This window comes from Drosophila grimshawi, unplaced genomic scaffold, assembly GCF_018153295.1.
Source record: "Drosophila grimshawi isolate 15287-2541.00 unplaced genomic scaffold, ASM1815329v1 contig_848, whole genome shotgun sequence".
Taxonomy (NCBI): domain Eukaryota; kingdom Metazoa; phylum Arthropoda; class Insecta; order Diptera; family Drosophilidae; genus Drosophila; species Drosophila grimshawi.
In genome coordinates this window covers 9,965,230-10,037,318 of record NW_025063692.1, presented here as the reverse complement: position 1 = coordinate 10,037,318, position 72,089 = coordinate 9,965,230, and the positions used below count along the sequence as shown (strand labels likewise).

General features: G+C 37.3%; 3 protein-coding genes across 4 annotated transcripts in view; 2 read left to right on the top strand and 1 right to left on the bottom strand.

Moving 5' to 3' along the window:
- Positions 1–20,162: 20,162 nt before the first annotated feature.
- LOC6566006 (serine-rich adhesin for platelets) lies at positions 20,163–33,736 on the top strand. The gene is made up of 9 exons (XM_043216033.1): positions 20,163–20,235; positions 24,573–25,525; positions 29,413–29,474; positions 29,508–30,370; positions 31,344–31,503; positions 31,580–31,709; positions 32,160–32,332; positions 32,588–33,524; positions 33,604–33,736. Exons 2-9 carry the CDS (start codon positions 25,015–25,017, stop codon positions 33,681–33,683), a joined length of 2,916 nt encoding a protein of 971 aa, XP_043071968.1. The 5' UTR covers positions 20,163–20,235; positions 24,573–25,014; the 3' UTR covers positions 33,684–33,736.
- A 7,246-nt stretch (positions 33,737–40,982) lies between these two features.
- On the bottom strand, positions 40,983–58,737 carry LOC6566005 (ras-related protein Ral-a). Of its 2 annotated transcripts, XM_032738985.2 has the most exons (6): positions 58,521–58,599; positions 45,787–46,139; positions 45,550–45,710; positions 44,078–44,252; positions 42,549–42,672; positions 41,176–41,237 (listed from the first exon to the last, which is right to left on the bottom strand). In XM_032738985.2, the coding sequence occupies exons 2-5, from the start codon at positions 45,937–45,939 to the stop codon at positions 42,556–42,558; spliced, it is 606 nt and encodes a 201-aa protein (XP_032594876.1). In that variant the 5' UTR covers positions 45,940–46,139; positions 58,521–58,599; the 3' UTR covers positions 41,176–41,237; positions 42,549–42,555. The 2 variants fall into 2 exon arrangements, with proteins under 2 accessions (XP_032594877.1, XP_032594876.1); XM_032738986.1 differs by lacking the exon at positions 42,549–42,672 and having other exon boundaries at positions 40,983–41,237; positions 58,521–58,737.
- A 3,154-nt stretch (positions 58,738–61,891) lies between these two features.
- The window catches only part of LOC6565958 (neurogenic protein mastermind), an 87,729-nt gene continuing 77,531 nt past the window's right edge, over positions 61,892–72,089 (top strand). Inside the window, exon 1 of the mRNA XM_043216025.1 lies at positions 61,892–62,009. Within this exon, the coding sequence (XP_043071960.1) occupies positions 61,938–62,009 (72 nt within the window). The 5' untranslated portion in view covers positions 61,892–61,937. The remainder of the gene's footprint in view (positions 62,010–72,089) is intronic.

Genomic DNA, 72,089 nt, shown 5'->3' with positions numbered 1-72,089 from the left:
GTATTAATGCTCACTTTGCCAAGGCCATTCCATTGTTTAACATTTCGCTGACCAGCTGAGAAGATGACTTTGTTGACTGGTTTTGGTGTTGCTGCCAGTTGTTGCCGCCATTTGTGACGCTGACGCTGCTGTTGTGGCCAAATACTTGCTGCTCCAATTGAGCCACTACGCTCACTTTGCGTCCCAGCGATGCGGATTTGGCGTCAGCTGCACCACACTCAAGTCGTGGCTGAGATGATGCAGATTGTGCAAGATGTGCGGGGCCCAATTCAGCTAGCACGTGTTGCCAATGTTGCACTTGATTCAGTGCTGCCGAGCCACTGGCAGTGGTTGCAATGGAAGCAGTTAATGGTATTTCCGGCAGAGGGATTACCTCGACAGGAGCCGATTGACTACTTCTACTTCGGTACTTAGACCTCAACTGTGGCTTTGGATGCACCTTTGGTGCTAGTCGACAGTCACAAATCTAACAAATCTAATCCAAGCTATATATTTTAAATCTACAACAAATCTGTTTTCTAACGGCATTGTTTAGTGGAAATCTTAAAAGGGGTATCATTGTCTCGACATGCGAAGTTGCTTACGACATGATCCCGTTAAACCCCATCTTTGTGTGTATGCGTCTATGTCTATGCCCATCGAGAAACAAGGAATTTTGTATGTCGAGACAATGATACCCTGTTTTAGATTTATAGTATACATTTTGCAGGCTGTGGTTACAAAATGGGTAAACAGTTAGGTAACCCCACTTTACGAAAGGTTACATTGTTGATCTCTATTTCAGGGTTTTATTTTGTTAATCATACAAATTTGTATTTATTGTTGTATTTATTTATATCGTTCACTTTTGCAATTTCATTTCATGCATTGCACATTTGTTTTTGCCTGTTCCATCATATCATCATCTTACATACACACAAACATACAAACATCCACGTACATACATACGTACATACATCGCACATTTCTACGAAGTATGTGCTTATGTGCCTGAATGCCTATTCCTGAGTGCGTGTCTATGTGTGTGTGTGTATATATTTATGTATGTGTATCTGACATCAGCGACAACAATAACAAAGCAACGTGCACGTCGCGCAAAAACAAAGCAGAAAACAAAGCAAAGCAAAGACAAAAAAAAATAACCAAAGCCCAAACCAGTAAACACGTCAGCCCCACACACACATAAGAGATACGAAAAGCTAGATAGAGAGAGTGAGAGCGTGATAAAGAGAGCCAGAGGCACAAGAAAAAGAGTAGCAAACGATTGCAGAGGTAGTCGGGAAAAAAAAACCGGCTGATAGTTTTCCAAATGCCCGAGAAATTGACACGTGAGCTTTGTGCAGAGATAGACAACTGAGACACAGAGGAAGAAAGCGAATGAGAGAGAGAGAGAGAGAGAGTGCGTGCGTGCGTGCGTGCGTGCGTAGACAAAAACAAGTTTTGCATACCAATACTATTGGAAGTGAGCAGCTTTGTCGTGTTTTGTTTTGTCCACCTCAGCTCAGTGAGAGAGAGGAAGCGAGCGGACGCCCGCTCTTTTGCTTGCATTCGCACACCCTGACACACATATACATATATATATTTTTATATATATATGTTTTTTTTGCGCTTGAACACCCCCACTTTTGTTAAGTTGGGCCGTAAACAAGTAACTCAACCCGTACATTTTGTTGTCGCGTGATTTTTTTGAAAGCGCACATAAAAACACACACGTCTTCATCAGAGAGTCTCTCTCATATTTTGTTTGTCTTTGTTTTTATCAGTGTGGGTGTCTCACGCCTGGTCTATTGCCATCTCGCTTGCGCGCATTGCTTGCCTCATTATTATTGTAGGTCATAAATGCATTCACATGACTGCATTTGTTTGTATTAAAGCGAATGTCGCTCGCTCTTCGCGTAAAGAGAGCGAACAGTGTGTATGTGTACGTGTGTTTGTGTGCCTTTGTAGATATGAATTGATGTATGTATGCATATGTATATGTTGTATGTATGTAATCTGTGAAGCATGCTAGCAGCGCCAAGCGAGAAGGCCGGAAGAATAATAGCGCAAATGAAGTTTTCAGTTCTTACGTTGAGCATAAGGCCAACTTGTTTTATGAAGGCTGAAGTAAACAATAACAATAACGGAACAGAAAGCATAATTCGACACTTGGCACAAGCGACTCAAAGTTGTCTCGTGGTTATAATCAAAGCTGACGCATTGCAATTAACACACAGATACACATACACTCGCATTGGTGAAGAGCAACGCGTAAAGAGAGAGAGAGAGAGAGAGAGAGCTTGCATGCATTCTGTGTTTGTTTTCCGTTGACTTTGCATGTTTGCTATTGCTCTTTGATGAGGGTGTGTGAGTGCGTCGCTGCTCTCCTGCTCTTTATTTATTTTCTTGTTTACTGCTGCTGCAGCTGATGCTGTGATTGAGAGCGCGCTCTTCAATTGTATTTCTGCTGCAAACAACAACAACAACAATCGGTCAGTTTGTCAAAAGGCAAACAAAAATCAGCGAAAGAAAATCGACAAATTATTGAAAACTGATTTTTGAATGTGTGCTTGTGTGTGTGAAGAGCAGCAAGTATTGTTTTATAAAGTTGGCCCATTTATAAGTATATTTATACATGTAGGTGTGTGTGTGTGTATTGTGAAGTGTAGCAAACAAAACGTACAAAGTGACGTATGCGCATTGCACTCTTAGCTGACAGCAGACACATTGAAGAGGCATACGTACATATGTACATACATACATATATATGTACATATGTGTATGTCTGTCTGTCTGTCTGTATTTATATGCAACGTTATATGAATAAATACTTCAATTCAATTGTAAATTTAATAAAATAATTGTCAATGCCAAATATTGTTGTTGTAATCCATAAATGCAGTAAAATTTCCATTACGTTCTATTTACATTTCTGTTGAAGATTTCTTAGCTAAATGCGCATAGTTTAATGAGAGATTACTTACTATAAATTAGTTAGTTATTTAAATTGTTCAGACTCGATACGATTTACAGTTTACAGTTGCAGCACTGCACTCGTTGTCCATTTTCGTTCTTTGTCCTTTAATTCTGCATCTCTGTCAACTGTCAACTGTCAACAATCATCTGTCAACTGCCATCTGTCAACTGTCAACTGCCATCGGTCATTGTTTAATTTGACGGTAATTGGTTCGCTACACTATATAACATATAGCTTCCATCACAACAATCGATCCAAGAACTTTTTTGTATTTTTTAAGAAGATATGCAAATCACACTTAGACTAAAAAAATCATCAAGATCGGACTACTATATAGTATGATTTCCCAGAAACAATCTGTCGAAAGATGAGTTTTTGTTTTAAAGATATTTTCAACTATCAAAATATGTGAACGAATCTTATCCAATATGCGTATTTGTATACTTCTAACATTTAGAGCGATAATCATTCCGATCAGACAACTATATATAAAGAATCATCGGATGTAAGCTAAGAACATCAGACTACAATATAATACAGCTTTCATAGAGACAATCGGTTGGGTTTTTATTTACTTTATTATGTATTTATTTACATATTTAAATGAGCACGCGCAATCACAATCTATAATCATGAAAAATATTTTACAGGGGAATACCCCAACAATAGAATTGCAAATATATAATCGGTGTCTATATACAATATATATATATTTGGGTACGATGCTCCCCGTTTGTTGATGAGAAAGTGCATCTAAAAAAGAAAGAAAAAAGACTGGAACTAAATCCAGCGACATACTTGTTCTAGCAAGATAATATGCCAAAGAATTTGGCTCTTATTCCGATTCGGGTACAAACAGTATAAAAATTCCAGGCAAGATGCCGGTATTCCTCGAATTCTCCATTCGGGGAAGTTCTTTGATTAAAAATGCGTAAACTTGCACCGGTCCCACAAAGTGAATATATTCCTGATCACAATCTATCCCTAAAGACTTGAAATTTCGAATATATCTTCTCGCTTAGCAGCATGAAAGCAGACACATCGATCTTTATACGGTCTTTTCGCGACAAATAATTCCAAGTTTAAACGATAAATTGTATATGAAATAGGTTTAGTGATAAAATGAGTGATAAATAACATTGATGTATTTAGCAGATACAAAAGCAGCTGCCGACAACATTTAACAATTTAAACGATACAAATTTGTGAACGTGCCACAAAGTTGGAAACTCGAATGCCATTTGTTGCAAAGTCAATTTGTTGACACACAGACAAGTGTGTGTTGTGTGTGTGTATGTGTGTGTGTGTGTGTGTGTGTGTGTGTGTGTGTGTGTGTAATGGTAATGAAGAAGACTCATGTCAAACTGGTAGAACGTGCTAAATTGCAATTAGTTGCCGGTTTGCTGTGGCAAAAGCTGTTATAAAACTTTATCCAGCAAGAGTTTCTGGTCCTTCACATGTAAAGCGACTGATTGCAGCCACTGGCAACAAGAACAACAACAACAACAACAGCAACGAGAACAACAACAATAATAAGAATAACTGACCATGAAACTGGGAAAACACTACTTGCCATGTCCCTTAAAATGCCAGTTGCAATTTCAAAGCCACTTGCCACTTGTGCAGCTGAATTGCTTGCTTTTCACTTGCAGCCTTATCAGCAGCAACAGCAACCACAACCACAACAACAACAGCAACAAGAACAGCAGACACAGCCTCAGCATGCAGCTCTTCTTGTTTGCTGATTATGCCTATGTCGCTTGACTGTTGATTAGGTCGCTGCCACATGCGGCTCGAGCCCCGCTCGCTCGTATCTCTGCACGGCGCTGATAAGTGTTTGCATTTATATACTGCATACACACATATATATGTGTCTATGTGTGTGTGTGTGTGTGTGTGAGTGTGTGTGTGTATGCAGACAGTGTCTGCGATAAACACAAAATGTGTGTGCTGTGTGTGTGTGTTGTGTGTGTGTGTTGTGTGTGTAAATATTGCATAGCATCGAAAAGCAAATAAGAAAAGCTGCAATTAGAAAAGAAACAAGTAAGAGTGCTGTTGTCGAGTCAGCTCGACTACGATATACCCTGCATCCAGTTGTTAAACATATTCTAGTTTTATTCGAAAATTTCCCTTTGAAAGTTTTGCACCAAAATGTGAGCAGGTCTGAGCAAGTGCACTCTAGCTGGCTACAGACACGTGCATAGCCACACACACATACATACATACATACATACAATACTAACGTCGTAACGGAGTAACGGGTCTTTATTATCATGCCATCTCTTTCTCACGCTCAGATCAATTAGAAATCTATGAGCATATATTTTCGACTATAACTTGGATGTTTCTTATCCGATCTTAATGAAATTTGGCCAGTTGATCAATAATATGCATATGCATATTATGTATTAGTTAAAAGATTCTGCCTTCAAAATTGTAGCATTTATTGCTATCGGAAATTTAAATGTAACGATATACGTGAAACGGAGACAGTTATCGATAAAATAAAGCATACTTAATCTGCGCCGGGTATACGAGAATCTTTATTTCGAATTTGAAGTCTCTAGCTCTTATAGTCTCTGAGATATGCGGACAGACGGACATGGCTATAGCGACTCGACTGTTGACCCTGATCAAGAATATATATACTTCGGATCGGAGTTGATTTTTTCTGCCTGTTGCATACATTTGCACAAAATCATTATGCCTATTTTCAAATATAAGCCACGACTTGCAAATGCACTGCTTGACTGCATGTTGGGCAAGCATGCTCAGTTAGGCAGCTACCCTGTAATCAATTATGCCTTAAATACAATTGCCATATAATTTAATGAAAATCCCATGAATTGCATTAATATCTTTGTTGCCGCATTCCCAAAGCAATTATGCTTTCTAATTTGATTTTTAGTTGCATTAAATTTTGTAATTTCCGGTGTTGCTCCTTTGACCACTTTGTAGAGTTGTCAAGCATCATGTCGCATTCAGCTCTCCTCTCTCTCTCTCTCTCTCTCTCTCTCTCTCTCTCACACTCTCTTTGTCTCCCTAGTTTCCTGTTGAATGTGCTCTGAACTTTGAACTTAAAGTGTCAATTATAAACAAGAGACTGGCAACAGTTATCTTTGGCAAACCGAAGTTTTCACACACTTTGGTAACTTCTAAAAAAGTTATAATGAATACAAAATACAAATACAAATTCGTGCATTAGTTGAAAATTGAATTTACTTCGATTTTCAGCTGGTAAAATGGAACTCGCGGAATTTGCTAGACATGCCCCAAAACACTCCACAATTCTCACAAACATATGCAGCATAAATAAATGTGTTTTATTTGATGGCATCGCTGATATGCCCGCTGTAAAGCGAATTCCTCTAGGGTAGCAGTTTACAGAATGGCGAAAGTGAAAAGATTGCTTAACAATACACACAAAATAATCATCGTTATGAAGTATTTCATAAGTGCAATCTGAGCACTCAACGCATACTTGATATTGATTCGGTTTATGACATATTTAAATGTTTTTTGATTATTTGATTTGATTAATTTGATTAAAATATTTGAGAAATGCTTCACAAACTTATCGATATTTGTGTCGATTTTAAGCGAAATTCTCATTAAAATTATGATCTCTTCTACATTTTCTAGTGCGCAGTGAAAAACATCTCGGAATGCAGAGGAAGAGCTGGTGAACAAGGCAATCAACGCTCTTCAAAATGCATTGCATATGATGCATCTCTCTGTCTCTCTCTCTCTCTCTCTCTCTCTTGCTGTCTGTCTCCTTCTCTGTCACCATTTGACCTTCATCGCAGGGGTGCAACCGATGACGAAAGCTGCTGGAAAATGACGCAACAACCACATTCGTTTGTGCCCACTTCAGCCAAGGCACTTGAAATGCTGATGCGAATCAACCCCTTCAATATCCAAGTGCAGAATGTCTTCTGGCTGCTCGTTGAACTCAGTTTGTAGACAGGCAGAGCCTGATAAGACAATGATATGAGAGCTCGAGCCTCGATAACGCCTACTGCAGTAGGTGGCTCCAACAAATCTGAACTTTCCCATAAACCAAAGAAGATATAAATGTGGCAGGCAAGTTAGTCAGTTTATAAGCTTACTAGAATCAAGAGTTGAGAATACTCACGGGACACTAAAAGTGTTGCAGCTCAATTCAGCTGCAGCAGATCAGATCAGTCTACTCCTATAGCTCTCTTTATGATATGATATGTGTGCTATCTAAAGCAGGCACTATTATGGCATATGGAACTGAAACTGAGTTGCAAAAGTTTGCAATGTATACAGAAATATATATGTATAGCTTTTAGTGCCACGACAGTGTATTAATAATTTCGTTGTAAGTTTATTGCTGCTCAAACACATTGTTGTTCCTCTTGTTTAACAAGCGTCATCAAAACTAGACAGCATTTTGTTTGAAATTGTCGTTAACGGCATTGTGGCACAGTGGCGCAACTAGTGCAACAAAACTCCACAAAAAAAAAACCTAAAGCAGTTTATGACCCGAAAATGGAAACAATGGAAAAAAAACTGTTGTATTTAACTAATTTGTTTAATTTTTAAATGCATCCATTTTCTCTGTTTGGAATAAATTGCATTTTCCTTCAATTGTAGAAAATCTACCCGTCAAATGATCGGAAAAACTTTGAAATCAAGCGATGATTTGGGCTTTGATTTCAGGGTTTCAATGCATTTTGGTTATATAAAATATTTAAACATATAAAATCTGTATATCTTTAGGATTTGACAAACCTATATCGCCATATAGTTTGCCATAAAACACATCGATATTATAATTACAAATATATTCATACATTAAGCATTTAAATTGGCTGATTGATTGATCACATACTACATCCATATCTACTCTATTCTACTCTCTATGCTGTCATTATATTTTGTTATTTTACTTGTTAATAATAATTAATAATAGTGTCGAAAATGTCTACAATACATTTGCCACACTGTGCGTTGCGTCCCCAGTGTGCGTGGAGTTTAACACTTCAACGCTTCCATGCCCCCTAATTTCAAATATAACAGGGCATATTAACTATATACAAGGACTTTTTGCAAAAGGACACTGCTCGAATTGTAATCCTTATATTATAAACGAATAATGGAAAATTCTTCAAAGTTTTTGGGGCAACTAATCCAATATGTCTGTGTGCCATTATCATAATCCCTGCAAATTAGAAAACTTACAATTTATGATTATACGATACGTTTAAGAGAGCATTTTTGTAATGGGTATCAAGTAGTCGAGCATTCGTTTTTATTCCACAGCCATACAACAAAGTACTCGCTGCAGAATATGAAAGACATATTTATATTTTTGCGCATATATGTACATGCATATATATATATATATATATATATATATATATATAGCTGGTAATATGTGTTGCATTGTGTGTTGCTGTTGTTGTGGTTGTGTCTACCCCCATATCGGGTCTAGTTAGATTTTTGCTCGCTTTTTATATGCGCAAACACTCTGTTTGATTGATTTATGCATGCAAACAGTTGAGAAAATAGCAGACACGCCATACTCCCCCTCGTCCCCCCCTCCACACACTCGCTGCAGTTGCACTCGCAACACCAGCAGCTGAGGAATAAAAACAACAAAAAAAAAACAAAAAAACCAAAGCAAAGCAAAATGTTGCTTCTACGGGTTGTTATTACTATGGCACTTGAGCGCCTTCAATGGTGCACTACACCATCAACAAACTGTCTGAGAGTGTGTGTGTGTGTGTGTGTGTGTGTGTGTGCACTGTGCACTGAGGCTACGTGTCCATTACCCATCTAGACTGGGTAAATATGTAAGTATGTCTGCACAATATTGGCAAATTCCATTGAGACTAGCAAGCTCAGATCCCATTAGTACCAACCATTAATGTCAGCTTCTGTTCGTTTCCACTGCATTCAACTTGTAAATCATTCAATTTCGTTCAACTCTATTAACTTGTATTACATTTCGATCTATTCAAAAGATATTTCATACCAAACCCGTTTTTGTTTTATTAAATTAAGCACTTGAAGCAAGAATGGGGGCAGAGAGGCCCCCTAACCAGGACCAGAACCGTCTTGTGGCATAGGGAGACTGGAACTTAGGCATGAGGAGAGACAGAGGCGACAACAGAGCTGGTCGGAGGCAGCAGGACTTCGACAAGCCAGATGTCTCCTAGGTGGTTATAATCTCAGACGAATTAAGCAAATTACAGCCATGGGAAAGAGGAGTCTTAGCATACTTAACGGCCTATTAATAGGACACTGTAGACTAAGAAGTCACCTAACTAAACTAGGTATATATCTATCTAGCGATCTGTGCAGGTTTTGTGAGAGAGAGGGGCAATCCTCGATGCACATCCTTAACTAGAAGCAGATGCAGCATCCTAGGAATGTATGTGATGAATTTCAGTGACTTGGAAGACCTCAACCAAACAGAGATTATCATATAGAAACAAAGATAGGCACAATAGATCGAGTAGGTCGTGGTGCAATTCCCCATAATTATGATAATAATAATAAGCACTTAATTACTTTGTTTAAGTCTTTTTATTTCGTTTTTAAGTACTTAATTTGTGAAATCAATCCTGAGTCAAGTTATAATATTAAAGGTTCCATCAGCATTATCTAAAAGCAAGTATTTAGAACAAAAATCCAAGATGGATTTGGCTGCTCTGACTCCATAAAGTATATATAATTTTGAGCAGCAGTTAAATTGCTGTTTCAGAAAATAATTTGATAAATTATTAAATTAATATAGAATCAGAATTAATCTAGCTGATAAACTGTGATCAACACTGGCGCAATAATGCTAAATTTATGAATTAAAATATTCTTACTTTACATGGTCATATACATTTCAATATTTTCTCAATCAGAACAAAATTTCAACATATATCAGAGCTCTATTCATATTCGTATAATTTTCAAATGAGCTTCCTTATCCATCAAATAGCTCAGAGTGTGCCAAGTCTTCAACATGATTCTCAACAGTTGTCGCTAATGTTTTGCTAATTGGTTAAGTCGTGAGGTCTGTTGCATGCCTCTAATTGGCTACTTAGCTCAGTTAAGCTTAGCTCCATGCATAACCCTTACCTGCACTTGATGGCAATCCATTCCGAGACTCTGAGACTCAAATGGCCCATTAAATTTGCAGTTGGTTTCATTTCAATGTATTCTGTAACTGTAGCTGCAGCTACTAGATCTCTATCTCGCTCTATCTCTCTCTCTCTATCTCTATCTCGCTCTCTCTCTCTCTCTCTCTATCTCGCTCTCTCTCTCTCTCTCTATCTCGCTCTCTCTCTGTATCTCTATCTCTTTCTCTATGTGTAGAAGTTGAGATAATTTGTCGTCTTTAATTAAGAAGTGTCTGAAGTGTCCACTCGCATTGTGAGCATGCCACAAAGCAAATGAGAAGTGAATGTGTTGCATGCAGACAACTACCGTAATATTTGAATAGAGTTTATATGTAGCCCCAAAGGGAGAAGTCTGGATACATACATATGTGCAGTTATGGGGCTTGAACTGAAGAAACCCCTTTCCCTTGTCGATAATTCCGAATTTAATTAAAATCGCTTTATCTGTCTGCTATCGGTGCAAAATCAGATCAGTTTCAGAACTTTATTAAAAATATATTGCATTGATTAAGTTAGTTGGCATTATTAATTTGAATGTTATCATATCGGACTGGATCGGATGACTATATTACATTGGCAGCTAGCCAATGGAATGAGCGGTCGAGAGTCCTACATGAAAAACCAGTTTGTTTACTTAGTTATCTGAACCAAACCCAAGATATGCTAAATAAACTCACCAGTTATGTTCCTAGCACGTGGAGAGATCGGACAACTATATTAAAATAATGATTGGTCGAAAAATGGAGTCTTGTATGATCAACTTTATTAATTACCAGATTGTCCTAGCTAGACTAAATCATTTGGAATAAGATAAACAAATTTTTATCAATATCCGATTACTTTAATTACTTGATCATGTCTAAAATAACTATTGTTGTATATTTTTCAATTTAGGTAATATTTAATATATAAACTTAGAGATTGTTTATTCACTTTCTGTATCAAAAAACATTCCACGATGATAATTGGTTAATTTGTTGCAGTTGCTTACTTCTCTTATCATTCTATCCCCAACTTCGCTGCAAGCTCCTCCACTGCACCTACCCCTCCAGCAGTGTCTGTGTGTGTTTGTGTTTGTGTGTGTGTTTGTGTGTGTGTGTTTGTGTGTGTGTGTGTGTGTGTGTGTGTGTGTAAGTGGCGCGTGCTGATTGCATTTATGTCAACGTACGTTTTCAATGTTAAATGTTGGATGCGATGACGGCGAAGGGGGGCGCTGCTCGAAGGTGTGGCGAGCAATGCGAAAAACGACACAAAATGCGAGGCAACAGAAATATTATGCATGAAAAGAGGCACAAAAGTCGACTACATACAAGCTGTGGGTGCCTGTCTGTGTGTGTGTCTCTGTATGAGTAACAAACATGCTCAAGCACAAACAGTGAGATGCACAGATACAGATACAGATACGGATACAGCTACAAATGCGGATGCAAATACGATAAACGAGAGCAGAGAGAGAGAGAGAGAGAGAGAGCAGAGAAAGAGAGAGAGCAGAGAGAGAGAGAGAGAGAGAGAGACATTTGCATTGGTGTGTGCAACTGCAACTGCAACTGGAACTGCAATTGCAAGTCGAAAATGGAAAGGCAGCGTTGATAATGATTACCCCACGTATTGCGCCTCTATCTGCATTCATATCACTAACTAGGGGCCCGCATTACTCCCAGCAACAACAACAACAATACAAAATGCATCTATACATAGCTATATATATATATACATATATGTATACATGTATATATAATGAGAGAGCAGAGCCTGAGGAACTCGTTACATTGCAATCAGTTGGTCAGTCAGTCAGTCATTCTTTCACTTTGTCAGTTTGTCAATGGCCTGGGCAATATGTAAATGGCAATAGCACTTGTTACACTGTCAGAAATGTATTCAACAAAACATTGTTGTGGTACAAGAATGACGCCCTGCTGGGTTGAGAACTGGGCCGGCCTGCTTGAAGTTTCAGAAACACTGTAAATTATTACTATATATAAAAATAATATTATAAAAACAATAATAACAAGAATTTATTCATGTTTCTTACTTTTTCCTGAAGTAACATTTTTATTGAATACAATTTAAGTTAAGGTTTAAAATAGACTTTCTTTAGTTCAGCATTTTCAGCTTCGATTTTTTTCACTTCAGAGTTTTATTTCGCAATTTCTATATTAAGTATTATATAAACAATTGGTTCGATTTGTTTGACATTGTTTTGCTCATTAAGTGTGCTTCAGCTTTTAGAAACGTCTTCATTTAAGCTGAAATAATTTAGATTCAACTCACTCTGATCTCATTTCGTTCTTAAGAATTTCTTATTCAGTTTGAGTATTATCTAAACTATTGCCTAAATTTTAGCAATATTTTTATGCTGGAAACCATTATTTCTTTTTACTTATTTTAAGAATTATTTACTTGTTTGGAGAACAAAAAAATGTGAATGTTTATATATAAAAAATAAGCCTGAATTTAAACTAACCAAGTTTTTGTTGCTGTGTTTTTCCCATCAAGTGTGTGTGCACATAACGATATGAATATGAATATCTGCTCATATATATACACATATATATATATGTAGATATATATAAGTAGATGTGTATGTAAGTGAGTTTACCTACAACACATCTGGGGAGCCTATAAAGAGGCTGGGTGGACAAGTGCGAGCGATGACCGCTCAAGTTCAATGTAATAGAGATTTATGTGCATATATAGTTCTATATGTGCTAGATATGCCCAATTCCCACTGCACTTTTCCGATTTACAACTTACATTGAGCTTAAAGAAAGAAAACGAACAGTTCAAGTTGATATTTTGGGTAATTAGTTTAGTTTTCATGGATTATATTTGAATTTGAAATGAAATCAGAAACTTGAACAACCATTGAAATTGAATAGGTCAAAGTGTGTGTGAGTGATTAGTCATCAGTGCGTTGGTGGCAAGGAGTGTGGCAAAATGACATGTCAATTGAGCCGAGTAAACGATACTCGAAATAGCCCAAAGTCTTTTTCTTCAACGTTCAGCGGAAAGTCACAACAATTGTTGCAACCCCTTCGGCATGCCTGTCACCGACAACACTGTTATTGCTTCACCACATTTTTTTTTTTTTTGCATTTTGCGACCAAAAACGTTGACGACACCAACCCCTTTTTGCCATTCACCTTGCGCCACGTTGACGTAACACGGTGCGCAACTGCAACGAGAACTGCAACAAAATGCGTGCCAAAACGAGCATCGCATTACGTGGCGTATGAGTAACGAGGCCCCCTTCTGCACAGGAAACAAACCAAACAAATGCAGTGCAAATTGCCACACACCAACAAAAAGCAACAACAATCGCAACAACAACAATAACGGCGAACAAGTGCAAAGTTACAACGAATTTTAATTGAAATCTTAAAGAAGCTAAAAACAACATTTTATTTTTGGATTACTAAAGTTGAATTACCCTTGCAGACTTCTGACTGAGTTGCAATGCTAAAACAAAAAACAAGTCAAAGAAGAAAATGGGGTTTTTCCGCTTTCTTTCTTTTCATGTAACAGAAATTATGAAATGAAAATGAAACGAGAAATATAGTTACAATAAGTAAATTATTTTCTGTTGTAAATTTAATTTTACTCAATCAAAAACACGCAAAAATATATCAAAATTTGTTAGACTGTTAATATGAAGGATATTGTGTATACGTAATATTTGCAGAGAAGGACAGTATCGAATGAGTAGTTGTTACTAATCAATATTATACATATGCATATATCTATATGTATATGCATATTAGATATGTCTTTGGGGCTCGAAGGCACGTTGCGTGACACAATTATTATATTTACCCGCTGCAAGAACATAAGCTATAAATGAGGAATGAAGACAGAAGTGCAGCCATTTGCATGTATCGAATGTGAGTAATTACTGAGGAGAGGCGAGTAAACGGGCATAGTTTGTGGATAATAATGGGAATTGCAATGTGCACATCAAGCACAAAACTAGCAGCGATTGAACAGCTGACAAATGTGACTCAAAATTACATTGCAATTGGATTGGATTGGATTGAATGGGATTGGATTGGAAACCCAATTGGATTTCATTTGAAAATTCCCACAAATTGAATTATCCTTTTGCTATGCACAATAGATATGTGTGGCAGCAATATATACATACATCACTTAACAGTTATATAAAGCGCAATCAAAGTCTTATTAATAAGCAATGGTAACAAAAGCTATATAGACACATTAAGTATACGTATTTGTATATACAAATGATTAGATATCGCTTGATATTAAATGAAATAATTGTATTAGTAACTTGTAGTCGGCTGGGGAATCAGCTTACAATCTATATGCATAAATTCAATCTGAAGCAATTGAAGTATTGAAATAGTTTTTTTCATTTTTAAGCTGTATGTAGCTGTATGTTCAAGTGAATTTTGATAACTGAGTATCTATCTTAAAACATGATAATCATTTTATTTGTATAGCTTTTCAGAGGATATTATGATGTATGACGTATGTATGATGATTGGGTATACATTCATATATATATTTCAAAATTATTGCAGTAAACTGCACACTTTCTGCGCCAATGGGCCCAATCAACGTCAACGTCCACGTCAACGCCATAAATGATCTGGGATCTGAGATCTGGGAGCTGAGAAATTGTGGAGGCATAGGTAAAGTCGGCAGGACATTGCAGTTCAGTCAGTTGCTCGAGGGAGGCGATTGACGTGTGGCTGATAACAGCGCTGCTGCTGACGGCGTTGCTTCTGTAATGTCTGTCCGCCTCTCTGTCTGTCTGTGCGTCGAGACGTCGTTGACAGTTTGCTGCTGCTTTCATTGCACAATTGAACAGTTGTTGCTGCGTACCCGCTCTCTTAATGGTTGCCACCCTCGCGTTCTCTCTCTCTCTCGCACTCTCTTTCTGGAAGCATGTTGCGGCAACAAATTGTTGCACAGTCAGCATCGAGTGTTGACGCCAACGCAATCGTTGACGCTGTTTCCATTCACATTTAACAGCGTGGCAAAGACGTGTCTGTTCTCTTTTCCCTCTCTCTCTCTCTGTCACCCACTCACTCGCACAAGCACAGACTCCCACATCCGTTCGCACTCTCTCTCTCTCTCTCTCTCTCTCTCTCTCTCTCTCTCTGTCTATATATGATTGCTGAGTACGCACGTTGCACATTGTTGTTATTGTTGATGTTTCTATACGGTTTCAGTGCTTGATTTCATCTTCTTTTCATTTTGTGTTCCGGTTTCTGTTTACTCCTCCCAATGCTGTTCTTCATCTACTGCATACACATACATACATACATACGATATATATATGTATGCACACATACACATATACATGGGTAAGCTATTTTGGAATTCTCTGTTTTATTTTCATTCGTCCTGCCGGCCACCATGACTTGCACTCTGCGCACCTGCGCTGTGTTTTTGCGACGCATTTTCCTTGCTGCTGCTTTACATGCTCTTTCGCCATCCTGTTATGCTCTCATTTTGTGTCTTGCCCGCTCTTTGCACACACGCAATTGTTTTTAGCACCATGCTCCTTACTCACCTGGTTTTCTACAACTGGCGCTCTCTCTGTTTCTCTCGCTCTCCAACTTCCCCGCTCTGTATACCCCAAAAACCTAGCAATAACAACACAACAAATATATTTCCGCTCTCCCTCGCTCACTCTTTGTCTCCGTCACCGTCACCGTCTCCGTCTCCGTCTCCGTCTGCGTCTCTGTTGTCTGTATTTCGTCTCGCTTTGCTGTCTATTTGTGTTTGGGTTTGTTTTTGTTGTTGTTTTGCATATTGTTTTTGTTTGCGACGTAATAAACTCTCAAGTAGAGCACGAGTTGCCATTTGGGCTTTCCAATCGCTCTCAGCGCACCGCTGCTGCATTGTGTGCCGGCAGCGGAGACACAATGTAAGCCTGCCTTTTGCCAATTACGCTTTGCTTCCGCTTCTGGTTTTGCGCATCTGCCCTTTGAACTTTTGCCATTGGCCCTCGCCAGCTTTGCGCTGCATTTTCGCTCCTCTGCAATTCTTCCCAATTGTGACCCCCATTTATTTTTTGTCAGTCTGTTAATGCTGAATCAAAAAAACATTGTCAAATATAAGTTTATTTAACATTAACATTAACATAAAAAAACACAAAAAACATCAAATGCTATTTCAATTTCCGTCATTCAATGCAATAATCACTTGGTGGCTCTTATCAGTCAATCAAAAATACGCTCAATTCTCATTTTCTGATCTCACTTTTAACTGATCTCACTCCTTGCCAGGTGCCCGAACAATTGTTGTTGGCATTGTTGTTGTAGCTAGAAATAAAAATTTAATTCCAACAACAACAACAGATAGATGCTCATAGCCCGTCAACAGTCGCACTGCTTAATCCTTCGGCTAAGCATATCCAGTTTGGCTCGACATGCTCCCCTAGTCCTTGTTGTTGGTGGTGGTGTTGTTGTTGGGGGGCATACTTCACTAGTCGTTGGTGGTTCTGTTGGTAGATCTCTTGATGGGCATGCTGCAGGCGTTGGTGGTTTTGTTGTAGGTGGTTCTCTTGTCGGATTACTTGTTGGTGGATTTCTGGTTGGTGGATTTCTAGTTGGTGGATTTCTGGTTGGTGGATTTCTCGTTGGTCGATTTCGTGTTGGTAGATTACTTATTGGTCGCTTTGAGGCTGGTCGATTTGTTGTTTGAGGTTCTGTTGTTGGTAGGCAACCAGACGTTGAGCACAGATCGGCACTGTTGCAGAGCACGATGGTCGCTGAAGGAAGAAATTATTGGTTGCAAATAACCCTTAAGTGCTGTGTGGAACGAGATTGCCAATAAGACAGCCAAGAGTTTGTTTCATGGCACTGTATTTGCTGCGAACTTGTTTTCTTACTTCCCTTCTGGCCAACTTTACCGTTACATAGGACTCATTATTCAATTGTCTAGGTAGGCTTGCCATTTATTTTGGAATCGGACACTTACGCAAATAATGCTTACATAAAAATAAATGCAACTTTATTTTAGCAGGTCTCAAATCTAATTATAGCCAAAAAAAAATATGTAGACAAAAATAGAAAATTAAGAAATTGCAGTTGGACGTAACCGTAGATCTTATGGCCTTTAAAATGTGCACTATCGATTTTTATCGATTTATAAATGCATTGCTATAGACTTATAATTAACATGCTGACTTTCTGGTGATAATTGCAATAAATTCCGATATTATTAAATACAATAAATGCAAATGCAGTCTTACAATATTATGTATTTCCTATAGTTAATGTCTACATAAATATTCTTACGGGGTATACATATATCATCTAAGCATCCTCATCTCGATATGTTTATCAATCAGATGAGATTTCAGCCAGATTTTGTTGTATTCCTTTAGCTGCTGTGAACGATTTTGCTATTTTCCTATTTTGCTTTGCACTTCGTCAGTTGGATGTAAATGTACAATGTATTTATGTATGTACATATACCTATATTAACAAGAATGTAAGTCAGATGTACATATGTATAAATGCATAGCTAAAAATGTAAGCCAAAGAACAATAAAAACTATCCGATTTTGATTATGGCTTGAACAGCATATGGCCTACTTTGAGAAGCAATCAACTATTTAGTTGAATATTGCTGTAAAAAATTGAACTTTTATTAAGATTGATGAATGGCATTTGCAAGAATGTAAGTCAATTCGGAAAGTGCATGCCACAATAAGTGCTTTTGGGTGAGCTTAACAAGAATTTACAATATGTTAAAGGCGAAAGGCGACAAAGTGGCAAAGTGGCTGAGTGGCAAAGACGAAACCCAAAACAGTACAATGAACCTTCTTCAAACTTTGCTGGGTTGGCGGCAGCAACGCGGCAAGCAGCGCTGTTGCAGTCTTGCTGCTGCAAGCTGCCCCCTCATGCATCTGTGTGTGTGTGTGTTCATGTATAAAGGGAAACGCACAATAAAGTAAAATGCAAGAGGAATTGTAAAAACAAACAATTTGCTGTTGCTTTTGTTGTTTGGGGCTGCAAGTTTGGAGAGGCTGCCACTGCCGCTGCCACTATTACATGCGACGCTGGCAGCGAAGCCGCAACGACGAGCCCATGCATATCAAAACAAGTTCCGTTCCACACAAATGCCAGCACGTTTCGAAATTGCCTACGACGACGACGACGACGACGCATCATAACAATAACAAAAGCCCGGCAACAAAACATTTTGGAAAACGAAACAGTGCATAAAAAAAAGCGGCTGCAGCGCAGCAACCAAACTATAACTTACAACCGCTGTCGCTGTGAGGCAGCAGCAACAATGCAGCATAAAGAAGTTGCTTCTGCAGCCACGGTCGCAGTCGCTGTCACCGTCGCCGTCGCAGACGTAGCGGCTCAGCAGCATAAGCACAACAGGGCATTCGCAGCATCTTAGAGTGGTCCCAAATAGAGAGTCTGTAACCCAACGTTGAACTGTTAATATTCCACTCGAAATACAGTTGATTATGGTAAATTACGTGATCGAAAAAAATACTTATTGTTGTTTACTTGCAATTCGACAGATGTCTTGAATTTTACAGCTCAGTGTTGAGTATATATATATATATATATATATGTGTGTGTGTTTAGATTAGCGGAAATTTTGTAAGTTTAAGTATTTGTTGGCTCTCCAAATTTCCAATCGTGCTTACAGCGTATTCGGTGCCACCCTAATGTTCTTGCCTTCTCTCTGTTATTTACAATTACAAATGTAGCTGGGCCGACGTCGCTGCCGCTGTTGCTGCTGCTGCTGTTGTTGTTATTTTGGTCTTCCTGTTTCGCGCTCACACAAATACAAACAAATACAGACAAACATTTCAACGGGGCACCACGTCACGTGCGCTCACGCTCTCCGCTCTCGCGTACTACGGCTGCACTGTGCGTTTTGCCTTTGTTGTTTTTGCGAATGCTGCTGCTGCTGCTTCTGCTGCTGCTGCTTCTGCTGCTAGCGCTTCTGACTGCGACTGCGACTGTGGCAGTCAACGTTAAAGCCAGCGACAGCGCCAGCATTTAGTTTGCTTTTGCTTGTGTCATTGCAGTGTGTGCGGGTAGCAGCATAAAGAAGCATAGTAACTAACACAAGCGAACGATCAACAACAATTCAACATAATTCAAAATACAAATTACAAAATACAAAATATAAAATAGCAAAGCAGCAACGTTTTTTGCAATTTTATCGTTTAGTTCTTTTTTTTCAAGTGTACGTATAAATGTAGTATTTGTGTACATACACATACATATTATTGTGTGTGCTTTGACGTGCTAGTGCTTGCTGTGAATGTGTGTGTGTGTGTGAGAGAGAGTGCCTGTGTGTGTGTGTGTGTAAAAAGCAACAATTAAAAATTTGTTCATAATATTAACGGTAATTACAAAAAACAACAAATGCATACACACAATACTAACGAAAATACATGTATACATATATGTATATGTTTATGTATATGTATATGTATGTGTACATGTGCATGTATGTTTGTATGTACGTAAGAGTAATTTCAGTTCAAAGTGCAGGGCAGAGCAACAGAGAAGTTGATTTTTCCTGCTGCTGCTGCGGACCAGTTCGTCAGCTTTTGGCTTTGTTTTTAGCATGTGCCCTTTTCAGTGTGCAATACATACATACATATGAGCGTACTTGCATATGCCTATATGTATGTACATTCATGCATACATACATATATGCATTATAAATATATGTATGTGTGTGCGTGTAGTTAACTTCCACGGGGTGGGGCGAGGCGATGCCAGCGTGCACATCAGGCACATTTTGTACATGGCGCGCGTGCTTTTTGTTTCTCTCTCTTATATTTACGCTTCTCTTTCACCTACACAAACAGGCACATATACATCCGTACGCACACACACACAAACACGCAAAAGCAGTACCAGCACGCGCAAGCTCCATGCAGCGCTCTGATCTCTCTACCCATTTTACTCTCTCTCTCTCTGGCTTTTTTTTCTCTGGTTGGCGCTGTCTGTTTGTCAACGTTGGCGTTGCCGCCTGACCGTTTTCATTATACGTTGTTTAGCCGTGCCGTGCGCGTCGTCGTCGCAGTCGCAGCAAGCAGCAGACGACGTCAGTCCGTTGCGTCAGTAATAACAAATTTTTATTTTTTTTTCCAATTCTCCAATACCGCAATAAGAAGTAGGTGCAAAGCATACAACAACAGAAATCCAATTCTATTCCAAAAAAAACAAAACGAAGAAAAACACATACAATATTATTACGAGAAAAAGAAAAACAACAACAATCAAATACAGCAATTTTAGTTTTAGCTTTTTTTTCTTTCATTTCTTTTGTTTTTTCTGTTTTTTTTTTGCTGTTTTTGCGCGTGTATATGTGCTGAGTGTACGTTGAACGTGAGCTTTTTTCTCGTGGCCGTGCCACAAAGTGCGTGCCCAGCTTTAATTCAAGCGTGCAGCTGTCGCTGTATGCGTTATTGTTTTATTGTTTTTTAAAAATGAATTCAATTCAAAAGCTGAAGTGTGTGCGTACATATGTATATATATATAAGTGTGTCTGTGTGTGTGTCATTGACTAACGGCAAAAGCAACAACAATAACAATAACAAAGCAGCTCTGCCAACTGTGACTTGCACTTGATCGAGATCTTATGTCCTTTGCATGGCTCTCCCACACTTTCAAACACGCACACACACCCGCATACACACACACACATACCACAAACACAAACATCACTCGCTCTTTCTGGCCGCCAGACAATCGTTTGGCTATTTTTATATGCAGCCGCAGCAAAATCAACAACGACAACAGCAGCGAAAGCAACTAAATTGCTCTCTTCTTGCGCGCAGCCAGCACTCTTTTTTTTTGTGATTTCAAAATTAGCAACAATAATAAAACCACACGTACGCGACGTCAAAACGAAATGTAAAGAAAGTGCGTGCCTATTTGTGTGTGTGTTTGTTTCTCTCTTTCTCTCTCTCTCGCTCTCTCTTCTGCCATCTATGTGTGTGTGTGTGTGTGTATTTGTATGCAAAACTAAAGCATGAAAAGCCTCGCAACGTCAGAATCTTTTTTTGTTTTTTTGTTGCTTTCTTCACTTCGTCTTTTGCGCCAGTCTGCTTTGCTTGCTCTTTTGTTTTTATAAGCTCTCTGCTTGTTTTTTTTTTGCAATTTTTTTTCCTGAAATTCACTTTCTACATTCCGTTTTGACAGTCAAATCGGAGTTTTATTTGCAACAACATCAAATGTTTGTCATATAATATTTTACCAAAAAAACCAAAAACAAAAACAAAATGTTTGTAGAAAGTGTCTGTGCAAATTTGTACATGTATATGTGCGTGTGTGTGTGTGAGTGTGTTTGCGAATGACTTTGAAAGCAAAGAGCAGCAACATCCACTGCATCCATTGCAATGTGTCACAGCTAAGCCCAGAAATACTGTAAAAATGCCATATTGATATATAAACACGAATTATGCATTTGTTGTGATTATTGCGATAACACACTGGGGCAGCTAAAGATGAACACGTGACAAAACAATAAAAATAAAATGTATATATTTATATACAAATAATTGTGCTGATCAGAAATGTGCATATCTATTTATACAATAATTCATTGATGGATTGCGACTGGAGCATATAAAACATTTCATTTATTATTCATTTTAAATAATAAATAAGAAGTTTGTTTAGTCAATAAATCATTACGATTTAAGCATGTCCAGTTGCTTAATCCACTTGATAAGTCTCCAGGGAATAAAGATTACTAACTCGATAAATACACAAACTAAATATGTGTATCAACAATATACACTGCACAAAAAAAAAGAAGCTAAACATTGCGTTTCGGTTAATACTGATCTTCTTAAGCCCCGTCGAAAGTACTTAATTCAAGTGTTATTCATTTCATCCCAAAATTCGCACACATTTCTTGCATTTCTGCCGTCAAAACAAATAAGTGAGAGTTCGACTACGAGATACCCTGCACCCAAGTGTTTACCCATCACATAGATCGACTCGATGCTTGCTGCTGTTTAACAATACTAAATACTAAAATACTAAATTCTCTAAAAGCAATTCACCCAACACTTTTGACAACTACACACACAACACATATAAAGTGTATCGGTAACTTTAATACAATCAATTCTACACGGAATATTAACGCACACTTCCAGCTTTAATTAACTGATCCGCGAATTCTAAGAACAGACCTATCGCTACGATCTCTGTCAACAGATGGAAGAGGGGCTGGAATTGTAAAGACCCCCAGATAACTGGACTGTTGTTTAACACTACACTAGAGATTTTAACTGGAAACCCGAGGCTTTCATTTGCCAAGCGATTTCCCACTGAATCACTTCTTCCCGATTTAAAGCTTTTCATATATATTTGTACTTGATGAAAGTGCATTTTTATTCCACATTATTATTTACCATGTTTAGAATTCGAATATATATATAAATATAGGGCATATGTCCATTCTGGGTATTATATATTTTGTAGCTGATCAAAACTAGAGCTTCTTCCGATGCCGTTTTAAGTTTTGGTTCTCAGACATTGCTCGAACCGGTTTCAGTTTTGAAGTGCTTTCAAGGAATACGTATTTGACTACGTTTCTCAATTGCAACAAGCCGAGTAGTGGTGTGGAGAGGGGCAATCTTCCCTCTGTCCTGTGACGGCCTCAAAATGTTCGCAAAGGTTTCTTTCACACGATGCGCTCACTCGATATGAAAAAAAAATAAAATAAAATAATTACGCAGAAAGAAAGAAAGAAAGCCTGACGAACGACAATGGGCCATAAAGTATTGAGAAATATGACTAGGCGTCGTAAGGTGAGAGCGACCCTTGGCCCATTTGGGGTAGCTTGATATGCCATTGTTGCTGTTGTTATTCTTGTTGCTTGAATTGTTGCCACACGGGGTCGATTGAGAGCTGAGCTGATAAGGGCAGTCGTCGCCGTCGCCGTCGCCGTCGCGTCATCGCAACTGCGTTTCCTTTTTACTTAACGTGCTGAGGACAAAAGTCACGTTCCCAAATGGTGACCGCAAACAGCCCTTAGTCTCGATATGCATATACACATATATGTATATATATATATATATATATATATATATATATATGTGTGTGTGTGTTGTAACATATATGCGGGAGCGGGTGAGTGCCACCTTCTTCTGGTGGTTCTTGTTAACTCGGGCAATTACTGCAAATTGTTGTTCTATTTAAAGCGATTTGCATTTGAATATTTTATAGAATGTTGCCACGCGCAATTTTGTCAAACTTACCCACGCACTCGTCTTTGCTTTCTCTCCCCCCCCCTCTCTCTCTCTCTCTCTCTCTCTCTCTCTCTCTCTCTCTCTCTTTCTCTTTCTCTCTGTCACTCTCCTAGTTGTGTTTGCAAAATGAAAATGTCAACGTCGCACCCTGTATGTGTAAACATACATACATACATACATACGTATATATGTAAAGCTTTGCTCCTGTCAACCCTGAGGCGACCATCAAATTGCGTTTAATGTCAAGGCGAGAATGTAGGAGAGTGAGAGAGAGAGAGAGAGTGGGAGCGAGAGCTATGACAACTGACAGACAACAAAAACGCCGCCAACGTCATTCAAAAAAAAAAGAAGAAGAAAAGAAAAGCTCCTGCATGGCAGCAAGCTTCCACTGACTGTTGGTGCATCAGCATCTCTCTCCCACTCTGTCTCTCTCTCTCCCACTCTGTCTCTCTCTCTCTCTCTTGATAGCTCTCTTTAAAATATGAATTTGACAGCCGGCTGCAATGTCCTTCTGTTGCCAGGTGCCGACTGCCTCGACCCTTGACCTTTTTTTTTTTATTATAAATTATGAACTATGAACGGGGCTACTTATGTCAAAAATATAAAGCACCATTAGTTGCCAATGGTCACACACACACACACACACAAACACATACACATATGCATGCATAGAAAAAGAGCAGGAGGCGGAGGAGCAGCAGCTGATGTCGAATTTGAACTCGAATTTACGCACGAGTCAAATATAATTTTCATTGATAGGCGTTCGCTGCGTCGTCGTCGTCGTCGGCGCCTGCGTCGACAGCGTTGCGTTGTCGCTGTGCTGTGCAACTTGTTGGGGCAGCCGCTCTTTTGTCTGTAGTTGTTTGTATTTGGAATTGTGTTGATGTTTTTGTGCTGCTGCTGCTGCTGCTGCTGCCACGCAGCTGTGCACAATTGGCGCAGCGCAAACGCAACAGCTGCCTTTGGCTGCTGCTGCGCTGTTGCCTTCAGCAGCAATGCGTACAGGCGACAAAAAATTCATATTCGTTTTGCTCAAACACATACAACAGCTGATTAGTTATATTATGAAATCAAGGAAAATGCTTTTAAAAATGTTAACATATATATATATATATATATAAAATAGGTGTATATTTATATTTATGTATTATTTTCTATTTGAATCTATTTACATCGATTATACGATACATTAAAATGACAATTTATATTAATCGATGTTTCTTTCATTTTACTGTCATTTCAGCATACATGCATATTATGTACATACATCTGTCAATACAAACAACGTAAAGCAAATTAATCGAAAGAAACTTAAGAAACGGTGCTTATTGTAACTGCAATAGCTAACAACAATAACAATTGCAGCCCACTCCGCCAATAAGAAAAAGAACAAAAAAGAGGAGGAAGAAGCACGAATAAATCGGAGCAAATCAAAAAGAAACAAAAACAAACAAAAAATAAACAACAACCAAAATTTTAACTGTATACGTGTCGACCCAAATCTGAGTGACTCCCTCCCTCTGTCTCCCTATCTCTCTCTTTCTCTTTCTCGCTCGTTCGTTCGATTGTACGGTCTCTTCGTGTGCGCTGTGTGTTTGCAAGTGTGTGTGTGTGCGCGTGTGTGTGTGTGTGTGTGTGTGTGAGTGTGTGTGTGGGTGTACGAGGCTGTGTTGTGAGACGCGGCTATGTCACAGGGCGGCATAGAGGAGCTACTGCAAGCTGCTCAATTCATTGAGCAGCAAGAGCAAAAGCTCAAGCGATCACCGCTAGCAACGGACGGGCATTTCATCAGTGCTAATAATGGATACAGCAGCAGCAGCAGCAGCAACAATAACAACAACAGCGCAAGCCAACTCAACAGAAACAACACGCCAACAGCAGCAGCAGCAGCATTATCAACATTATCAACAACAACAGCAGCATCAGCAGCAACAACAGCAGCAACAACAATACCCGCCAACATAAACGGCTATAACGGGCTGACTAACGGCATCGGTGCATCATCGGCAGCAGTGATCCGTCTTAGCAACGGCCATCGCAGCAGTCCACGCAGTCAATTAATCGTTACTCACGATTATGAGTACGCTGGCAGCGGCAGTGGCAGTGGCAGTGGCAGCGGCAGCAGCAGCAACGGCGGCGGAGCCGTCGTCGAGTTAGCAGCGGGTCGCAGCAGCGAAGGTCTCAGCATTGTTTCGGGTGAGTTGCAATCACAATTTTTGGTCATTTTTGAGCATTGGCAGTAAGCGAAATACACTCAAACAAATACTCACACACACACACAGTCACACACACGCATATACATGCATACACTCTCCAACACTCTCCACTCCCTCTTTCTGTTATAAGTTTGTTCTCTTTCTGTGTCTTCTCAGTCTTGACTCAGTTGCGCAGCTGCTGTTGCATTTCAACTTGCTTTGACCTTGTTTACAGCAGCAGCAACATCAACAGCAGCAGATAGTAGCAACAGCAGCAGACAGCATAAGTACAATAACAATAACATAGCCATGAAACGAGAAGAGTTGCACTTTGCGTGGGCGTGCGTTACACACACATGCAACATGCACACATATACACATACAGTCGCAAAAACTAACAGAAAATATAACAAAAATGAGCGAGCTCTCTCTCGCTCGCTCTCTTCGAAACAAAAAAAAAGTGCTCATGCTCTCTTCTCATGTCGCTGTCAGGTTGCAAGTGCGACGGCAGCAGGTACTGTTATATTTTTAGCGCTGTTGCTGTTGTTTATTGCTTATTGCTTTCTGTTTGCTCAGCTCAAAGCAGCCAAATTTGCATGTGCTAAATTTACTGCCTAATATTGCTGGTGTTATTGTTTTTGCTACGGCTACTGCTGCTGCTGCCGTTTGCTGTCTTGACTAACACTCGAAGAGGGGTGCGTGCTGCCAGCCCAGCGGCAATACTTTATTTTTTAAATATTTTTTTGGACGTTGTGGTTGTGCTGTGCTCATTTGGCTGACACATACAAATCAACTTATACATACATGTATGTATGTGTGTGTGTAAATACATATATAGAAATGTATGTTTGTATGTGTGATATTACCATTTTGTCTTTGGCTTTTTGCACGTACGCTCGCTCGTACTTGTTGCTGTTGTTGTTTGCGGTCACGTCATGTCGCTGCTCGTTCTCTCGCCTGCTTGTGCGCTCTCTTTTGCTCTTTTTTGCTCTTTTTTCTCTTTCCCCTATTCAGTCAAGCGCAACCATGAAAAAAACGGGCAAAATTAGTCATAGCTATACACACACATACATATATATATATATATATATATATATTTATATATATGTATATATATATATACAAACAGTCCCCATTGTTGTTTACGTATCGTTGCTCTCGCAGCCCCCACGTGAGCGGGGTATACTCTAAAAAAGAGAGCGAGAGCGCCATTGACTCGAGCTCTCTTCACTGTTTGCTAGTTGTGTGCTACTGGTTTTGTGTGTTTGTTTTCTGTCTTTGCAAACGTAGTATGCAAACTGCACGAGAGAAAGAGAGGGAGAGAGAGAGCCACTCTAAGGCGCTCTCTATAGCACGCCGCGCGGCAATGTAAAGCAAAGTCAATGAACTTTGTACGCATTTTTTTTTTGTTGTTTTTGTTTTGTTTTTTTGTTTTGTTGCTTTTCGTATAGAGCTCGTTCATATTTTTATTAGCGTCTGCCTTTCTTTTTATGTTATTTTATGCTTAATGTTTATGTTTTCTTTACACTTATAATGTATGCGTGTCGTTGTTGTTGCATGCTCGCTGCTTGCAGCAATTTGGCGTTTGTAATATTTTGACAGCTGTCTTTGCTTTCTGCTGCTGTTATTGTTGCCTTGTGTCTGTGTGTGTGTTTGGTTTTTCGGTCAGCCTGCGCTCAGCTGAGCTCGCAATAAAACAACAACAACAAGAAACAATAAACTGAGGATAGGCAACTGCAAATGTTATGCAACTCAAAGCAGCTTATGGCTGCATGTGTATGTTGTGTGTGTGGGAGTGAGAAAGTGAGTGTGAATGGAACAGCTTATGTGTGTTTGTGTGTGTGTGTATGTATGTATGTTGTATATGCATGTGTACGAGTGGGTGGCTATTCCAATCTTCCATTCCCTTCAGCTTTCCTGCAGTTCTGTGTGTTTTTGTATGGAAGTGTCAAGTGATAATTCACCAGCTTCTAGTGAATTTCAAGCGAAATCAGCAAGCACACATACAAAACAATTATAATAGTCACACATATACACAAATACATGTGTCTGATATGCGAGAGAGTGTTTTGTGTAATCAGCAGCGCAGTTTTGTTTGTTGCTTTGCATTGTTGATCTTTGTGCTCAATGCAATTCCGCTCTCTTCACAATTAGTTTGTGTATGTGTGTGTGTGTGTGTCTGCTAAGAGTGCGCTGATGCCTAAGCGGCCAAGCTCTCTTTTTCTTTTTTCGCATGTCGCCTAAAAGCATACAATATAAAAAAGGCGTATTTTTGGTGCTGTTCATGACAGTTACTACTGTTCTTGTTGTTGTTGTAACTGTAATATGCTAACGAATGCGTGCGTGTCTCGTGTTGATGTTGCTGCTGCTGCTGTTTCTGTTGCTGTTGCTGTTGTTGCTTTCCATTTGCATTTATGTATATTGCATTTATTTTTTGCATTTATTATTGCATTTTGCAACAGCGAGCGCAGTTCCAAATTACATTTTCCGTTTAGTCGCGCGCTAAGACACACAAACCCCACACAACACACCGGCTCTCGTTTTTTTTATTTTTTTTTTTATTATATTTTCTGATTGTGGTCAATAAAGAAATGTCGCAGCGCGAAGAAAAGATTGATTTAATGTCATCTCAGCTACGGCTGCTCGCTAAGCTGCTGAGTCGCCTTGATGCGCTGCAAGCTTTGCTTCTGGCGCAGCAATCGCTATCGCTATCGCAGTCGCCGTCGCAGTTACCCTCAATGTTGACGTTGACGTCAGCCGTAGCGACGCCCAAAAAGAAATGGATATATCGCCACTTTCGTCGTCTTGGTATGTGTGTGTGTGCGTGCGTGCGTGAGTGCGTGTGTGTGTGTGTGTGTCTACAAACATGTATGTAATTGTGTGAACCACGTGATGAAAGCGCACGTGGCGATCGAATACGCAGCAGCAGCAGCAACAGCAGCAGCCGCAGCAACGTCGCCAGCACAAACTGTATCCATTCGCTGTGTGCACACACAGGGAAAAAGCTCATGTAATTTAGCCAGCGCAAGAGAGTGAAAGAGAGTACGTAAAGAGAGAGAAAGAGAGATCTTCACGTGTGTGCGTGTGCGTGTGCATTATGTTCTCTTTTCTACGTTTTGAACTTATTTATGTTCTATTCATATTTGATAGCTGACAATAGCTGATTTCCAACAAATCGTTCGATTAACAGCAAAAGAGAGACGTAGAAAGAGAGAGAGCAAGAAAGAGAGAGTCATTTAACATGTCGAATTGTTGTTGTTGATGTTGTTGTTCTGAAATTGTGGCCTCGATATATATGTTTATCATTTCACATGCATTGCATTTTGCTGTTTAGTTAATAATTTGTTAATTAATTTAATTAAAAAGAATTAATTTAATTAAACTATTCACAAATCATTTCATACTTTCATTTATACCTCATTTCAAATCTGTGCTAAATTGCTATAAGCGATTTGTTTTTGTTTGTTGTTGTTGTTGCTGTTGTTGTCGCATTGTCCATCCAAGCCTTTGATGTTTATTTTTAAGTGTTATTTAATGCTTTTTTTTTGTATATTATTTTGAAATGCTTTTGATCGAGATCCATAAGTTTCTTTGCGTAATTTGCAAGTATTTTCAGCCTAAATCGTTTTAATTGTTCATCTTTTCATACACACACACGCATATATATATATATATATATATATATATATATATATATATATATATATATATATATATATATATATATATATATATATATATATATATATATATATATATATATATATATATATATATATATATATTTGACACACATACATTTCTGGCTTCTGCTTACATTTGAATTAATTTTGCGATTTTTAATTAATTTATTTATTCTGTATTATTATTGTTTTTATTTTATTTTAGAGGATGAAAATTCCTCCTCAAACTTCAACTCCAACTCCAACTCCTACTCCCAACCTCAACACCACCAACAACAACAACAACACCAACCTCAACAACAACAACAACAACAACAACATGTAGCGACAGGCAGAGCAACAACAATAACAAGTCCAACAAGAAAATTAACTGCCGCTGGCCGCTTTGATGGCAACCCTTTTGTGCTGGTGCCATCGGTTGCAACCCCGTTGCAACTCCAGTTGCCGATTGCAAGCAGCACAAGCACAAGCAGCAGCAATACGATTACGCCCACTGTCACGCCCACGCCCACGCTCAAGCATAAGCTGGTCGCTGGCGTTGGCAGCGCTGCCAGCGAGGCGGCACCGCGCAAGTATTTCGTTGTGGCCGATGCCAAAAACGGCAGCCCCATTGTCCAAGCAGCCCCAGTTGCCGGAGGAGTCACGGTTGCAGCTACAGCTGCAACTGCAACTGGAGCTGGAGCTGGTAATGGTAGTGGGGCCGTAGCCAGTGGTGGCTATAAAATCTCTGGCGATGAACTTGCCGGCTTTCAGGCGCTGAGGCGCCAAACGCCCAAATCACAAATAACGCTTACACCGCCACCGATGGCGCCGCGTCGCGTTATCGAGCCGTATGCCCGCATCCGCTCCTATTCAATGTCCTCCCATAAACTTCCAGCGCAAACGGGGCAGGCCCTGCTCCTCGGCGGTGGCGGAGGATCGGAGGATGCGCACATGAGTTATGTGGGCGTTGGTCGAGCCACCAATGCGAATACAACAAGCACAGGTGCCACTGGCACCGGAACGGGCACAATAACAGCCACCTCGTACCGACAGATTCTCAATCCGCAGCACTACCAGCATCAGGCATCTGCCGCATCCGTATCCACCTCGGCGCCAGTGACGGGATCTCAGCTGACCGGCCATGGCGGTCGCAGGCGCACCATCAGTTCCAATAGCAATGGGTAAGCCATATCTTATCTTATCCCTCATAGTTGATGTAGTCGTTCCTAGTCAAATATTTGCCATTTTCTCTTTTCTGGAAACTATTTTCCTTAAGTGAAGTGTGTGTCTTAACGAGAGGCAGGCGCAGCATCCTAGGGATGCATGTTATGAATTTAATGGACATAGAAGACCTCAATCCAATAAAGATCCCCACATTTCTACCTAGTTCCAGCACACTAGGTGGGTGATGGAAGAGCTATAATAAACAAACTGTTCAAGGAATAAACTCGAAAATTTCGAGTTAAGTTAAGATTGCTTCAAATTGAGAGACTAGTTGGATAAGTGGAAAATAAACACATGTAAATAGATAGATAAAGAGATAGATAGATAGATAGATAGATAGATACATAGATAGATATATATAGTTAATGGGACACGGAGATGCCTCCTTTCCACACTTCAGCTCGACAAGTAGACAATTAATATTCTTATTTTGCTCAATATGAAAATATGTTTTTTTTGTTTGCTTATGTCATTTTTACAGTTGATCTTTAATATGTTGGCTTAAATTATCATATATCAATTGAAAGGCCAAGGGAAATATGTGCAGATATTCGGGAAACGAGTCAAGTTATCGATAAAATGATATAAAATTGATTTTAAAGTCTCTATTTGCTATAAAAACAACTGTTCTTTGTCTCATTTTGAAAGTAGATTATCTGGCTTTAAAGATATTTGCGCAGTTTAATTACATTTTGAATTGAGATTTATGTTTGAATATAAATGAGGAAATCACTTATCAGTAGAGCCATCAACGTCATTTGATAATGTTAAAAGAAAAACCCAAAAAAGCTATTAAATGCAAGGTGTTCATATGAATGCCACTCACTGGTTTCAGCTTGAATAAAATTAGCATTAATGTGAATAATTGCAAATTGCAGAGAACCTTTTTAAACTTGATTTTCATTGTTTCTTTTTTGTTTGATTTTGCAGGGCGGGCACACGCGAGGTGCACAACAAGCTGGAGAAGAATCGGCGGGCGCATCTCAAGGGCTGCTACGAGGTGCTGAAGAACGAGCTGAGGCTCAAGGAGGAGGATCGCAAAAAGACATCGAATTTGACAATACTCGATAAGGCGCACCGACTTGTCATTGTAAGTGGCATGCCACCCCATCCCTCCCCCTCTATAACTAACTGTATATATTTTTAACTGTGTGTGTCTCTTGCAGCAACTGTCCGCCACCGCCCAGAGTCAGGAGGCAGAACTGGAGGTGCAGGCCAAGCGAAAGATTGAGCTGCAAAAGCGTCTCAACAGCCTCAAACGGCCCACGGATCAGAGCATTCCATTCATTGACAAAGGTAGACAGCAGCAATGTCTCTATGTGTGTGTGTGTGTGTGTGTGTGTGTGTGTGTGTGTGTCTGTGGCTGGCTGGATGTGAATGCGGCTGCAATCAGCTGCAATTCAAATGAACTTGTGCAACCATGAAAAGCACACACAAACACATGCAAACATACATGATATCCATAGATATATATATCTATATATATATATATATATATCTATATAATATATATATATATGTATATATGATATATAAACGACGTCCCAATTTACACTTGCGCTCAGCAAAATGTAGCTCAAGTTTTGCATCTAATTTTGAGCGGTTTTTTCATTCTTTGATTACCTTCAGCTTATGCAACAACACAAATATGGCGTGTGAAGATCGAATTCGAATTCGAGTTCGAGTTCGAATTCAAATCGTTTTATTGAATTAATAAATTGATTTTGTTTATGCATTGTTTTGCAGATGTCAATGAAGCTGTCTGCCTGGCAACCACATCATCGTCTCTATCATCATCGTCGTCGTCGCCAACGTTATCGTCATTCTCACCGTCGTCGTCCTCATCGTTATCTCCATCACTAGCAGCAGCCCAGCCCATTCTGTTTGATGGCACCGCCACGCCCGTCAGCACCGCTGCTGTAAGTCCGCCTCAACCTGGTTGATCTACTGAATCCGCTCTCCAAAGACAAACTAGAAATTTATTATCAATTATAATTGCATAACGAGCTTAAGCGAAATGTTTAAATGTTGGTTTGGATTGAGTATTTCAACAAATGAAGTATTTATTTTTATTTAATATAACTCTTATATTGATCATTATCTTCTCTCTCTCTCCCTCTTTATCTGCCGTCTCGCTCTATGTGGCTGTCTCTGTTGCACCATCCATGCTGCAGTTGCCAAGCGCTGTGGCAACAACGGCCATGTCACCTGTGATAAATAAGAGCAACGCGAACAACAGCAGCAAACACAACAGCAACAGCAGCAACAGCAACAACAACAACAACAACAGCAGCATCAGCAACAACAACAACAACAACAGCAGCAACATCAACAGCAACAAAAATGTTTCTTCTGCTGCCATCAGTTTTGCACAGAATGCGAATCTGCATTTGAATCCCGCCGCCGCTGCAGCCGCTGCTGCAATGGGCCTGCTCAAGGGCAGCAATCCCAACAGCAGCAAGTTTAGCAACAACAACAACAACAACAGCAACAACAATGTTACCTCCGCTGCCGTCAGCTTCGCACAGAATCCGAATCATAATCAAAATGCATTAGTGAATCCCGCCGCCGCCGCCGCTGCTGCGGCTGTTGTTGCTGTTGCAATAAATCCATTGAAGACAAAATGCAGCAGCAACAACAACAGCAACAATAGCTCACCGATAGCCTCATCGATGTCGCCGCACATCAGCCCGGCGGGCAGTCCAATTGTGGCTGGGGCAACGCTGACAACAAGCGTATCGCCAACACCGTCGACGCCGTCGCCGTCGCCGAGCTCCTCGTCGAGCGGTGTTTCATCGTCGGCCTCGTTCATTGGCTCCTCGTCGTCATCATCGTCATCGTCGTCCTCGTCGTCATCATCATCGTCGTCGTCGTCCAGCTCATCATCCGCCTCGTCACTGTCATCATCATCGTCGACAGCGGCGACGGCAGCGGGCTCCTCGCCGCCAATGGCGGCGACACAGAAACATCTGCTGGCTGCCACACGCAACGCCAACAACAACAACAATAAGTTCCATGGCGGCGCCGGCGTTGGCGCCACAAATGTGACTGCAACAGCGGCCAATACGGCAGCAGCAGCCGCAGCAGCAACAGCAATTGCCGCTGTCAATGGTAATCAATGCAAAATACAACTTTCTTTCCTTCCGTCCAACTTGGATTGTAATTGCTAAATTTGTATTTGTATTTGCAGCCCATTCAGCTGGTTTCCATCAGGCGGACAAGGATCACAATTACAAATTCTTGCTACGCAGCGGCACTGCGGCACAGTAAGAGGCAACAATAACAATAAACAATAACTATAAACATAAACATAAACATAAACACAAACATAACAATAACAATAATCATTATAATAATAATAATAATATTAATAATAATAATACTAATACGAAAACAACAACTGAATTGTGTGCAACAGCTCCCACCTTATTAAAACAAAAACAACAAAAACAACAACAAAAAACAAAAACAAAACAAAAAAACTAAACAAAAAAACAAGCACAACAACAACAGCAACAAACAACACAACAATGAACAAGCAGCAAAACTTATTGTTCCCAACTCTTTCTTTGTTTCTTCGAATTCTGTCAACAACAACAAGAACAACAATCGCATACAGCAACAACAATAAAATATATAAAAAAAAATACATAAATAAATTAAAATATAAATAACAGTTCCGCCCAACAATTAAGCATCGATTTTGAAAATCAACAAAACAAACAAAAAAACAACAAAAAAAAAACATACAAAAAGAGAAAGGAAAATAAAACAAACAAAGAAAAATGCATATTACAAAAAAATAAATTATTTTTAATAAATAATTTTTTTTAGACCAACAAACTGCAAAACAACAAGCACAACTTGTTGGCCACAACAGCAAACACACACACACAGACACACACACACCCACACACACACACATACACTTAAAAAAATCTTTTGTATGAAATATCTAGGCGCATACATAGCAAGTCTAGTAAAGAAATGAACTACAAAAAAACAAAACAAAATAAAACAAAACAAATTGTAAGCAACAATGAAACAATTTTAAAATTCATGTAACACACACACACACACACACACACAGACAGACACAGACACACACACAGACAGACACAGACACACACACACAGACAGACAGACACAGACACCATTAGTGGAAATTAGAAAAGAAAACAAAATAAAGAAAAGCAAAGAAAACTAATATGAAGCAAAATATAAATGCGCTGTTGTAACAGAGACCACCAAGGGGCAATGCTTTATGAACATATACCATATACATATATATGCATATCTATACATGCACACACCCACACATACGTCTGTGTGTGTGTGTGTGTGTGTGTGTGTGTGTACGCATGTGTATATAACTTTAGTCTTAAAAAAAAAAACAAAAATGAGATGGTTTTTTTTTGTTTTTGTTTTTATTTTCAACTTTCAACTTGAATGTGTGACAAGCATCGAATTAAGGATAAAAATCAATAAAAGAATGTTAGCTAAATGTATGTATGTATAGCTGTGCGTGAGTATGTGTATTAGTAGCATATATATATATATATATATATATGTATAGCATAGTATAGCATAGTGTACTTCTCTCTGACCAAACGAAACCATCTTAAGCAAACAAAAGAAAGAACACCAAACTAAAAACTAAAAACAAAACTAAAAAAGTAGCGAAAATTAAAAAAAAATATTTAAAAAAATATTAAACAATGAAATGTGCAACTTGAAGGCATATACACCCATATATATATATATATATATATATATATATATATATATATATATGTGTGAGCTCTGGGCGCGAACGAACAACATTCCTGTAAACAACTTGATTGAATATATATATATATATATATATATATATACTGTCGCAGCCACATACACATATATATATATCTGTATATAAAAACATATATATTTATATATATATTTGTAGATCACCGATAAAATCATTTTTACTAATTACATTTGCTTTGATTTGATTTTTCTATTTTTGGCATTCGAATTTGTACAATCCATAATATGTTATATGGACATGATATGTATGTATATATATATATATATATATATATTCTGTACATCCAATGGATCTATATTCTAGAGGTCTGCAAGGCTGCATTCTAACTTGAACTTGAACTGAGTTCGGCATTGTTTTCGGCTCATTTGTACGTTCAAGGGTTCGGCCTATGATGTTCTTATCTCGTCGATCGATCATCGTCGGGTGAGAAATTTAGAGTGCTCCAAGCGAACGTCCCAGTGTCCTTTGCCAAGGGATGGGAAGAATGATGGAATGGAGAACTCTGCCAAATAGCACTCGGAGAGTACTCTGCATTTCGGAGTTGTGGCTCAGTTTTTGAACTCTGTTGAAACTTTTGAATTGAATTTCACAAAATATGAATAATATTCGATTTTTCAATACTATTATTGTTTTCATAAAATCTGAAGAAAAAAAAACGTTTAAATTTGTATTTAACTTTCGCAGAACACTGCAAAATAAAATCAAAATTGTTGTATCTCTCTCTGTCAGTCTGTCTGTCTCTCTCTCTGTCAGACTCTCTGTCTCTCTCTGTCTGTCTGTTTCTGTCTCTGTCTCTGCGACATTTTTCTTCGCTTGCGCACTCATAAAAATGTGTAGATTTGAGTGTACTCAAATTGAATTAAATACGCAACCGACATTCACTTAATTCCCAATCAAATTGGGAACGAATGTCTCATTTGCCGTTCTGAATGCAGCCATGCAGACCTCTACGCCTCTACAGACATAATATACATATGCATATCCATATCCATATCCACATCCACATCCATATCCATTATCCATTGTCCATAACCATAACCATAACCATATCTATAGATATACGTATATATGTAGTTGTTGTAGCAATGTAGTGATTACATATACGTCTCGTAGACTCGCCCTTGAAACTATTTCAGAATATAAACAATATGTAGAAAGAAAGAAAGGATAACAAAATAGAACACATCAATAGACTAACTAAACGCAGCTCCGCACTCTTCGCCTAACTGTATTCGTTTTCACCAATTCTATCACTATCTATAATGACTGATAACTGATCTGGCGATGATCAGCAACTCAAACTAGACGTTGTCGTTAGTCAGTTTTCTGTTTGTTTATTTTTTAAAAATCAGTAAATATTGTAATAGATAATAGATAATAGATAACCATTAGTGGACTTTAATCTGTGTTGTTGTCATATCAATTTTTTGTCAACTTTTGATTTCAATCGAGTTTTTCTTTAACCAGCAGCGTACACAAATAATCCGTGTAATTAGTAGAAATCTGAAATCTGAACAAACGCCTTAAGAGCTCTACTTTAACCACTGATCCAAAATCTAATGTTATATTGTGTGTTAGCAACAGCTTAATGAACATTAAGAATTTGTATATATATATATATATATATATATATAGATATATATAGATATATATTTATCTACACTAAGAACTAAGAAATTTAAGCAGAAGACAAAACTAAACTAAATATTATATTTTAGAGCATTTTTTCAATCTGTGTGTGTGTGTGTGTGTGTGTGTCTATGTGTGTGTGTGTGTGTGTATGTTAAAACAAAGTATTAAACAACATCAACAAACAAAAAAGGGAAGAACATTAAGTTTATGTCTAATTTCGATAATTGATGTATGCAAATTAGCTGCAAATTAAAAAGTTCTTCAAAAACAAAAACCAAAACCAAAAAAACTAAAATAAAAATGAACCATTTTTGTGTTTTTGGTTTTTTGAGATGACGACTTTAATAAATCTGATGCAGATGGGCAATAAAATGATAAAAAGAAAATCATAATAATAATAATAAGAAAAATCAATGTTATTATAGCTATCAACAAACGCATGCTGAGCTTTTCGGTATGGAGTCAGGGGAGAGGTTTTTTTTTGGATGCACTTCGAAAAGGGGGAACGCAAAATACCATAAATTTTAGTCTAAGCCGTTTTGTGTCTAAATTTCAAATACCCCTCCCCCCAACCCCCCCTCGCGTACGTCCATGGCTATCAATATACATTAACCATAAACATAGCAAAGAAAAACATTATTTTTTCACATTTTGTAAATACTTTCTACGAAACAAAACCTTTTTATATGAATATGTATATGTATATGTATGTATGTATGTATGTATGTATGTACACACATACGTATAGTATAACTCTATTGTATATGGAATTGTCTTGTTGCAATTGACAAGGCAACTGTTCAGTTTTTGGCACAGTTTAACGGAACATACATTTGCAAAAAAAACATCAACAAAAAAAAAAAAGAAACAAAAAAAATACAAAAATATATATATAATCACCACAGGGAGAGACGCAAAGTAAACAGTAAACAAATCGTAATTCGTGTAGACAAAATGCAAAATGCAAAAAAAAAAATGAAATAAATTAAATGATAGTTTCAGGTACATTTTCTATTAAGCGCAAAACAAAAGTAACAATAAGAATAACAAAAAAAAAGGCAAGAAAAGCGGAATGGAAGTCAAAGTTTATTTTCACACCATCAACTTTTTTAAACGAAAATGCAACACACTTAGAATCTATTTTGGAAAACAAAAAAAAAAAAACAAAAAACAAAACAGAACAACTAAATAAATGTTTGTGTAAATGTAAAATGTTTAGTCATAAGTTGTAAAAAAAAAAAACAAAAAATAAAAGTAAAAATAAAAAACAATGTAAAAAATAATAACGAAATCAAAAAAAAAATAATAATAAAAATACAAAAATATGATTATTTAAAATGTATTTAGTTTGTTCGTTTTGAAGATCTGCATATTTATATGTTTATTGCTAACTAAGTAATTAATTTGTATGTGTGTCTTTATTTCTAAAAATAATTCACGAGTGAATTAGTTATCTCGATAAGTAGCCAAGTAATGAACATAATACTTTATTTTTAGTTTCTATACATATTATAATATAATTTCCTTCTTTTTTTTTTTAAATATTTACTAAACGATTTCATTTTAGAAATGCTATTATTATATTATTTACTTAATTTAAAATTGAAAACAAATCGGGAGTATTGCAAATTATAAATGTATGAATAAACAAACACGAAGAGCTATATATTAATGGAGAAAGCAGACAACAACAAGAAAAAAGAAAAATAAATAAAAAATATAAACAAAAAACGAACATCTTTTACCTGTAAATGTAACATGTAAAATTAATTTTAATTGCATTAAAAACACACACAAAAAAAAGAGTAATTAAAATATATATATATTTATATATATACACATATATATGAGAAATTATATATATATGTATATATATACCATAAATGTGTAAAGAAAACAAAAATGCAAGAAAAAAATAAAAACAGTGATTTAAAAAAAAAATCAAATTGCATTCTAATTTCTTGGAAATGTCGGGTGGCTGTGTCTGAGTTAATTGTACGAGTATATCCAAATTACGAATTCTAAATAAGGCAGAACAACGAGCTTTGCCGAGCCATCAATATCCGACTACGATCTCAAAGACTATATGGGTTAGAGACACATTATTTTATATTTGCATAGGTTTTCGTAAATCACATTGAGGTAAGCATTGATTTTTTGGTATATAAAAGTTATAAGTTTAATATACGCATGTTGTGTACAAATATCTAATAGGCGGAGAACCACATGATAGATAGATAGATAATATTTTCCATCGGGTAGCTTTAGTTCAGCTTACGGAATTATGTGCTGGATGCAGTTGGTTGCTCCAGAATTTAGATTTTCTTAGTTTCAGCCATCAGCAGGACATGTTCCAACTAATTTTATAAGTTTCTGGCAGCTGTGCAGCCTTTCATCATGATTAATAAAAATCCAATTGATAACGATTAAAGATTTCATCATCCTATGCCATATTTTGAATTTATCTAATATTTCAAATAATTTCAGGTCCCACTTAAAACGAGTTATTATAAACCAAATAGAAAATGAAACGCATTTTTTTTTTTTTTTTTTTTTGATTTCATATAGTTTTGTTTATTTTCAAGCTAAACATATTTTCAATCCAGTTTTACTCATAGTCATTATAATAAAAGTTTATCAAAAAAATGTTTTGCTATTGCTGCTAAAAAAATTGGTACACTTATTTAAATTTCAATATATGTATGTATGTATAAATAGGCATGGGACTGTGTAGGTGTGTTTATAAGTGTATAGGAGCAAGAAAGTTGTGTGTTGTGTGTGTGTGTGTGTGTGTGCGAAAATAGAATGCTAAAAATGGTGTTTGGCTGATGCGGCTTGTCCAGTTCCCTAGCCCCTTATCATAATATAATCTATATTTATGTATACATAGCAACATTTTTTTCTGATTACTGTTCTCAATATACATGCGTATCATACACGAAACAAAATCTAACAAAAGTACTAGTTGAAGAAGCAGGCCCAACAAATTGAATAGCAAAATGCACAATGGAAATCAAGTAAATTGCATAACTTATATATTTAATAATAATTAGATGTAGGCGTTATCATTATGATAATAATATTAATTATAATAATAATAGCTTAAATATTAAAATACAGAATGCAGTTTGCAAGAAACAGAAAAAAAATTTGTTTAAAATAATAAAATAAGAGATACGATTAAAATTAATAATTTCTCAATCGCTGCAAATATAGCATACAAAATTACAAAATGAAAAAAAATATATTTGTTTCTTTTTTGTTTCTTTCCAAAAATGCAGCTTAAGTTTTAAGTTTTATATTATTTGTATAATTTAAACTTTAGATTTCTTGATTTGCATTTGTGGCTGGTTAGAAAATTACAAAAATCGCATAAAAGTTTGAGTTTGCATTAGTTTTTTTTTTTGATTTTTTGTTGTTTGTTTGTTTTACGTTTTTACATAGTATTTCAAATATCATATTTAGAGATGGAGTTGTTTTTGTTTTGTTTTTTGTTTTTTTAAACCTGCCGCTGCATTTTACAATAATATATATTTGAAACTATATTTATGTATATACATATGTTTTGCATGTATATATTTATAAAAAGCTTTTCTCTGTGTGTTTGTGTGTGTGTGTTTTCTTTTAATTGTTTGACATTTTGCTATTACTTTATAAACAATAAACAAAAACTATATTTATAAAATGAAGTGCTCACGTTTATATAAGTTGCATAGATGTAGTTTATAGCTCGCTAAATTGTTAATAATAATCTGTTTTGTTTATTATTATGTATATTGTTTATGTTTATGTTTATGTTTTTCTATTTATTTTGTATTTTAGCAAAATAAATCGATCAATTATAAATTAAAAGCTGGCGCTGTGCTTTGAAACATTTATTTTTTTATTTTTATTTGTATTTTTATTTGATTGTTGTTGCCTAAATAATAATTTCATTTCTATGTATATATATCTGTATATATATATATATATATATCGACTTTTGTTATTTATGTATATTACATATAATTCATAATTTATTTAAATTTAATCATCGTTGAAATGTTGCAAATAATTTTGATACAATTTTGTTGCTGTTGCTTGTTGTTATTCAATATCATTAACATAACCATTTAATTATTTTTGTTGCATTTTTTGTTTGTTTTATTTTTACTTGTTATTGCTGTTGTTGTTGTTGTTGCTGTTGTATATCCGTGTGGCCTTTGTTGTTGTTGTTGTGTTTCATGCTGTTTTTAGTTGTTGCTGTTGTTGTTGTTGTTTTCGCTTGTTGTTGCAGTTGAATTTTACAACAATTGGCAGCAAGGAGAAGGCTTCGCCGGCTCTTTCACGTCCATCTGACGTTGTTTTTTGCGTGATGAAATATCCCTGATTAGATCGAAAAATACCTGGACACAATAGAGGAGAGCACACACTCATAATGAATGATTAATTAATCGAAAGCGTTAATTGGTTGATTTTGTTGTTGGGTTAAGTTTTTTGTTGATTGTTCTAGAATTACATAATTTTGAAAGTGGCTAAAAACCGAAAGCAAAAAGTTTCATACACCAGAAATCTTTGAAAAATATCAATAAATTAAATACATAGAAATCAAAAAATATATATACAACAAAAAAAAAAAAGAAAGAAAGAATAATTGGAGTACCAAACCAAATAAAAAGAACTTTTTGGGTGGTCTTTCGAAAATGACTTCGATACGTATTTCAAATGTGCGAAATGTATACAAAACTAAATCAATTCTTCAAGTGTGTATCTATGTATGTATGTGTGTATGTATGTATATATGAGTGTATGTATGTGTGTGTGTGTGTATGTACATGTGAATGTGTAGGTATCAGTATTCAGATAATAATCTTTAGTTTCAATATTTTGAAATGGCTTCAACTTTAGTGTTGCTGATGAAAGTGCACTTTCAAGAAGCTAGAATTGCATAAGTTCTACGCGTTAAATGCAGCATTTAAAATTGATTCATTTTCTACGCTAACTGATATATATAACTGATATATTTGATTCCGAGCTGCTGCATACATCTGATCTATATCTGATCAATTGTGATCTGCTGATCAGCCTTACTTGAATGGAAAATACAGAGAATGCTTGCTTGTCATTTTGAAAGCAATTGTAAAACGATATGGTTATAAAACAGACATACACATATATATATATATATCCATATATATATCGAAAGTGAAATGTGGTCAGATACCAGCACAAGAAACGGGTTAGACACATGACAGACTCAGACACAGACACAGACTCATTGAATTGTTGTCTGAGTTTGTGGTTAGTAAATCCATACGCCAGTAAGTAGTTAAATAGTTAAGCCGTTAACCAACATCCAAGTTAAGTCTTTTAGTTGTTGTTTAGTTAGTATTATTGTGTGGTGGTTTGCCAAGTTGGAACTCAGGGAAAACTCGAAAGTAAAAAAATACAACGAAAGCGGTACTCAAATCGAAATCAAAATCATTGGAAACGGAAAGGATAATAAATTGTTATAAAAAAAAAATAATGTGGATTTTAGTGTTGCAAAAAAGCCAAAAGCGAAAGCGGGCAAGCTACGAAAGTACTTAGGGGTTAAGTGGGGTATATTATTACTCTAGGTAAAGTTAGTGTGTTGTTTTAAAGGAGTATTTTTTTTTGAGTTTTTTTATATAAATATTGTTTTTTGTTTTGGTTTTGTATATATTTTTAGTATGCACCTAATGCCTAAAGTAGGGTACACTTAAGTCTCCGCTTCTTGCATCTATCTTTAGCACGCCCGCTCGTGGCTTTCGAATCTTCGGTTTTTCGTGATCTTATTTCGCGCATCAAATCAAAAAATACCTGCAATTGTGATGGAAATAAAATATACATGTACATATATATTTTATACATATATATAAGTATATAATAGTTACAGATACAGATACAAAACGACAAAAATGTGTATTTTTACAGCTAAATTCTGTGTGTGTGTGTGTGTGTGTGTGTGTAGGTGTAGTTCTTATTGTGTGTGTGTGAGCTATGGTTACACATGGAGCATTTCAAGTGTGAGTTATACATAAATTGACGCGCTGTCATAAATATAAACAAAATTCAAATTAAAATTGAAATGAAAAAAAAAAAAAAACAACAACAACATAATTATTATTATGAATATTTTTAGCTGCTTGCAACATGACAACAGTGAGCGATAACAGTGCTGCAAAGTAGGCTACAATTTAGGTGCGCGTGCGCAGCGTGCCCCAATTGGCAGCCGCAGGGTATATCTCCATTATCAGCTGCTCAGCCAACTTTATAATCTGTCAATCATAATCATAATCACTGAACTATCAATTTAATTACTTTTAATTGTCAAATATTTCACTTATGCCATGTACTCAAAATGTATCTTAAATTAAAAATGAATAAAATTGGTATTTGTTTCCATTTAATCGTTCTAATCTTTAAAGAGTTCAGTTGAAAGACAAGCAAAGATAACATGACTAAAACACTTTAAAATCCACTTTAATTACTCATACCTCGTTTAGCACTAACAAATTGGGCATATTAGCTGCAACTTCAACTTATTGTACATGGCATACAAGTAATTTTTACAATCAAAAACTCAAACATTAATCAAAATGAGTGTGCATTGTGTGTGTGTGTGTGTGTGTGTGTCGAAACAACAACGTTTATTAACACTATTTGGCAAGAGATTTGCAATGGACAATAAAAAAAAAATAATAAAAAAATAGAAAAATAAAGAAACTTTTGATAAGAATGTGTTGAATGTGAAGAAAATGAAAGTAAAAATGGAGCACAAATGTTGTTTATCTATTTGCTGAAAGGTTGTTGTTGTTGTTGTTGCTGTTGTTGGTTGTTGGTTGTTGTTGTGCTTGCAATCACAAGATACAACAAAACACACAAAATCAAAAGATATCTATATATAAATTGTAACCACAAAAACAAATAAAAATGATTCATTATTTCGAACAAAATGTGCGCTATAAAATTTTGCATATCGTTTGCTGATTTCTAGATTCAAATTTGTCATAATTGTCATGATTATAAACAATTTCTTTATTTTTGCTTGCTTGCTTCAGCCAATTGACGAAGAGAGCCTTCTTCAGAAATGTTTCTGTAAATGTTTACATTAAATATATATGCACATATATATATATAGATATATATATATGTGCATAAACCTTCGGTACCTTACTGGTACTACTAGTGGCACCCGTCAACCTCACTCAACCCGGCCACTTACCTTGTCCACGTTCTCGCGCGTCTTCGCCGATGTCTCCACGTAGGGCACGGACCAAAGCTGCGCCCGCTGCTGGCACTCGTTGAGGGGCACCTTGCGTTTGTCATTCAGATCGCATTTGTTGCCCACAAGCAGGAACGGTATGCTCTCATCGTTTTTTACCCGCAATATTTGTTCTCTACGCGGACGGGGGAGGCAGGAAAGAGTTGACACAGTTAAATAGAGTCAATTATTGGCTTAGGCAGCCGATAAAGCCGCTTATCAATTTTGAAGAGTGACTCACTGTTGCCAACACACAAACAACAATGTCGTTCCACGTTCTTGTTAGACCAGCCAGCCAGCCAGCCACCCAGCTAGCCACTCAACCAGTTGCCTGTTGCCTATTGAGTTATTCAATCCATTTGAGGAACCACACCCAGTCACACACACACACAGCAAGCATCCTATTACAACTGCTGCTGTTGCGCTCATGTTCATGTTCATGTCTTGTTTGTGTGTGTGTGTGTGTCTGTCTGTGTTTGCTTTCAAGGCTCATGCTCAGGCTCAGGCTCAAAGGACACATTGAAAAGCTGTCAAATGCTTAAGGTTTGCTCTCAAGCCTTAAATATTCATCACATTGACTTTAATGACTACTTCAACTTAATTATTGGTTATCGATATCAATATCGATATCAATCAACTGAAATTAAACTTTCTGGGAATCGTAATTGGACAGACAATCGATATTATTATTGATATTGCAGCTACAGTTGATTTATGGCAAGCAAAACCTTTGCCACAATTTCATTCATTAAGTTAACTGAGAGAGGCTAGTCAGGTTAGTCAGGTTTAGATCTTATAGACAAGCAGCTAAAGCCAACTACAGAACTGCACTTATTATTATACGAGGGGGCGACCTACTCAATCTATTGTGCCCCCTTCTGAGCCTATAGCTCTTCCATCAGGCCTTGCTCCCGCACGAATGTGAGTATCTTTGTTGAGTTGAGGTCTTCCAAGTCACTGAAATTCATCACATACATTCCAAGGATGCTGCATCTTCTTCTAGTTAAGGCGACACATTCTGCTAGGATGTGCATCGAGGATTCCTCCTCTCTTTCACAAAACCTGCACAGATCGCTGTGTCCTATTAATAGACCGTTAAGTATGCTAAGGCTGTTCTTTCCCATGGTTGTAACTTGCTTAAACATCGCTTTGGATGTTACTTATTTTTTTCATTTCAATTTTCGTATTGTTCTTTAATGTTTAAGCTGAAAACATCACATACATGTAATGAGCGCTGTATGTGGAATGGTTGCGACTTCAGTTCGTTAGTGTGCCTCGTGTGGATGAGTGCCGCTGGCTGTTGCCTCTCCAATTAGTAAGTGGTGCAGTGGCCAAGACAGGCCACTCAGGCTTAGCTGGGATTTGCTGGTGGCAACGACACTTGGGGTTGTCAGCCAGTTGCCACTTGACACAGTCACTCGACAAACACTCACCTGAATTCCTGGGTGGCCTGGAAGCTTTCATCGTCTGTGATTGAGAAGACACAGAGGAAACCCTCGCCGCTGCGAAAATAATTATCTCTGATGGCTGCATAATCCTCCTGGCCGGCTGTATCTAGTATATCTATTTGTACTTCTTCGCCATCGAGCACAACCTGAACAATAATATAAAATATAAAATTGTTTGTTAACAGTTGTATAGTTCATATTCAACGACTATTGACTACACACCTTTTTCCTATAGCTATCGGCCTTGGTGGGCTCGTAGTCCTCAACGAACTCATCGTACATGAATTGCAATGTGAGTGCGGATTTGCCAACGCCGCCGCTGCCCACCATGATGACCTTGTGCAGCGCCGGTCCGGCTGTCGGTTTCTTGCTCATTTTTGTATTTTTTTTTATTGAGTATGGGGGGTGGGGGATGGGGCTGGGCTGATGGTGACTGGCGGCTGGTGGGTGGTGGGTGGACGGGCTGCACACACACTCAACACTCAACGCTCTTAACTCTCTCACACTCACACTCTCTCTCTCTTCCTCTCTCTCGATCTCTTCCTGTGTGCTCGTTTGGTGGCCGAGTGATTCAACTGCAGAATAAAGAGAAAATTGAAAGGGTTGAACATATGAACATGTACACATTTATATACATATATATATACATAATTTATTTATATGTTATTCATAGAGCTTATTTCGTTTTGGGCTTCCTGTTTTGGCCAAAATAGACGGCGACAGGCTATCAGTTATTATTGTCTGCTGTTTTGTTGTTTGACTCATTCAAGCGTTCAACAATTGAACCATAAAAGGCTCGAGCTGGCCTATCGGGCCAATGACTTGTTGGGTTTCATAACCAGAAACATGTGCGCCTTTTATATACAAGCAAGCCTGTGGCGCAGTGACACTCGACTATAACTAACTTTAACTTGCAACATTTTCGCTTTCTACAACATTTTTATATACATCAACAAACTCCACTCCGCTTAGAAATCGCTTAAGGGTTAGTAATACTGCTGCTCAGCAATTATCCCATTTTTTTTTTGGTTGTTTCATCAATTTTACTAAACATTTTTATAGATGCAATATGCAATTTGTTGCACTTTCTGCACTTCATTAGGGAGTAGTTCAATATAGCGTGTTTGCATTATAAATCAATGAACAATGGCCAACATAAATAATGTATTGTAATAAGAAGTTGTTGTTGTTGTTGTTGCTGTTGTTCAATATGTTACAGCAATTGTTGTCCGTTGTTTGCTGTTTGTTGTTGTTAGTTGTGCAGTTAACAACAAACAACGCCTCGCATTTTTCTTATGGCCACTTTGCGCGCAAATCGACAAATGAAGCATAACAAAAAATGAAAACTGAATAAAATAAAATAAAATAAAATAAAAAAAAAATGGTTGAATGAACTTTAAACACACGGCGAAACGGGCTGAAAGCATGCGAATAGCATAATGCAGAGCTGGCCAAAACAGACGCTTAGGCCTGGCCAATTGTTGTCGTCGTCGTTGCTGTCGTTGTTGTTGTTGTTGCTGTTGTTGCTGTTGTTGTTGTTATTTTTATTGCTGCTTGTAGCCGGCATTCGCAATTAGCCTTTTGTGACCGACGCGTCGCCACCATCGAATTGCAGTAAATTAAGGCGTGAAATTACGTATGGCAAGCTGCATTGGCATGGAACAACAAATATATATATATATATAGCTGGTGACACACACACACACACACACGCACACACACAGAGAGAGTTGCGAGTGGCCACGCGGCCATTTGGATTGCTGCCAATTGAGCAGTGGGCCACTGATCACCACAATAGATCAAGTTTTCCTTTTGATGTAACCAAAAAAAAACAAAGCAGGTGCATAATTACATGCAGCATCACAAGAAGGTCTGAGGATGTATCTTAGCAACATAGCTAAAGATTATTAAGATTTTGCGCTAATTTAAAGCTATATCTATTAGATATTGATCAGCATTCACTGAACAAAACACAATTCTTTGAGCAATTTTGCAGTGTTGATTATTTCAACAAAAAAATATCTCTAAGGCAATCAGTAAAAGTAAAATGCTGTCATTGAGACACAGAATCATGCTGCACACACACACACACACACACACACACACACACACACACACACACACACACACACATAGACACAGAGAGACACACATAGATACAGATACAGATACTAATTTGACACATCTGTGCACAACAATGATCAAAGCAGAATAGCAACGAGTATGAATACTGATGACGAACAACTAATAAATGATACAGCATACAGTACAAATATTCCTCTCTCTATATATATATATATATATATATATATATTGAAAATTAAAGCGTCGAAAATTGAATACCCTGGCAGCAGACAGTTGATATATAGTAGTCAGTTGTAGTCCGTTTATGTTCCGATTCTGGTTTCAGCAACTTGTATCTTTTGCAGGTTCAACAGACGAGTCGATCTAGCCGCGACCAGCTTGAACAGCGACACATACCCATGTGTAACCGGCTCCACTAGAAGTGGTGTAAAAAATGTTAAATTTATGTTCTGACTCCGATTCTGATTCCGATTTGGATTCTGAATTTCAATGGCTAAACATGTTTGACACCCGGACAAAAGTGCGTCGTTTTGGATGAGACAAATGAACAGACAAATGAACCAGGCCAAGTCACATTTACACATTACACATTTGACACCTTAACCAAATCCATGAAAAGGCACTCACAATGCTCATAGAGCCACCAACAAGTGATATTATTGTTGTGTGTGTGTTTTTTTTGGCCAAAACATTGTGTGTATGTATTTTATATTAGCAACCGCAGTTGACCTACAAGCGAACAACTGCACTGCGCTCTGCTTATCTGGAACTGAGTTGTAAATATATATATATATATATATATATATATGTATTTGTTGCTATTGTTGTTGTTGCCTCATGAGATGTGTTGCGGCTAGGGTTTCCCAATGGCGACGCCTGGGAATTGAAAACAAAAAAAAAAACAAACAAAAAACAGCAGCTGTCATCAAATCAAATAACATGCGCAACAAGTACAACAAACTACACAACAAACATCAAACTACAAACGACTCAGCGAGTGCCACGCGGCGTATGAGTAATCATATAAGCTGGCAACAACTAGCGCGTCAATCAATTGACTTCCAAGCAAAAAAGCCAAACAAAAACACACAAAACAAATGGAAATCGGTAACAATGCTAACAACAACAAAAAAAACTCCCACGTCCAACTGAGTTGGCTTTAGTCATACAAGCCATGCCAACCAACCAGCCAACCAGCCAACCAACCACAACAAGAGGATGACGCAAAAATAATTCTAACTTTATTATAAATATGCTGAAATACGCTTAACTCAAATGAACAAGGCTTGGCCACTTTGCATGTCACATTTCTTGTCAGAAGTGTCGAAACAAAATCCCTCGAATTGCGTTGCAAACATTTTAGACACAAAACTATCAATAAATCCATGGAACAAAAGATATGAAAAACGTTTGAATTTCTTGAATTTACTCACATTTGCTTAATATATATACATATATATATATATATATAGCTTGCAATTTATTGGCCCAAGTTGTGTGTGTGAAAAGAAATAATACAATTATCTCTTGAAGCACTTCACTCTTCAGAGTTATTATCAAAAGTAAACTTGCTTTTTGCTTTTTCTTTAGTAGTCGCAACAACTCGACTAGCAGATACCAATTGAATCCAACTTTTAAATACATAATATTCAAGCAATGCCAGCATTTGTTATTCAATGTAAAATAGGCCAATCTCGATTGGATGTCAGAGATGTCGATGATGTCCTATTGTATCTCTTACAACATATATTGTTGCACAACGTTATCAAGCCTTTAACAGGTGTCTTAGTTGCCAGTTGAAAAGTGATTGATGCCACACAATTCATAATTGTATTTTGTGTCAATATCTTTAAAGAGCAACTACTTCATTGGCGGCGTTAGTCAACAAATTGAATTGAAAACTCGCCAAACACACTCATGATTTCAGTATATATATATATATATATATATACATATATACTACAAATAAAATTACGTGGTAATGAAATCAATTTTTAATTATCTTTCTTTTGCACAACTTTTTTGTTGTTATGCTTTTTATTGCTTCTAGCTCAGCACTAGATATATGCAATATTATATATGAGATATGTACATGCTGCTGTATATATATATATATATATATATATGTGTGTTTGTGTAGGGTTAACTGTACTGTCTGTTCTCTTTTTACGTTTTGATCATTTGACATTAGCCTGGAATTTAAAAAAAAAAAACAGCATTTTTTTAGCCAGAAGCATTTTAATTGATTTCTAAGAAACTTTTTAATGTGTATTTAAATTTTATCTTTGAGGTTGTTGCTGCTGTTTTTTGCTTATGCCCCATACCCTTCAAATCGTTTGAAAGGGTTATATGCACATTTAAGTATTGGAAAAAATTGCTTTTAATTTTGGTTGATTTTTCATTTATTCGATTTCAATCGGAAATCAAGAATATTTCATAATAAAAAGTACGCTTTGGGCTTAAGTTAAGTTAAGGTTTGGGTTTCACGTGATTTAATTAAATCGAGTATTACTCATAAAATCAAGTTAAAACTGCAATTTCTTTGCATTCAATTTGCTTCCTCGAATTTCAAATTCGTGAGTGAATTTGGTGATAATTGGGAAGTTTTGTTTGTGCTTCAAGGCAATAAATAACTTGAAGCCTTCGTTTGAAACTTGGGTGTTGTCGGAAAGCCTTCAGCTTAGACCAATTAGCGAGGCAGCTGTTTGGCTAACACACATTTATTAATTGAATATAATGCATAATGGCCGATTTCATAATGGCAACCAATGACAAAATTCATGGGGCGTATACATCATTTATGAGCAGCCATTTTTAATGCAATAAACAAGTAATAATAAGAATAAAAAGTAAAATAATAATAAAATCCCTGCTGAATGCCACCAAAAAAAAAAAAAAAACAACTCAATGAAAACAAAAAAGAAAATCGCGCTGCAAATTTGATTGTGGCCTAAAATCAGATATTTAAAACTTGTTTAATTAATAAGTGCTCGACTGGATGGATACCTCGTACACAGATCTGAACTATTTATTTATTGCAAAATACGAGATACTTAATTTAAAAAATGAAAATCTGCAAGTTTTTATAGACTCGGAACTCAACTCGACTCGATTTATTTATTTGATGGAAATGGTTATTCTTAATTAATACTACCCTACTCAGTCATTATTTATGACTACAGGGTAGAGGACAGAAAGCACCACAAAGAAAACCCCAACAACAACAACAACAAATGTTGAGAAAAGCAAGCCAGTAATTTCTAAACAAAAAGCATTTTCCCAACATTGTTGTTCGCTGCTTGCGTTCGCTTTTCATACGCACAACAGAACAGAACAGAACAGAACTGAACTCAACTGAACAGAATTGAACTGAACTCTTATTTTTGCCATTTGAATGCTTGCGGAAATATATTTTTACCGTATGCGGGAAAACTGTGGCACAGGTGATGACGTCATTGCGACTTGCTGACAGACAAACCGAACCAAATCAAAACACAGCCAGAGACCAAAAGCAATTTCTAAACGAAATTGTAGAATTCTGAGTTTCTTGTTTCTCCGAGCTGTCTTCGTAACGGTTTCTCGATAGACCCCATAGATAATCGTCTATATAGTCTATATGAATATTAAGTTGCTAATTTATATGTATCTTATTTATAAACTCCTTAAGGAATTTACAGGACATAATACTTTATATTTTCTTTTTTTTTTTTGTAAATCGTTTACGAATGGCACTCAAAGCAAAGCAAAGGAATGAGCGAAGATGCTCGCAAAAGAGAATAAGTCCGCTTTTTATGAATGAATATAAATATTTGGATAGAATTTGATGGAGAGATAGAAAGAAAGCGTATGCCGTCTTCGGTGTTGTGTGTTGTGCTCGAGCACAACTTTTGGCCATTTCGGTGTGGGGTCGGTCGACTTGTGTTTGCCATAATATTTGAAACGGCCAAGCGAATATCGACCAATTGATATTTATTTGCTTCAAATTGATTTTAAACAGACAACAATTTTAGTTCTCGTTTTCATTTGCTTTTCTTGTTTTTCTTTGTTGTGTGTTTGGCAATTTATGAAGTTTTTGCTTTTGTTATAGTTTTGATTTTTTTTTATCTTTCTTTTCGCCATTATCGGGGGGATCGTGGCAATTGGAATGCAATTGGGAGACTATAATATCGACTATTTACTATATTTATATTTGGGGTAGTAGGGAGGAGGAGGATGTTGGGGTTTATATGGATTTGCAGCCACATTTCGCTTCATTGGGTGCCCGATTATTTATTACTCATAATTTTGTATTATTCGATCGACTTCGACTTTCAATGTTGCTTCTTGTGTGGTTGTGTGTGGTGGTGGTTGTTGTTTTTGTTCTTGTTGTTATTGTTGTGCACGGTTGGATGACGTCATCTACTGCGACTTGACGCGGCCAAGCGTTAAGCGGCAAGGGCGGGCATAGAAGCGACAGCTCACCGAAAACCATCCCCAGACAGCGCCAGAAGAGGGCCGAAAAGCGCAGTTAGACGAAGAATATGTTATGGCCACAAAACTATACACAACTTTTGACGCGCTAACGCTAAATTCTCAGCCAAGTTAATAGCTTGAGTTGTCAGTGTTCTCCCGCGGCCGTTTTGCTTGAGCTCTTTTTTTGGCCTGATTCTGATAAACATCTAACAGTTACATCTTTAAAGCACCCCCTTGACGACCGAACCACCCCCCCGCCCTCCCTTCCCCTTGCCCCACCGACCCCCTTGCCATCCCTTGTGAGTTGCGTGCGTGTTTTCCACGAGTTGCTCGCGAGCACGAATGTGTGTGTGTGTGTGTGTATGAGTGTGTTGTGTTGTTGTTTTTGTTGTTGGTTATATTCATTCCATTCGTCGACTGCTTTTGCTCCAAATTCCCCCGCTTCCCCACACAAAAAATTCGTTTTGTGCTTGCTTTTTGTTAGTTGCGTTTTTAGCCTAACTGTTAATTTAATGGGTTTATATTTAGTTTAGTTCGTTTAGAGCATTTGATTATTGTTTTTGTTGTTCTTCTTGTTCTTGTTATTGTTGTTGTTGTCAATGGGTTGTGCTGTGTGCAACTTGTGGTTGTTTCTGCCTTGTTGATTATAACCTTGACGCAATTTTTCTGTGGTTAGTTAGCTACAGCAACAGCAACAGCAACAGCTACAGCTACATTTATATTCACATTTACAGTCACAATTACAGTTACAGTTAGAGCCCTTATGCCGTTAATGGAGTCCATCCGAAATCGGTGCACGACTCAAGTTAATTGTATCCATTTGCACTTATCGATTTATCATTAAGTACAAAAAAAAGCAAGTCGAAATACTTCACTAGGTGTCGATTTGGCAACTGATTTATTGATTTCTTGCAGTGTACATGCATGCATACATTTTTCACATGTATGCATGTGTGTATTTATGTATGTACATATGTATGTATGTATGCTTGTATCTTTAAAGCTGTCTCAACAAGTCAAATTGATTCCCCTCCCCACCCCCTCCCATCCATCACACAACATAGCAGCAACCAAATACATTTGAAGTAGACTTTCTTTTATTTTTTTCTTTTTGGCTTCCTTGTTGTATTTTCCTTTTTTCTCATTTTGTTTTGTCTTTGACAATTGTTGGTGGCTGCCGTCTGGGAGCCGCATTTTTCAACGTCGTCGACACTTTGGAGCAGCATTTTATTTTGCTGCGCCATTTGCAATGTTTACAACAACAATACAAGCAGAAGACGAACAAGAAGAAAAAGTAAAGAGGAGAGCAGAGAAGTGGAGTGGAGTGAAGAGAAAAAAAACAGTACACGGCGAGGAGCAAGAATTTGTTTGACTTCCGCGGAGATTGAGTTCAATAAACCGCATTATGTTGATATAGGGCATATAGGCATATGTAGGGGTAGGCCCCTAGCACTGAGCTGCAGCTGGAAGATGGAATGGCAGCCAACAGCATCAGTATAAATATGTCTGTTCATATCTACACACAAACTCGGATTGTGAATTGCAAATGGAAAAACTTCTGCTTGGGCACAAGGATCAAATCACAAATAAATGTATCAATTTCAATTTCAAAGACTTTTTTTGTATATGCTGCAATAATCGATGACAACGGCATTACCGATACTTATCGATTTCTTAGTTTGCGTGTGATATATGAGAACCTCTTTAAATACATTCGATATGAAAATGCTTAATTAAAACGAAAATCGAATATTTCTGTTGCTAAGACTCTATTTATTTCTGATGTCATCGAGCACTGATGTTCTCGTCATTTGGCATATTTTGTATTTTTTTTTTATTAGCTTGACCTATAGACATACAACATTTAAAAACTGGCTAAACAACTTCAATAATTATTCTCTTTCCCAATCCGACAAAAATAATCCACGTATTTTGAGCAGTGTTTGTCCGGCTACTTATCTAATTTAAGTAAAAATTTGAATTAACTTTCTCTCTTTTCTCTACACATTCATTTAGTTGTGCTTAAGTAATTTTATTTCAAATAAAATTAATTAATGCAAGTCAAAACACTTTAAAACAGATATTTGCTAAGGCAACAAATGATCCTTATTAAAATTAAACCATATTAAATTATTTCCAATTTAAGCACAGTTCTAATGTCACAGAGTATTCTTCAGTCGGTTACGCTTCGTTGAAAAGTTCTTACAGGTTTTTTCTTCATATTTTTTTTTGCATTCCAATTTGCGTTTGTCCTCACTTGCTAATACCGTTAGCCGCTGCACCAACTATACTTACATACATATGTTTATACATATACATAATTCTCAGATAGCATTTGGGGCACATTTGACACAAAAAAAAAAAGCAACGCTCTACGAAGAACAAGAAACTAAAAGAAGAATAACAAATATGTTTGTCTGTCTTTCGTTATTTTCTTATAGCCTTTGCGTTTTGTTAACTGTTAACTGCTTAGTTTTTGCCTGTGTTCATCAAGTTGTACACAAAAAAAAAGAAGAGATTAGCAAGAAAGAACAGTTATCTTTGATGTGCCGAAGATGTTCTACCCTCGCTGACATATCACTAACTGACGAGCAGTTTACTTAACTTTAATTGAATATTTTAATTAAAAACACCAAAAAATATAGTTACATTTGTCATCAAACGAGACAAATTTTGACTCCGTAATAAAAATTATGGAGTCATACTTAATTTGTTTTAATGCGTTACATGCCTCGTGACAAAATTAAATTACCCACTCCAAGGAGATAATTAGAGAAAAAGATGAACCTGTATTAACAGCAATAGCAACAAATTGTCTGTGTGTGTGTGTGTGTGAGTTTGGATTATATGCCGTGACTCACGACAATGCTTTTCGGCAAATTCGCCGCCGGCTGCGCAGTCGCGTGCTGCGAAAACAGCGACGTCGGCGCTGCCGTTGACTTTGGCTGCTTCGAGTGGGATAGCGCCAGCAACAACAACAACAACAAAACAATGCGAATTATGCTAAACAGCTTTTGAAAGCTCAATTCACATTAAGTTGCTGTTGTTTTTGCTTTTATTTCATGTGCCATTTTGAATTACTCGTATTTGTCGCTTGCTCTGCTCATCATTCATTTGCATCACTCCACTTGCCAGTTGAAAGCTTTGAACTGCTCAAAAGAAATAATACAATGAAGAAAAAAAAACTGGTTTCGATGTCGCCCAACTTTCTACGCACATGTTGGCCAAGTTCAAGGCGAGTAGAGTAGTCAGTAAATGTGTGTGTGATTGGCCCCAACAAGTGGAATTTCGCCGCAAAGATAACGAAGCGAATTTCACACACAGTCAAGGCGTGGGAAGAGTGTTGCCAAGCCAACTAACAAAGTAACCCCAAGGGAGGAGGGGGGAGGAAACGAGTACAATTAAAAGCTAGGCAGACTCAGAGCTGAGAGAGCTAAATCGAGAGTCAAAATGATGATGATAATGTGCAGCGGCGAGTTAAGATCAGATAAGCAGATAAATTCCTTTAGATTTATGCATATGCACAGTGTGTGTGTGTTGTATACACTTATATATGTGTGTGCATATTATTGCCAGTGATTTCTTGACACGATCTGAACGCAACTCTGTTCCGATAAGATCTTGTGGGAAAAAAGCTGAGAAAAACTACAATGTACTTGATACAATAGTAGAAATCACACCGAATCATATCTAATCTTATCCCTTACCTATTTTTACAATTTGTATAATATAGCTTCGCTCCGTCCAGATTAAATCATTTTCATACAACAACAAACTCCTCTTGTTAAGCAGAGTACGTTAAGTGTATTTTCTTGTTGCTTTTTTTTGTCTTATTCAAGTCTGAAGTAACCCTACTATTTATATTAATGGTGCTCTTCTGTCCGAGTAAAAAAAGTGCCAAGCTAGAAATTGGCACAAATCACAGCTTGATGGCTATAAATTAGGCTAGTGCCAGTTCGTCGCACACCAAAATGACTTCGACTTCAAAAGCGCTTCGACAGACGGACGGAGAACAAGCAAAACACAAACAAAACAACAAAAAAAGCAGTAAAGAAAACTTTGTAGAATCTTTTGATGATAGATCACTAAAGTATGGATTACTTAAAACAACAACAAAAACTACAGCAGCAAGCAGCTGCTGCAGAAGAGCGAAGAAAATGGTGTCATGCTCATCATTATAATTATTATGATAATAATCATTATTGTTGATTCAGCCATTTACATTCATTCTCACGTCACGGCCAGCGTTCTGAAGAGCAGCGCGAGCGAGACAGACACACGCAACAGATGCGAAAAATTAGAACTCGCCAAGATTTAAGTTTTGGTCAAGAAAGAAAAGAGAAAAAAAAAATGGAGAGCGAAAATTAGCGCTTATCACGAGACCTGAATAGCGAAAAATCGAAGCCAAGGCAAACAAAACACACACACACACACACAAGAGCAGAAAACACACACACACATACACACACACACAAGAGCAGAAAACACACACACACTGAAATTAAAAATCAATAATAGACTTCTTTTTTTTAAATTTCTGTCAGATGTGAATTACTTGTCATAGGTAGTTTTCCAGCTCAACAAAAGATGACAATAATGAGTAATATATATATATGTATACTGCATTCATATCGGAGCTGATAATTTGTTGTGCGACATTCCTCAGATAACGTCAAGAGCCACTAAATGCACTGAACTTGAACTTGTTTGTCAGCAGTTTGCCGAATGCCGATAAGTAATTTGGTAATTACTAATATTTATCACATTGCACACGCTCATCATCAATATATGATTTGATTTTCTTTTTTCTTTTTATATTTAATCAATTTACTCAACCTGTTCTCGTATCGAATGTATTCAAAAATTAAATTCAAATTTTAAGTAGTTATTAGAAAATTGATTTTATGTTATAGCTGTTTTTAAAATAACAACAATTATTAAATTAGGGATGAAATACTAATTGTTGTAAATTGATTGCAGCGTCACAAAAATGTTTTTCTTTAAATTGTTCTCTTTTTTAGCGGATTCCGTTATAAATGAGCGTTTACATTTTCGACTTAGATGCATATATATTATTCAATATGTTCGATTCTAGTTGCGGGTTGTAAAATGCAAATTTTCGATAAGAATTCAAATGATACCCAAAACCAAAAGAAATAAAACGCAAGTCACGTTTTGTGACAAAAATGAAATTGCACACACACACACACACACACACATATGCAAATGTATGATCTGGCATTTAGTGATGATTAGCAGAGCAGCAGCAGCACAGGCCAAGCACGTTGCGTTGATAGTCGCGAGTGAGGGAGAGAGAGTTGCAATGAGAGCAGTTGCCAAACCCTTCGCACAAAGAGCGGGTGGAGAGAGAGAGAGCGAGATAGAGAGAGTGAGTTGCCATGAGCAGCACTAAGCTTAGAAAATAAATGGATGTGGAATGCGCAAAGCGAGAGAATGAGTCAACCAACCATCAACGCGACGCGAAAAACAAATGCGGCTGATGGACAACAGAGGGCGGGCTGCAGGCTGCAGTGCATTAAAAAAATAAAATTAAGAAGAGAACAGAGGAGAGCAGAGTGTAAGAGAGAGTATGTATGTGTGAGTGAGTGGAATGAGTTGAGTTGAGCGGAATAAGGTCAAGCGGGGTGCGGCAAATGTTTCCGCTGATAGCATTGATAAAAAGCCCGCAACAATGTTTGAATGACAAATCAAGAAGAAGTAGAAGCCGAGCAGAGAGGCGTTGCCAGTAACAGTGACTACAACAACAACAACAACAAACAATGCACAAAGAATGGCAAACAAGTAGCACAATCAAATTTAAATAATAAAGAAATCCGAGTAGAAATTTCACTTTTGCAGCAGCAACAACAAACACACACACATACATATTTCATCTTGTTTTTGCCTGTGCTTTGCACACACACACACACAAAGAGGCACTTTCTTTGCTGCTGCTGCTTCTGCTGCCAAGCTGCCAACTGAGATCGTTCGCCTTTTGGCGGCTTTTACAAATAATTGTTTATTAAAATTAACGCGCAGCTTTTCATTCAATTACTACAAGAGTCTCACTCAACACACACATACACACACTCAGTTACACACACCCATCCAAATCGAGCGCTTTTTTGGCATTATTTCATCTAAACGATGACGCGTTCGCAAAAAAAAAATACAATAAAAAAATTTGTAGATAAAACAATGAAATGAGACAGTTGCACGCGCAATTTCTCTGCATGAGCAACACATTTTGCACAACAAACACACAAAAATCACAACAACAGCAGCAACAACGAAACCAGCAGCAGCAGCACAACAATAATAACAACAACCAAGTTGATATTAAAACAAGAAAAAAAAGGAGAAAAAAAAGGAGAAAAAAAACTCTTATATGTACATAGGACAATGTAATGAAAACATACAAAAATTCGTAATCACTTTGTGGTCGCCTCTTGTTGTTTGTGCTTGTCTGCCGCAGCTTGCATATATACATATATATATATATGTAAGTATATATATATATGTAGATGTATATGGGTTGACTGCAGCGCGTTCTTTTACAATAAATTAGTTTTTAATTTTTGTCGAACGCCTCGAAAATTGATATATGTGTAACTCCGATGCGCACAAAAACCGAAAATGAACTGAATTGGAATTAGTGGTGAACGATATCTATTTGCGCTAGCGCTGCCAGCCAACCGTGCATAATATCGATGTTTATAATAGCTTAATATCGATATATGGACTTGATTATTTGATTATCGGCAAGCGCCACATCGAATGTTAACTATTATTTTCTGGTATCTTTCTTACACAAGTTTGGAAAGTATTTTTTATAGTTAGATTTTATACTAGGCTTGTACAATCTCAGAAACTAACAATTTTAAGTTGGTCAATTATTTTATGTCTAACTATCGCTAAATACTGCGCATATCTGAACTTAAAATAACCATCGTTTAAATTATGCAACTAATGCAATACTATCGAACTAACGTAAAAATCTCTGATGCAGTATTAAAATATTTGATTAAAGGCAAAAATACTGGTTTTGTGCTTTGCGGTATACGGTCACACCCCATTGCTCCTTATAATATCGGTTGTGAAAACGGAGATCCTATATTATTATAAACTTTAACAAAAACAATTAAACAATTAATTCAGATGCATTATTTTTAAAATATTTTCTTATAATATTTAAAATTTATGTAAAACAAACTATTTAAGAATCGAAATGGTTCCGCTCCAGTAGATTTTATGTCAGGAGTCTTAAAATGTATCAACTTCTAAAAGCTGTTGATTACGATACATATCGATTACTGCTGTAAGGATGTGAAAATAAACAAACATTGTCTATACAAATTTGATGAATTAATGTTGATTATTATTTATTATAATTAATCGACAGATTAGTTGTATTTGGCGTATCCTGTGTAATAACGGTGTTTAATATAATGCTAAAGCGGAAGCACATCTATGTGATGTGGGAACACACCGCTGTTGTGGAAACACACAGTGGAAACACATCTTTCGTTAATATATCGATATACTTTTGTGGAGTCCTTTAAGTAAGCTGCTTGTGTGTAGAGTTCTGAATCATAATCATAATCAATATTTATTTTAAACATAATTACTTGAGAGCATTACCATATTTGGCGCCTGTTTTTTATTTTTAAATTATTATCATTGCAAACTGCGCTATAATGAAAAACCCATATTTATAGCGGTCTTCGTTGAGTATTTCAAAAGTGTTCGTTGTGTGAGCATGTTCAATATAACAGTCGACAATGTAACGAGAAGGTTCGTGACATATCGATATGTATAATTAGCTATCGCTCTCTCCACAGCTGAGCGCATTTTTTAGCACATTTTCGCAACGCGACGCGTTTGTGTAGCTTCTGCTAAAAAATTTTTTTACTGTGACAAAAACAACATAAAAACCCCACGCCAAAAAAGGCCATTTTGTTGTGTGCGTGTGCTTACTGCAATTGCAAATTGTTGCCCTAATCGTATAATTTTTTTTTTGGTTTGTTTTCGTGGTTAGCCAAATAAGCTGCCTCCCCTCTCCTCTCCAGCACCAACGGATTGCAGCTGCAAAGCAAAAAGACAAACTTAACCTCGCAGCGTTTGCAAAAAAAAAAAAGAAAAGAAAAAAAACGCAAAGCAAAGCGGCTGAAAAGTAAGCAGAGAGAGCGAGAGAGAGCGAGCTACTTGAGTGAAAAAAAGTGTTTGTTGCAGTACTTCTTTAACCAACCTACACCCCCGCCCCCGCCCATTCCCACAAATTTTTTTGACGACACAAAAATGAAAACAACAAGCAATAAGTAAACGGCAAGTGAAACAATTTGTCATCACCAAAAAAGAAAAAAAAAAACAAACACACCGGCGAGCAAAGCGAGAAGAGAGATGTACATACAAGTACATGAAAATGCATGTATGTGTGTGTGTGTGTATGCATAAATGCTATGCGCTCACACACAGGGGAAAATCGAGATGTGTATGTGTGTGTGTGAAGATATTTAGCCGGCTTTAATCGTCAAACCCAAAGCCAAATTTGCCATTTGCGCAACATTCGATTATATTTGCATTTGTATGGACTGCAGCCGATTAACCCTAAACTGCCGGTCATCACAACTATCCAATTGGATTTCCGAGTATACCAATTTGGGAACAGCTGTGCAACATGAAACTGCAACTCTCGACTCAAACCACATTTTCAACGTAAGATTTTCCATGCCAATTGTCTGTATGTATATAAATATATACATATATTTATTAAAAATATTTATATATAACACACATACACACTCTCTCTCTCTCGAATGTACAACATTGATGTAGTATTAGTGTTTGGGAACTGGTCGTGACCTAGGCCAATAAGATTTTTTCATGGCGTTCACATAAATGTAGCCGATTTTTTATTTGAAATACAAATTGAAATAATTCATATTGAATTTGAAAGTACTTCAACTCTTAAATTTAAATTTAAAAAAAGAACAAAATTATGAGATTAGGTATATAAATATATAATTATATATATATTTATTTTTTATTTTACATATTAGTTAACATGTAATTTTGTTTGTTATCTATTACATTTATGTAATAGTCGATTGCTGATTATATTTATTGTATTGTAAAACTTGTCAACCCAAAAAAAAACATCTGAAAGTCAATTTTTTTGCTTGTCAACGCGTCAAAAAGTGACGTTAACTGTTGACACACGTGTGTCAACTGGCGTTGCTTGCAGTGTGTTGTCAACGCAACGACGATTGACAGCAAATTGACTTGTTCGTCAACCAGTGTAAATCTTTTTACTTAATAACAAGTTTTTTTTTTAACTTAAATTATTTCCGATTTTTTTAGATATCATGTTTTTCTTAGATTTGAAGGTAAATACTGTGAGTAAGAATCTGAAGCAAATCTATAGAGAAACAAATTAATTTACAAACACACGACAACAAATGCATTAATTACACATATCGATTGCTACCCTCCCCTACCCCGCCCCGGAAGCGCTATATAATTTGAAAAGTGATGCTAACAAGATAAAACCGTACAAAATTTCAGCTAATAAGTGCAAGAAAATCGCGATGGCGTTGACAATTGTTGTTGCTATTGCTGTGGACGATCAGCTCGGGCGATTCAATTGCATTCAAATCAAATCAACAATAAATAATATCAATAATTGAAAAAAAAAAAAAAATAAAATAAAAATAAAAAAAAACAAAGAAAAACAAAAGACACAAAGACTAACAAAAACTATAAAATCGTAAAAGAAAAATTAGAAAAAACAAAATATTGGAAAAACAAAATTGCGAAGCCCAAGCGAACAGAACAAAATGGATCATTTTCAAACCTCGCTGAATCCGCGCAAACAGGAGCTGCTCGAGGCGCGTTTCATCGGTGTCCGGGTAAGTTTTCCTATATAAATGATATATTATATATATATATATATGATATTATATTTGAGTACCCATTTTGAAAGTGTTTTCTGCTAAAGCGAAAATCTGTTTAGGCATAAAATCAATATTACAAAACTGGCTGCATTTTAAAAGCTTGTGTTGGGGATAATTATATGGACGGGGGCCTAACATGGGTTAAGACCCAGGCAGGCCAAACGGTTATTGCACTTTGGAATTGTCAGCTACACACAACTTTAACTTTGTGAATGTGTTGCTGTTTTTGTTGTTGTTGTTGTCGTTGGGATGGGAATGGTGGAGAGAAAGAGGAGAAGAGGGGAGCGACGGTGTGGAGTGGAGGTTTGGGGAGTTTGTGCAGAAAATGAAGATGGAAGATGCTTTTCCCATAGTTTGGTATGCCCTTTGCTGCTTCCTCCTCCTCCTCCTCATCTTCTTCTTGCTTTTCGTCATCTACTCTTTGCTGCTGTTTGCTGGTGTAGTTGTAGTTGTTGTCCGCGTGCATGGGCAGAGTTTGTTGAACAAAGCGAACGAGATGAAAAGAAAAATACACGAGCAACATAAGCAAATAAATTAGCGTACAAAAGAAAGCTGGTAATACATATGTGCATATGTAAGTGTGTGTGTGTGTATATATGTATGTATGTACATATGTATAGCATGTTTAAGAATAAACCGCTTCACTCACACTCTTCTCGTGGTTGTTGCTGTTGTTGTTGTCAACATCTTCGTCTCGTGACAAGCCGTGGCAAATACCAAGCATTACATAGCACATACATACATACATATGCATGTATGGATTTCAATACACAATATTCCTCAGTGCACAGCACACACACACACGCACACACAAGCCCATCTCCACCCACTCTGCTCCTGTTTCTCTCTCTCTCTCTTTTTCTCTCTCTGCCAACCTATCATCATTCGCACTTTCCATATACAAACATGCACACATAAATACATACAAACATGCATGCACAGCATATATCCCTCCCTTTCACGCTTGCGCTGAGCTGGACTGGTCTGTTTGGGCTTTTGGGCCTGCCACATCTCTGTACGTTTGCCGTTTGAAGAAATGAAAGCAAAAGAACAGCTGATAAGCCAGCTTCGGTTGTCGATGACGTCGACGTCGAAATTTGCAAGGCGTTGCTTGTATGTGTATGTGTATCTGCATGTATGGTGAACTAAGAGTGCGTGCGTGGTGAATAGCAAATTCAACTCTTTCAAGTTAAGACTTGATCTGGAATCGAACACAAATTTAATTCAATTTGAATTTAATCAATTTATCGTTTTGAATTGTACGATTTTACACTTATACATATATTTGTACGATATTCGAACAAATAAGTATGAATAAAAAATGTAACTATTATTATAAGTATATATATATAATAAGTATTATATAATAAGTAGAATTTAATGAATTTAAATGTTTGTATTCGAATATTGAAGTTAATTCCATTAATTCTCAATCATTTAACATTGGATATTGAATGTTGATCAATATGAATACTCTTTTTATCAGAAAACACTTCTTGTTGGCAATGTTGATTATTTAATAGTATTTGTGCGCTGTTGTCGCTCCACTGTGCCTGCAAGCAGTGCACTGTTTACTAACATAGCGCTGTTATGCTAAGTAGCTGCTGCTGTTGCTGCTACTACATTGCTGTGCGCCTCATACAGGCGTTTAAAAATTATTTCACTTCATTTGCAAATCAAGGCAAATTTGCAGCCATGTAAATTTTGAAAATGTGTTTTCATACTCATAGACACTCCCTCCTCGCCCCACTCCCGCCTATTTTTACAGAGAACGATTAATAGGCCAGCGCCTATCAGCAGCGTCGTCTGCGGCGGCAGCGGTCTCTGCATGTTACCAACAGCTAACAGTGACGTTGCAACCTTTTGCCGGCTAACAACAGAGTTGCGAAAAGATAACAAAAACAACAACAACAGCAACAAAGACCAATACTATGCACAACAGTGCGCACTGCTTGCTGCCTGCTATTTTTGCTGTCTGCTGCTTGCTTGCGCTGTTCGTAGTCGTAGGTCGTCGTCGCTGTTGGCAGCCATATTTTAACAGCGTGTTTTTTTTCGCTGTTGTTACTCTTTTGGATGTGTGTGTGTGTGTGTATGTTATGTTAGTGTGTGGGCCGGCTAGTTAACGGCTGTTTGGCGTTGGTTTCGCACTCGCTTTGGTGGTTAATCAGTTTATTATTGTTATGCAAAGTTGTTGCTGTTATTGTTGTTGCTTTTGGTGACTTGGCAACGCGATTTGGTGTTGTTGTTGTTGCTACTACGAGTTTTGTGCGAATTTTGTTCGTTTAGTTTCGTTCGTTTTTCTTTTTTGGTTTGTTGCACAAAGCTCAGCGAAATACATTTAACGAAGATCGGGCCAAAGAGGCACAGCACAGACACCGGCAAGTGTGGCAAGAAAAACTGAAAACAGAAAATGTTAAACGTTAAACGAAGTCGGTCTCTCTCTCTCTCTCTCTCTCTCTCTTTCGTTCTCTCTCTCTCTCTCTCGCTCATTCTCATACTCTCTTTTTTGCTCCTTTTGGCGTCCTGCCTTGTGTGTGTGTTTGTACTAGTTACTAGATGCGATTTTCCAAGTTGCAACAGCAGCAACAAATACAACAACAACAACAACAATGAATGTCTTTTTCCATTTTTCTCAACTGCATTCAGTTTTTCACTGTTTTCATTACATTTGTTGTCAGTTGATTGCCACGCTTCAATGGAGTCTCAGCTCGTTGTTGTTGTGCGTGTGTGTGTGTATGTGTGTGTGTGTGTGTGTGTGTGTGTGTGTGTGAAAACAGTGTAAACATTTAAACAACATATGATTTTTACAGTGCATGTTTCGTGTTGTGTTGTGTTGTGTTGTTTGCCCGAAAGTAAATGAAACAAATGTATGCCTTAAGTGGCAGTGGCAAGTGTAACAAAGAAACGCTCATTAAACACAAAGTGCAAAAAGAAGCAGCAGAAAAAGAAGAGGAAGAAGAAGCAGGAGCGACAACAACAGAAGCAGATAAACCAGCGGCTAGCGAAGACACGAACCGCACACTTTAAAGAAATGCCCGTCATAAAGCAACGGAAAATAAGTCGCTTTAAGGTTAGTACAAATACGTAACGTAACGAAATATACGTAAAGAAACAGTGCATAGCAGGGCAGACAGATTGAGAGAGAGAGAGAGAGGAAATTAATCAGATCAGCTTTTGTTTGGAAAATGCATATTTTGCAATGAATTGAGCGACAGGATGATAAGCAATGAAGACATTTGCAGATAGAGAGAGAGAGGGCAGAGAAAGTAAAAGAGACAGACAGAAGAGTGGTGCCTGAAAGGAAGCAAGAGCGACAGAGAGAAAGTGGCAGAAGCAAGAAGAAAATCGAGAGAAATAAAGAGAGAGAGAGAGAGTGAGAAAGCGAGAGAGATCAGAGCTAAGTAGGATTGCTCTGAGCCTCAAACCGGATCGAGGAAAAGAAGAAAATATGTATATATTTATGTGTGTGTGTAATCTTTATCTAAATTGAAAGACATGTGAATACCAATATCATACAGCTATTAAAAAGTTGATTAATTGCATGGCAAGTGCTACAAAGAAGAAAACAAAAAACGGAATAATTCATGCTTACAATATTAATATTATAAATATATGTAAAAATCATTCGCAAAAATTACAGATGTCCATTTAAAACTGGTAACTGGTAAGCAGAAGCAGAAGAAGCTGAAGAAGTAGATGTAATGGAAGCAATAGCAGCAAAGAAGAAGAAGAAGCATCAGCAGTAAAGCAACACTCACAAAACACACACAACACACAACTTAAACAGCAATAAGAAAACCTAATTTCTCTTTTTCTGGCGTTCGTCTTCTTCGTGTAATACTAAAAAAAACTTCAAATACAACAACAAAATGTGGAAGCAAAAAAAAAAATCGCAAGTTCATTGAACTTGCCATTAAAAATCATACGCTGTTAGCGGGCGACGCAAGCAGTGGGAAAAGGAAAAAAAAAATTAGAGAAAAAATAGAAGCCAGCAAGAGCAAGAAGGAAAAAAAAACTAGTCATGCGTCGCTGCAGCCATCAGCAGTGGACGTCGACAGCGACGCGCTGCATAGATTGGCGACCTGACCTAAAATGCAAAAATTTGCTGCTGCCCTCAGAGAGTAGTCGTCGTCGTCTGTTGCCTTTAACAGAGCCCGCTACTGTTATGTGGAGCATAACAGAAGAGAGCTTGCACTGCTGCAGCACCTGATTGAGAGCGAGAGAGATAGAGCGAGAGAGCGAGCGAGACTGAGTCAAGCTCAGCTGTTTGACTTTGATTCCCTCTCATTTATATCCTCTCGCTCTTTAACATTTCGTCACAAGCGACCAAAAAATAGGAGAAAATCCACGTTGAAATTTGATGAGAAATAAAGCCAGATTTTAACAGTTGGCAGAATAATATTTGCCCAATCGATTCGATTATATATATAAATAAATATGTGTGTATGCCAACGTTCATATGTGGGTCAAATCGAAACATTTACTCAAATCAAAGTAAAATGTATATTTTAGCAAAAGTATAGCCAATTAGAACTGTTTTTTTATCTATATATTTTAATTCACATCTTTTGCGGCGAATGATTTTATTTTATTTTGCTTGTTGTGGAACGGAGTGCGTATGCGTCATATCCAAGCCAAGCATCGCGTATACGCCGCATTGCTTATTGCCGTACAACAGTGCTTGTTAGTTGATATGATATGATTGATATAATTGCATTTCTTCATATTCACAACACCAAATGAAAAAACTGCCTCGTGTGTGGGTTTGCAGGGTTTGCGAATTGATATTGGGGCTGGCCCCACGTACCACCACAATGCCAGTGGCGCCCCCTAGGGGACGATAAGTTTTTTTTTGTCCCTGTGGATGTCGATGGTGACGCTCTTATTTTTATTGTTTTTTTATAGCGCCCTTTTTTTTTATATATCACAAATCCATTGAAAATGGCTCGAAGAGGGTATAATGCACTTGTCCAAAGAGTATGTAACAGGCAAAAGTAAGAAAGCATCTGTGAAGGGATATATAAATATAATATAAATATATATATTTTGGATCAGCTGCAGTAGCAGCGAGGATCTCTCAAAGACTAAGAGCTGGATATACTTCAGCTTATAGCATCGATATCTTTATCGATATCTGTCTTCGTTTCCCCAAATATCGATAGGTTCAAGTTGATTTCATTTTAGCAATATCAATTGCAATAAAAGCCAGAATATATAGATCCGAATGATAGATCAGCTGTACAAACTGTGAACCTTTCTTGGCTCTTGGGTATATGCAAGTCGAGCTCTCTCGACTGGTGCAACTTCTTACTTGCTTTGCTTTTTTTTCTTCCGCCTTTTTTATACTTATTCAGCAGATGCTGTAGCTGATGGGGGGGGGGGGGGGTGTAAGGGGTTGCGTGTTGGGGCTATGTTTGTCAGCTGCTGATGCTTGTTATACTTGTTGTTGTTGTTGTTGTCGCGTGAGTTGACATCAAAACGGATATGGAATTTTCAATATTTACTGTTGCTGTTGCGGCTTAATGTATGCAGTTCCCACACATACATATGTGTGTGTGTGTGTGTGTGTGTGTGAATTGAATGTGGATGAGTGGATTGGGGGTGGGGCGTGGGGTGCGGATGGGGCAGCTGGCCTGCGCAATAGCTAGCGCCCAGTGTTGTGCACACTATACACGCGCTGCTTATGTAAGCATTTTGAGCATGTTTCCGCTTTTATATACTCGCAGAATTCACTAGAGAATGTTTGTATGTGTGTGTGTGTGCGTGTGTGTGTGGGGATGTTCAAATAGTAGAGTGCTCCAGGGCAGGGGTGGGGTGTGCTCCATTGCTTTCTGTATATACACAGGAGGCGGTGGCAGCCACCCACAAATCTTGACCACCCAACCTCTTGCTCTCTCGCTCCCTCTCTCTCTCCCTCTCTCTCTCCCTCTCTCTCTCTCTTTCTTTCTCTCTCTCTTTCTCTCCCCCATCTCCCTTGTGTGTGTGTGTGTTTCACTCGCACACTTTGTGTAATTCATTTAGCACTTTTCGCACGCAAAACTGCATTTGGCCAACGTGGCGAAACGAACGCTAGATGGCGCTATCATGCCATTTTCATGGGTTGGCAGATTGCAAAATGGCCTTGTAGGGGGTGGCGTGGGTTGGGGTTGGGGTTGATATTAAATGATTGCATACATGCATATAAGTTGATGGCCCCGTTACCTGTTAACCGTTCATAGCAATTGTTTTTCAATGATGCCACACAACTTTTGGCCACAATTGATGAGTTGTGCAAATTATATTCAATTATCGTTGTATACACTCAGCGAAAACGCAAGTAAAAAACCTACAATATAAACTATATTAATCTGGATTACTCGATTCGAGTCAAAGGTTACATGAAATTAAGTGGAAAAAAAACAAAACAAATTTTATTTTGGATGGGTTTCTAGCTGAACTGCAACAATTTGTAGATTGCCTTTGAAACCATCTTAAAGAGTAAATTAAATAAATTCGAAAGTATGCAAGGATTAACAGATTAACAGTATTGATAATCAATGCATCGAAATTGTTGTTGATTTAATTAAAATTGAATTTGAGATGAAAACAATATTTTTGTCGACCTGCATAAGCACAACACAATAAAACTTTAGCATTAGTTATTTGTGCTGTTTGCTTAGCTGCTATACACACACAATGAAATACATATATATATACACACACACACATATAGATACACAGACACACATAGATACACACACACATATACAACCCACAAACTATTAGATTAGACAAGTTGTATTGGATTAGACAAATCTGCGTTAAGTATGTGGCAAGTAGATATATCTATATATATATATATATATATATATATATATATATATATGTGTGTATGTGTGTGGTTAGTGCATAGATATGTACACATACATACATACACAGATCCATCTATGCTATGCAAATATGTATATATAATCATCTCATTATAATTTATGCATTATGTCAGTTTCGAGCTTGCAATTTAATATAATTGCATTTGGTTAGTGTGCGTGTGCACACACACACACATATATATATATATATATATATATATATATATATATATATGTATATTGTATGTTGAATTAATTTTAAACTCTTGACGATATTTGGTTTCTAGTTTAATTTGACTGTCATTCGGCTGTGGTTGTTTTTATTGTTGTTGTTGTTGTTACCTTGCCAACTGTTATATACACACACACACACACATATATATACACATACACAGATATATATATATATATATAATCATATGTTATACAATGCGACAGTTACTGTTATATGCAAACGCGAGGCGCCATCAGCGAAGTGGGCATGCTTCGTGACAGTATCGGCCTACAATCACCTCTTCGAGCTCACCCCTATCCGCCCACACACACACACACACACACACTCGTCAGCCAAACGCTGTGTTAAGTCTGCCACAAAGCTGTTTCCCTTCCCCTTCCACTGCAGCAGCGGCAATGAGAGTCCCAACTTTGGAGCTGGCACTGGAGCTGGAGGATGTTTGTGTCTCGGTTTCTCCTTTAATGTCTACTCTTTGTGACTATAGCAATTTATACCACCTCCCCCCACCCCCTGCCCCTCCCCCCTCTCCCACCCCTTCATTCCCCTTCCCCCAAAAAGACTCCCGCTGCTCGCCATCTGTTTGTACCACGCCTTCATGCTGGACGCACTGCGTTCTATGTGTGTGTGTGTGGCATCTGCTGCTGCCACTGGTGCACACTCAAACAGTGAAACACTAAAACATCGTTCTGGTCAAAGGCTAGCTTGACGCGGCGGCAAAGGGTCTAGGAGTGGGTGGGGCTGGGAGGATGTTGTTGGTGGGTTGGCATTCAATGTGCACACTGCTTGCTCAGTTAAATGCCGAATACACTTTCTACACTCGCAAAAAACAACCACACCTTGCCAGGGCCAACTCGTCTCATATAATACAAAAAGCATATATTCAAAGTTAGGTTTATTTTTTTAAGGAAGATTTCGCAAATATAAATATAAAACAATTCCAATAATTTAGCAGTCGCCAGAGGAGTTTTCATTACAATTTTCTGAGTTTCAGAAATGATTTTTTTTCTCGAAAAATAACTGTTTGCACTTCTACTTTTAAGCAACATTTTCTCTAATTAAGAAAAACATTTATTTTCTATTAAAAAAAAGCCTCTGTTTTCGTATAATTAGAAATGATTAAAAAAATAAAAACAAAAACATTTTTCTAGTTTTCAGGATGTTGTTTTTTCTGAGTGTAGCTTTGTTGGATGCCTTTGTATATTTTATATTATTTATTTTGAAATAACATTGAAATTGTAAATTGTAAATTTTTAATTATAAATTAAATAATACTAGCTGTGAAAGTAATGTAAAGAAAAAGTTTGGAAATTTTCATTGATGTTTGAACCACGGTGCGTTGTGTTAAGCGTTTGCTCGACTATAAGTGGGCGTGGGTGTAAGGGGTGCTTTGGGAGTTGGCAAGTGTTCGGCTTGGGTGTTTCACTCAGTTAGTCGCTGTGTCAACCTTTTTGGCCCGTTCAACTTGCATAAGAGCCGCAACTTGTCGGGCCGCGTTTTAGGGATCCAATGTTGACTTGGCTTTGCCGCCAGTCCTCGCCAATGTGTCTACATGTGTCTCTCTGTGTGTGTGTTGGTTGCTTGCTTGCTTGCTCTGGGTATTTGGCAACGCATTTTCATTAGTAGTCGTAGTAGTAGTTTGCCACATAGTTACATCTGTATTATATCTGTGTGTGTATATAAGCCCGCGGCTTATTCCAATTGCTGGCCTCTGATGCAGATGCAGCTGCGACTGCGACTGTTTATAAGTGTTTATATATATACATATATATATATATACATATATATATATATACATATATATATATATACATATATATATATATACATATATATATATATACATATATATATATATACATATATATATACTTATGTAAGTCATATGTCCATTAAAAAAATAACCTCATTTTGTCATTGAGAACGCAACGTTTTTCATTTCCCTTTGAGCTGCGTTCTGGCTTGGCTTATGTTTCACATTACGTATACGTAATGTGTGCACTCTTTGTAGAACATTGCTCCAGCTCTTCTATTCTCCAAGATCCGTTTATTTTGTAATTTTATTTAATTTATGCACCAGAAACGGAAACGGAATCGGAATCAAAATTCTTTTCGGTTTGATGACACCCTGATTAATTCCAAGTTTATCCTTCGTCATGGTTATTGTTTGCTTAAATCGCTTTTGATTATGGCTGCCATTTGAGACATTTGGCTTGCCTGAGATCTGCTGCTGCTGCTGCTGCTGCTCTCTCCAGATCAATTGTCTATTTTTCTATGCCACAATACGCTTGTGTCCCCATTTCTTGTCTCTGTGTCTCTGCCACCTTTCCTGTTGCCATTCATTTCCTGCTACAACATTATGCCAGCCTTTTGTGTATAAAATTGCATTTTATTTTGTTCATTAAATATTATTATCAACATATTTATTCGTCGGTTTCCTTTCTGCTATCTATTTATTCAGAGTCTGCTTTTCGATTTGGATTTGTGGTTAGCCTCTGACTTGTTGGTAACTTTTGCCTATTCCTCGCTCAAATTACATAAAGAGAATATATATATATTATATTTTCGATATATATATATATATAGATTTGATTGTTTTTCTTGTAATTGAATTCAGCTTTTATATTTGGTCAGCTTGTTAGAGCATTTCCCATAACTTTGTTTGCCTGATGATGGTTATAAATGGTAAACTATAAAATGATGGACGAACTGAATAGATTGGCAACCTGTCGCAAGCATATATAATATATATATATATATAAAATGTGTAACAAATATTGAATCAAACACACAATACTTTTGCAGGATTTTTTTTCTTTGCAGCTGATTACAGGGTATATTCAGCAAATGTCGATTAAGCGACTTATTTACTACATATTTTTTTGGGAACAGCACTTGACATGCACTCCATGCCAGGGGCACCGCAAAGCAGACACACACCACACACACACCACA

What these genes read in the sequence shown, in the direction of transcription:
- LOC6566005 (XM_032738985.2), bottom strand. Translation starts at nt 45,939, where the DNA reads ATGAGCAAGAAACCGACAGCCGGACCGGCGCTGCACAAGGTCATCATG. An exon ending in CCGATAGCTATAGGAAAAAG is followed by an intron (nt 45,711 to 45,786) that starts GTGTGTAGTCAA and finishes ATTATTGTTCAG; the next exon opens with GTTGTGCTCGATGGCGAAGA. An exon ending in CGCGCGAGAACGTGGACAAG is followed by an intron (nt 42,673 to 44,077) that starts GTAAGTGGCCGG and finishes TCACAATTGCAG; the next exon opens with GTATTTTTTGATTTGATGCG.
- LOC6566006 (XM_043216033.1), top strand. Translation starts at nt 25,015, where the DNA reads ATGTCACAGGGCGGCATAGAGGAGCTACTGCAAGCTGCTCAATTCATT. An exon ending in ATCAGTTCCAATAGCAATGG is followed by an intron (nt 30,371 to 31,343) that starts GTAAGCCATATC and finishes TTGATTTTGCAG; the next exon opens with GGCGGGCACACGCGAGGTGC. An exon ending in AGGCGCACCGACTTGTCATT is followed by an intron (nt 31,504 to 31,579) that starts GTAAGTGGCATG and finishes TGTCTCTTGCAG; the next exon opens with CAACTGTCCGCCACCGCCCA.